Source organism: Nelusetta ayraudi, unplaced genomic scaffold (genome assembly GCF_046127955.1).
Source record: "Nelusetta ayraudi isolate G7.1 ecotype Tasmania unplaced genomic scaffold, CSIRO-AGI_Nayr_v1 ptg000135l, whole genome shotgun sequence".
Classification (NCBI taxonomy): domain Eukaryota; kingdom Metazoa; phylum Chordata; class Actinopteri; order Tetraodontiformes; family Monacanthidae; genus Nelusetta; species Nelusetta ayraudi.
Genome location: NW_027466185.1, coordinates 8,570,182 through 8,641,784, shown reverse-complemented (window position 1 = coordinate 8,641,784; position 71,603 = coordinate 8,570,182). Strand labels below are relative to the sequence as shown.

The window sequence follows — 71,603 nt, the reverse complement described above, 5'->3', positions numbered from 1 at the left end:
CACTTTTGGTTTTCTCCCTGTGCGAGTAGCAGGAGGCGCTCGCGCAGCTCGAGCTCTCTTTGCCCCCGAGCCACAGCACCGCTAATGTGACTTAAAAAACACCCTGTGTTGTCAGCGGATTTCATGAGCAAAGCCAGAAAGGCGGCTCTTTATCAAAGTCTGCTTGAGAATAACATTTGTTCCTCCGCAAATCAGGCGAGAGAAAATTGATTGTTCCATTGTTTGCAGGAACATGCGGGCTCTCAAGGTCAGAAAAAACAAAATAAAGGAGTAAACATTAAAAAGAAGGACGTGCAGCGCATGCCTGATCCTCGGCTCTCAGCTTAGTTTACACTGATGCAATCAATGATTCTGAAAAGGTCTCAGATGTACAGTTTCACACGTAGAGCAGCTGTTAAAAAGATTGTGGCATGTGACCCAACCTTCAATTGACTTTTTTTTTTTCCAAGAGCCAATTATTTGTCGGGAAGACAGCGGTTCGGCCAGTGTGGGCGGGGGTGGGGGGAGGGAGGATTAGAGAGAATCTTGCCAAGAGTGTGCGCAAGAGGGGCGCGGTGGGGGGAGCAAATGCAGCCATGCAATCGAAGGAGAAGAAAAAAAGACATGACATTTGAGAGCAAACTGGTTTCATAAAGCAATCCTGGCTGGAAATTACCAAACCAATCAACCGTGAGCGTTTCAGTCTCCCTTTTTTTCCCTCTTTTTTTTTCGCGGGCAACAAGCTAAAAGACAAACCCTCTCAGCTTGATGTCTATGCGAAAAGGAAAAGAAAAAGAAAAAGGACTCCACATTTCAAGGGTAAATGCCACGAGCGACCTTGCTACACACCCCTCCATGCATTAGAGGTGGAATCAAATAAGTGGGTTGCGGAATAATGGAGCCGCTAAAAAGATTCCAGAGAAGTGGCATTAATACAGCTGGCCTTTCGTTTGACACCTTTTAGCAGCGCTACTCAGGATCTATTCCTGGTAGCGCGCCATTCCGTCCAGACCTGCCGTAAATCACATGAAACTCCAATTAAATAGAGATTATTCCTGCAGCACGTGCAGTCACCTTTTACTTCATTATGAACGGGGGTTTTCCACAGCCAGATTGATTAACGCAAATGTGTAGGGGGAACATCAGGATCAGATATCGGGGTCCGTCGTGATCACACAATTAAAGACCACCAAAACTACCACTTAGATGTCCGTCAAGGCCGCAATCTAGAGGAAGACGACGACCACTCCCACCACCATTAGAGGGTCGTCAGCGAAATTATCAGCATCAATGTCTAATATATGAGCAATTGTCACACCATAGAGGACGGGACCTTAAGATAGGTCAGACACACAATGACACGCGAGGCCACATGGAGGCGGAGCACAGCGCGCTGGCTGTTGAGAGAAACCACCACAGGACAGCAGGGGGCAGCGAATGACGTATCCTTGCTGAATTCCAATTTTTTTTCCGTAACAGCAATGTATTCTCTTTTCAATCATTAAGCAACTTTTTACAATCATTAATTATAAAGTAAATAGGATTCGATAAGCTGAATGAGAAAGAAAAGGGAAGAGAGAGTCCAAGTGCAATATCAAAAACTTAATTGCACTCTTTTATCTCACTCCGTGTTTCAATGCATTTATGCAGAAAAAGATTCATACAACGGCTTCAGAGAATTCCTGCATCTCAGTCATAATTAAACAGTTTATATACATTTCTTTTTTTTTCCTTCAGTAAGATGAAAATGTTTGAAAAACAACAAACTGAAAAACAAGTCCAACTGTTGACTCCCACACTTTATCTTCACACGGCCGCATCGATGGCGATATCAAAGTGGGAGTCACACACTGCCCCGTCCTTGATCTCTCTTTGCCGAGTGGATTGAGTCATCCCTTATGACACGCGAGAGACTATAAAATGTTGGGACAAGGCGAGTGCGTCAATAATTAATGGATGTGTCCATTTAGCGGTGGAGTGATAAGATGCTGCGACTTCACTTCATCTCGCCGTGTTTGCTCTTCCCGTCTCCTTCAGCCGCTGCCGCGTCGCTGCGAATGGCAGGTTTTTCTCGGCTCGGCTGCAGGAATGGATCTCTTGACCCCCCCCCCGAGCAGCCGATCATTGGCAACAAGATTTAAAGTCAAGGACCCTTCATGGTAGGACAGCTCACTCAAAGTCAAGATGTCAAGGGGCGAAAACAAGCCTGCTGCCATAATGGGAGGCGTAGATCTTCGTCTTTGTGCTGCCTCTGTTGTGTCCTGGATGCATTTCGGTTCCCTGCCATCAACCTCATAGACCTGTGTGTGTGTGTGTGTGTGTGTGTGTGTGTGTGTGTGTGTGTGTGTGTCTGTGTGTGTGTGTGTGTGTGTGTGTGTGTGTGTGTGGATCACAATGTTGTGGACCACTTAATTCAAAGCTAAATGAATAAGCAAAGATAAAATATAAACCTGTGTTTATCATATCATGTGCATGTACTGTCTTATTCACTGCGCAGCACTTCTGGTTAGATGCTAACTATATTCCGTTGCTCTTTACTATACTAACATGTGCAATGGCAATAAAGTTGAAGTTAATCTTATCAAAATGACGGGTAAAGCAACAGATGGAACATTAAAAACAGTTGACAAACAATTCAATATGAATCTCGCTTTATCAAGTCAGTTTAGTTATGCTCCTGTTTAGGACAACATACCAATTCTAATACATTTCTAAATGAAAATTGAAAATTGAAATAAATTCATAAAAATTACTAAAAATGTTTTACAAAGGTATTGTTTTAAGAACTTTTACAGTGCATTATATATACAGTACATATATATATATATATACATACATATATATATATATATATATATATATATATATATATATATATATATATATATGTATATATATATATATATAACTTTATTGATATATGTATGTATGTAAATACATACATGCAAAAGAAAGCGTGTCCCTTCGAGCAAGCAGCCAGAGTTGAGCAGTGCTTACTGACTCTGCTGGCTGCCAAAACCATGATGTCGGTGTCAATACTCTGCACACCACAGCTTGCAAAGAAGCCGAGACTTTGCTTTGGTGTGTGCTTACGTTCAGCTGTGAGGCGTTTACTTATCCGCAGCACGTGCAGTGTGCGCTTCTCTGAAGCACAGGCGGAGCTGAAGTCATTGGCAATGCATTGGGAAGTACTCGCAGGAAGAACAACAGTGGGTACCGTAGCGTGCAGCACAATATCACACCCTGATCGGTGGCATATGTTTTTTTTATTATTATTATTTTGGGTCCAGTGGTGTGTTGTTTCTAGCTTTCGTTGAGGCCATCATTTTAAAGTGACGCTCTTGTGAAACGTTGTGGAGAGCGAAGCAAACTGAATGCCGCCAACGCCGGGCAACAGAAGAGACCAAGAGACACTTATCTGAGGCAGGAAATGGTACAGAAGAGGATCAGGGTCACAAGAAGACAGGACATTTTCCAATTTGTTTCCATTTTGAGATTAAAGTAGAAATGTTGTGAATAAAGTAGAAATTTTGAGATTAAAGATGCAATTTCCAGATTAAATTCAAAGTTTCAGTTTCATGAATAAAGTCTATATTTCAAGTCAACTCTGGATGATTGTGAATACTGCCAACTGAGGTGGTTGCTGGCGGACTAACGTTACAAACAATAAACAATAAACAGGAAACTACTCCCAGGCCTGTCCACAGAGCCTTTCACCATCTCAAAATTTCAACTTTAAGCTCAAAATTTCGATCTCGAAATGGAAACGGAATACAAATTGTCTTCCTGTAATTATTTTTGGCCCTAATCCTGCTCCGTAAAAAAGGAGACGCAGTGTAAAGGAGGAAAAGAAATGAGGCAAAAACCAAGCGGACGCATCTCAGACTCTGTTATCTAACGAGAGACTCCGCTGAACGGAGTGGAAACAGCCCAGATGGCAGAGCACACGCGAATCTGTATGTGTAAGGTAGGCAGATTGGGAGGGGGTGGGGGTGAGAGCGGGAGGTTGGGGGTGGGGGGGTCAAATGAACCGTGCGTCTCCGCAGAAGTCCGCAGGTGCGGCACACATCTTTTCAAGACGGCCACATTAAGAGACGCCACGAAGCCAGCCATGAGCCATGAAATGGATGTGAACGCCGAGGCCTGGAGAGCTCTTCAGCACACGTGCGACGCACAGAGGCAACAACCTCCTCCACCGCCGTCGCAAACACGAGTGCGGCGGGCGATCGAGCGAGAGAATGCAACCTGAGATGAAGAGCGAACCCGAAGACATTAGCGAAGCGATGAGAGCTGACCCCGCGACGCGGCGGAAAGCAATATCCAGCTGACACGGAGCAGGATGTTAATCCAGCTGCCTCGGTAATAACCGGGCCGCTCCGGACGTGCTGCTGTTTTAGCCTGCGCGGACAGTCCCATTTATTCCACCGTCTATTACACGGCTGATTTGACCGCACTCGTCCCGCTAGCTCGCTCTCTCGCTCACTCGCTTCCACGTGGCTGATGGCTGCCAGACACATTTAGGTGCGACGGTGGGGGGTTGAGCTAATGAAAGTCCATTGAGCCGCTGATTCTCCGCGCGTGCGGCGCCGTCCGTATATCTGCTCCCCTGATTGGAGATGACAGATTTTATTTTTTTATTTTTTTAGCAAATCGAAGGGACGGGTTTCTCAGGCCGCAGGACCCGAACCAAGAAAATCATTTACGCCGCTGTGTTTTTGATCAATTCCTCTTTTGTTTCCCCGCGAGCAATCACTCTAAACATTCCGACTAGCGCCCCCCTCCTCCAGACCCCCCTGGAGACCTGCCGCGCTTCACAAGTCAATGCTTCCCATTGATTGTAATCACTTGCGGGGCGTATCGGCCACGGGAGTCACTGTGTATTTGGTGGGCGTGAAAACAATACCACATTTATACACACGCTTTCCACACTGGTGAGTTTGAATGTCTGTATTTTGTGAGGTCCCACATGAGCCTTGTTAAGGTTCCATTCAACTCCAGGGGAATTGATTAGGTGAAAAAAAATAATTACTTCTTTGCACATCCAGGATCTCCAGGGAGCAGCATTGTTTAGCCGTCTGTTTACTGCCTGCACAAAAATGTGTAATTTCAGCTTCCTGTTGAACCGATGCTCTTGGCCTTCCACAAGTTTGAAAGACAACAGCATGAAGAACATGACTCAGGCCCTGTCCACACAGAAACGTTACCGTTTTTTTTCTTTCCCGGGTCGAACAAAGTTGCGTCCACACGCTGACAGATGGAAACGGAACGGTGGGTGAAAACGATGTACTGCGTATGCCACACCGAAAGGTGGCGCTGTTAACAGACGCTGACACAGCCACCGGACCAAAGATTTAGAAAGAGGGCGTTTCCGCTACACACTAAACTCACAGAAAACAAAAATGGTGAGTAGCGGCAAAACAGTGAGTCTGAGGTATTGTGAGGTTGTGTAGTAATATTGCCAACAAACCTTGAAGTGCCTGCGATACAAAGACAACTCCGCTGGCCGCCATCGTTGTTGTTTGTGCCGCTGCATGCCGTGTTTTTTCCGGTCACATGACAGCAACGGTGCGATGACGTCATCGTTTTACAAGGAAAAGCCGTAACGATGTGACAACGACGAAACGATTTCCCACTCTGGGACCCGTTTTCAAAAAATACTGTTTCGGGGGACCCAAAACGCCGTTGCCATATGGACGAAACGCCGTAACGGAAATACTTTACCGTTTCCACCAAAAAACGTTCCCGTGTGGACAGGACCTCAGGGTCACCGAGGGTGGACAAACCTGGTGGGGGGTGCCAGTGGGGTGTCAGTGCCCTTTGTGATGTCACACAGGCTGATATCCAATGTAAAGGACAAACTTTTTTCCATTTTGGGGGGATTTTCAACATCTACTGAGACTTTCTTATTCCATTCTGATTCAAATCATCCTGAATGAAGATTTCAGTTGTCAGCTGTTTACATGTGTCACTGCATTTAGTCAGAAAGGACGCAGATTAATCAGAACAGTTTATTCCGACTGAGGTGTTTATATGGAGCAATTCTATTTCATTTTGGACATATGAACCAATTCTAATTAGAATAGGTTCAATGTAAACCCAGATATTAACCGACTTTTACTTCCCCGGTCGGGACATTCTGCAGAAATCTGGACCTTTGACATTCTGCGTGTGTGGGTGTGCACGTGTGCGTGTGCTACATATTCAAAGGCTCTTCTCCTCTCTCCTGTATTCCATCCGCTGCCCAGAATAACAAATTTGCGCAAATAAATTATTAATTTTCCATCAGAGATAGCAGCCGCCGCTGCCTCCAATGACAAGTGCTCCTTGTATTTCTCCTCTTCTTCCCCCTTTTCATTTCCATTTTTCATTTCCTGCACCTGTGACACAAATACTGCGATGCTAATCCCCCCCGAAACCTTCCCCCTCCCCTTTTCCCTCTTCCCCCGCCACCCCCAGTGTCCTGCCCCCCTCCCGCCACCACCGCGTCAACATGTCACAATGTACTCCGCTGCATTCAGTCACAAACACAGACATAAGCTCGGTATGATACGATACGCCTCCTCTGAAAAGATCGAAAAGCCACAGCCGGGAATACAAAACACGAGCTCACCGCTGTGCCGCCGCGATGGCAAAGTTATCTGACACTGAATCGCTTCTGAGATTGAGACACGCTGGTCATCTTGCCTGCAGTCGACACGAGCGAGCGAGCGAGAGAGAGAGAGAGAGAGAGAGAGAGAGAGAGAGAGAGAGAGAAAAAAAGATCTCTCTCTGTTCGTCTTTTCAATCCTAAGCCCCCCCGCTGCCTTCAGCTCTTTATCTGAGAGTCTGTTTTTAGGTCTCGGCTCCCTGCTCCATCCAGGTGCACTCGGGGCTTTGTGTGATTGCGGCGATAAAGAGACGCCAGTGACAAAGGTCTGCAAACACAGCCACGGATCCGCTGGCCATTTAGGAAACATGGCGACAGATAAATTTAACCCCAGGCTTTTCTGCAGGGGGAGCTCTGCCAGGATGCTTTGCCCTTTGCCAGAAAAAAATAAGCAAAAAATAATCATACACAGTCTCACAATCACTTTGAAAACTGCAATCAGAATGCACTTAAGAGATTTTTCATGTGCAATTTTATCATCCATGATGTGTTTCATAAAGTATATGTCTAAAATCCTGTACATACAGTTTATATTTTTGTCACGCACAAAAGAGATCCATGTGTGCTTTTTCTCCCTACTGCTGCTACTTGGCTGCTGCATACGCAGCAAATTCCCCCGTTGTGGGACAATAAAGACTTATTTTATCTTATCAGCACATAGTTTAATTATTGAATTCTACATGAATTCTATCCCTTCCATATGATTCACTGTGATGAGCTCTGAAGGAAAGAGCTAAAAAGACAATATGTCCAGCGTGTATTTTAAACTAATAAGTTCAAGTGAAATCATGGCTTCCCGGTTCCTGGTCGTTCGTTCTTTTCCACTAAGCAGACCGCTTTCTTTCACTGACATTGTCACTGATTCTTAGGGATCAGCCTTAAGGGCCTGAAAATATCAAAGGAACTCGCAGGTGGATGCAAGTTACTGCAGGTGATGCAGTAGAATGTGTATTGCACTTTGCCTCTGAGAGCTGAACTGCTCCACAACTGGGCCAACTGGACGCTTCTCATTCGTTCTCAATTAAACTCTCAGTTATTTGGCAATTCAGTCTCAAAGTTATTTTATACGTTAGTTTAACTGGAACGTCCCCCTTTTAGTTGTTAACTGTATCAGGGCTCATGAAACGTCTCTAGTCAAATCGAAATACTCGGTCAAACAATGAGTTGCACCAAAGAACATAGCCGCTCAACACTGACAAGCTCCAGCTCAGATATTTAAAGGCACACAGACTTTTGAAGACTGTCTAATGTGACTCCAACTTCTGATTTTGATTTTTTCAAACACTGCAGGTATTTTATGGGACAATAAGGTAAGGCAATCATTTTGGATTTTTTATTTTTTGATAGAATCTATGCCACGTTAAGTCTAATATACTGAAGTCACAACAAAGTTTGTCTTAGAAGGTCAGAATCATTATCTAGTTTAAAACTAAGTTGACTTTATATAACTGGAAGAATGAGGGAAAATGCAAAACTAAACAAGTTAATTTTCTTTGAACGCCTAGAACTTGTAGACAGCAGCTTTCAGACAATTTAAAGGAAATCACCTTGAAATAGTACAGTGCCTTCAAATTGCAGCCGTAAAGTCGCAGCAGTTAATGGTGCATCTCAGGACATTAGAGACAAAAGACCAGGAAGGAGAGGAAGCTGCTGCATTAAGATGGCAAAGCACAATGTGCGAACATTAACCTGGCAAAGTCAAGGAGCAAAAAGCCCGTTTGATGCAACTTTGGAAGAAGAAAATGACAAAGACGATCTGGATCGAATTTAGATCGGAATACAGGAGCATGACTGAATCTTAACAGGTCATTTAGTTGCCAACACTCATTTATGACATGTTTCATTAAACCGTTACACGCTTATTTTTCCTAATCACCTTCACAACATGACTCAAGTGTGCCAATAGTGATTTACTGAGGGCATCTTTAACTTTGGACAAACAAGCAACTTTAGAAAGGTACATTTTTTTAAATAAAAATGATTTGCCTCTTGTCAATAATTGCCATCACCCACAGTTTCCCTCAAATCAAATTAGTCCCGTGTAATCAACCAGTTCATTCTTTTTGTGCCACCCCACAAAAGTATCTTTTTAATGCATTTATATTAATTCATTATTTCTATCTCATTCAATTATTCTGTCAGCAGCCCCAGTGGCGCTGCAGTGTCAAATTAAAAGCAGTTTGACAGAACAAAAAAAACAAAAAAAAACACCCAGCCAGACACATGCGCAGTTTAGCAACGACAGCGCCGTCAAATCTTCATTAAAATAATAACGCAATGGTTTCCACACCGACACGCCTGCGTGCCGCTTTTACAGAAGGTGTCTTGGCCAAGTGCAATTACCTGCAGTATAACGAACGGGAAGAAAAAGCACGTGATGCGTGCGTGTGTGACGGAGGATGAAAAAGACTAAAACGGGGAAGAGGACAGCAAAGCGAATAAAGAGCTGATGTGATAATAGAGCATTTGTTATTTAGAGCCAAGCCATAACAATAACAGTTAGAGCGCGCCGCACAGGGTCCAACCCTCCTGAGGGACAGGACAGTGATTGTTTACAGGCGATTAGGCAAATTGCAAGCTAAAAATATGTGTGTTTAGGAACAAACAAAATGTGGGAGAAAACTAATAGAGTCGTTACGGCCCACTTACCCACGGCGAGTTCCCATTAACGATCCCCGGAGGATTAAATGGACCTGAAGACGAATGTTTCGCAGATAAGGGGTCAGGAAACAACTCTGAATTGCACATCATTCTCACAAACAATACGTTAATGGTGAGGTTAGCATTATTTAGGTTGAGAGGATGGTCTTTATCGGGCCTGGGGGCTGTTTTCTTTTTTGTTTTGTTTTTTCGGACAGTCAAGCGGAATCTCTCACTAGCTAAGGGGAGTTATCCAAGAATCGGAAGGCGATTCCCACCGGCTGTAAAAAGGCGCAAAGCTTCTCAGCCCACGTCCAATAAATGGCGTGTTATGTGATTTAACATGCCGGATGGAATGTTTTACAAATCCATGAGGTTGTTCTTCACATCGCAGTCAAAAATAGAAAGCAGGGCTTTGATTGTCCAAACTCTTTCTCGTTGTTCACAGTGGCAATGTGGCAGTTGTCGGATCTCTTTAGCAAGTTGGAAAAGTGCCGTGCTTCCTACTGGCCCCAAAAGCAGCAGCTGGCATTAATCAAAATTCAATGTGGCATCACTTTTGAATGCACTCTTGCCAAAACCAGTGGTGATCGCAGAAAGGATGTCAGACATTTTTTGTTCTTACACTGAGGAAATGAAACTGCCAACACTACAGCATCAACGCTCATCACCATCATTGTCTGCAAGCAGTCCTTATGTCAGTAGAGCATTTTCCATTGATAGAGAGTAGATAGAGATATAATCGATAGATCAATAACTAATCCCACCTTGAATTGAATGTTTGGGCAGTTTACAAAGTCAGGTTCGACATCAGTAACCAGACAAGTGGACAGCAATCGTCAGCCGCCACAGCTGGACAAGAGGATCCAATTGAAAACAGGAACATGAGAAAGACTGCACTTTGGAACCAAGAGCATCAGCCAGCCTTGGATGTCTGAGTACTTTTCAAATTCCATTCTAAAATGGATCAAAATGAGCGTGTCATGTTATGATAATGCTCTCCAGTATTTCGGGGTGGCACAAGGTAAGCGTTTCCGACCTTGTTCACAAAGTATTTTTGTGCAACACAATCAGAAATGTGGCAATATTACATAAAGCCCTATTTGCCATATGTCAAGTTGCCAAAAGTTAAAGCCCCACTGATTGTCACATACCAAAGGATGGCCATGGCTATCATTTTCACAGTCTTATGACCCTGCCAGAAATCGAACCTACAACTTCCCAGCCCCACCACATCTACTACTCGGCCCGCAGAGTTACTTGGCAGAGAAGTCGCTTCTGCAGTGCTTTCACAAGCAGGTTAGAAATCGACACCGTAACTGCTAAGAGCTTTAGAAATAAAGAACCCTGCTGCAAGTCCAATTCATGTGACGGTAGAATAGAATGACCTCGCAAAAGAGCCTGAAATGAAACCAGTGAGATGTCTCTTAATGGAAGGACGGATGGTGGGAGGAGGAAGTGATGGATGATGTCTGCTGCAGCTCGGACGTCCGACAGAGAGCAAGGGGGCGCACCTCGAACATCTCTGCGGTGGAGTGCAGCAGGGATCCCTCCCCCTAATTATTTTACACAAGTCAGCGGTTAGAGCGGCAACAGAGGGGAGGGGAAAAAAATAAAAACGCGCTGCCGCATTCAAAAGCCGTGCGCTTGTGATTGCAGTCTTACATTGTCGTTAGAGCCTTGTAAAAAGGCTTTTTTCAAAAGGCTGGCTTCCGTTTTATCTAGCGTGCGAGCCTGAGGGATGGTACGATAATGTCGGAGGGTGTGGGGGGATAGCATGCAATATTAATGAGTATGAGCAAGGTTTCTTGTGTCCCAGGTGGCTGCAGGATGGAAGTCAGGACAGAATGAGCCTGCGAGGGATGCGCCTTCTGACTCCCGGACCAAGGCTCTCTGCGAGCATGCGGACACATTAGGCCCTTTCATTAGGGGATAATCACAGCAAATCAAAACAGAATCCAAAGGCCACACATCCAACAAACTGACCACCCCCCTCACCCACCTCCTCCTCCAGATTCTGCACTTGTGGCAGAGCAGTCACTTTGGGTAAACACAAACAAGGCGAGCTTGTGGGAAGCGCTCGGTCCAGCAGCCAAGACGGAGAGAGAGAGAGCGCTCTGAGACAGCGAGCGAGCGAGCCCGTTCCTCTGCGGGTGAGATGTGCCCAAAGGTCCTGGAAGGCCAAGGACGAGCCTTCATCCCGCAAACAATGCAACTCTCGTATTGAGTCACAAACTTTCTTGCCATTGTTGCAGACAAATCCACCTCAAACTTGGGGAAAAAAGGGGAGGGCGGGTCAGGGTCTGTGCTGTCGTGCAGAGGTCCTGATAAGCTGAAGAGGCACTTATCAGAAAATAGAAGGGAATTAGGCTCTTCCTCGCCATAGCGGAGACAAAGTGCTAATCTATCAAATGACCTGGATGCTCTTAGCACACGCCCAGCAGTGTGCATGTTGGGTTTTGCGTCAATATCTATTGATCTTGAAGGGGACGGCACACCTAAAATTGATATTTTGCCCATTTACTACTAGTTTGGGGTTAGGAGGCTCTGGTAGCTTCAGGCTCCACGCTTCTGTCAGTGAGCTGCTTCAGTGCCCATGGACTCCAACTTAAAGAGATGAAAAATGTAATCTGTCTCCATACTGCTCCCATGGGGTCATCCAAGTGCCCAGAGATCTCAGTCTAGTCTGTAACAGGTGTTGCTAACGGCATATTTTTGGCCATAACATGAATCAAACAACACAGCCACCCGCATTTTCATTCATTCATGGAACTTGGAGGCATCTTGGAGAGGAAAAACAGAGCTGCGTGAAGTTATTTCAAATGCTCCAGCACACGGGACAAAAGAGCTGCGGCTCGGACCTCAAGATTTCTCAAGGCAAATTGGAACATGGAATGATGAGCAGTGTAAAGATTGTTTGTTTGGCTTCTGGTTTCTTCTGTCAGAGTTGATGGGTACCATCTACAAGGGGGAGTTCACTCTCCCTGTGGCACTGGCTGAAGCCTTAAAATAATCTAAAGATGAAATAATTGAAACTGTCCAGATAACTGAGGGTCTATTCACGGGGAGAATTAAGGATGTACATATTCAACCAATATATAGGGGGAGTGTTTTATGTGGTCGAAGACCATTTGGGAGGGGAAAAAATGTGGATGGAGTGTAATCTGTCCAGAGGATTCAACACAGCAGGTAAGGGGGAAGCCGCTCAGCGTGAGAGGACCCTATTGAAGGACCCCCCGCCGTGCGGTGGTCGCCCCCCCACGGTGCACATTTCCTTTGGTAGCGCAACGCAACTGTGCTCTGGGTCAGGTTGGAAAAGCTCTCAGCAAAAGATGGATTTGCAGTAACCCGTCACTCATACAACAGATGCTCACTGAATGCTCTTGAAAATGTCAAGACATCTTCCGGGGAACGTACAGTGTGTTTAACCACTCCTGGACACAGTTTGACGGCCGTGAGGAAAAGCAAACCTGCACCCCAGCCAACTCTTTTGCCTGAAGGTTGCGTTGAACTGGCAGTGGGGTTGTGTGTGACTTATATAAATACATTTAAATAAATTATAAAAGAGGTTAAATCAAAAACTCTTATCTTTAAACCTAAAGTTTTGTTAAAGGCCTCGTGTGTATGAGTTAGATCATAAACAGCATCCAAGAATCAAATCTGCAAGCATGGAGTCATTCTTGTTTTTGTCAGGAAATGATTCTCCACTGCAGAGGTGGATGGATGATCAAGACAGAGATCGACAGCGATACAAATAGAGAGATAGATCGATAGAGATACATAGATCTATAACACAAGCTCTTAAACCACCGCGACACAGACTGGTCTCAACATCAGTCACCAGACAAGTAGGCAGCGATGGTCAGTCACCACAGCTGGACGAGAGGATCCAATTGAAAATGGGGAAAATTAGAAACACTGCACTTGTACAGCCAACCTTGGATGCCTGAGTATGACTGAATATTGTTACGCTCCATTATTTTGGGGTGTCACAAGATGAACATTTCTAAGCTTGTTCACAGAGTATTTCCACAGACCACAATCAACATTTTTCTTATTATTTTACATGAAACCCCATTTGCCCCACTGAAAGTTTTATTTCCTACAGAGCGCCACCTGCAGAAGAATGCAAAATTTGTTGACCCATCCAAAAATCCCTGACTACTGACAAATCAACCTGCTCCTTATGAAAACAAAGTGCTCACAACAAGTGAACAGAAAAAACAAATCATTCTATTTAGTAACACCTACGTACACTTTGTCACAGTATCTTAATTAATTATTATGAGGTTAATATCTTTCCACTAACAGTTTAACAGATGTTTAAAGAAAATGTTTGAACACTACGGGAACAATTCTTTACAGACGTAGCTTGAAATGACATGTATTTGTGCAGTGAAGTGAAGTGAAGAGAACAAAGAAATGGATTGATTAAGCTCTTTCAAAAAAAAGGGGGGTCTGGGTCATCAAGCTTGTGAATGCGTCTGAATGCACCGTGAGCGGGTGTGCATTTTCAAATTTGCAACCTCTCGATAATTAAGCAGTGAGCCGCACACATAGATGCATATCTCCCAAAGTGTGTCACGCAGTTTCCAAAGCAACAGCTCCATTTAAATATTCTATCTCGCAAAAAAAGAAAATCTCAGACACATGAAATCTCTGCTCATCAAACAGAGGTTTGATACAAATATGATAAAAGGGGCTCTGATAAAAAAAAACTAGAAGAAGAAGAAAGCTGGATTTTTTTTTTTTTGACAGTCCAATCCCCATCTCTCCCCGCCGCCGCCGCCGCCTCTCATCGCCAGCTCTGTACTCGTCGATGCAGATCATTCCTGCTGAGTGCAGATATTTGGGCTTGTTTGTTATGGTTGAAGTGTATCACTCAGTGAGGCTCCGCCACGCCGCATGGCATGAATTAATGATGAATGCGGCGGGGAGAGATAGAGGGAGTGAAAGGGAGAGGCCAGACAGCTGCAGAAGAGGCGACACAGAGACGGACAGGCGAGGAGAAAATGAGCGAGTGGGAGATTAGTCCGACATTAGAGGAGAGGCCCGTTCTGAGCAGCAGAATGAGGGGAAAAGACTGGAGGGAGGGGAAGGAAGGAGTGGGTGATGGAAAAGGGGGCGAGATATCGGCCGCCTCACAGACAGTGCTCGGCCAGCTTCCCTTTTTTTTTTTTTTTCCTGGTGGCGGAATCATCACGGAATTCATTTGATTACAAGTGTCTCATTGAAAAACATGGGTTTTCATAAGTGTGCAGCCAGACGCTTCAATCACAAAGCGCGCTGGAATTTTGTTTATCATAAAAAATGAGCCTTGCGTCCGGCTGATTTGTCTCCACCGACGGAGTAGCTGGGCAACTCGACGGCATCTCGCAATTTTGCAGCAGCGGGGGAGAAAGCAGCTGGAAATGAAAGCGCTTCGGTCCTGTTTTTGGTGGACAGCATCTGGCGGTCAAGTGGAAAAAACAGAAAGAACCTCTTTTTAGACATGTGTTTAGTTTTATGCCAAAACAATATGAAGATGGACTGACGACGATGTGTGTTCAAATATTTCTACTTTTGATGGTTCTGCAACTATATACACGTATATATGTACGTGCTGACTGGCACAAATGTTGCTCAGTTTAGCACTGCTTCCATTTACCAAGTCCTGATTACTTTTATAAGGCGCTAGCTGTTTGTTTTTTTCCATTTGCGCTGCCATGAGGATGACACCGCTAATGGGAAATGTCTTCAGCGTTGAGAGCGCTGCCATGTGTTCGTCCTGGCTGAAATGTTGCCTCTCACGAGTCCACCGCTCATCCCTGGCAGAGTAGGTGACCGTCCGACTTAAAATCAACACATCAACCGCAGTGAACTTTTCCTCTTTTTGCCTTTTAAAGACAGCAGGACCCAGTAAATTCCCTTGATAGCACGTGTCAGAAAGTGACTTCACTACTATTACTGCCCCTCACTGCCCATCATGGGAGAAACAGCCAGACGATCGCTAAAGGCTTCAACTGGGGATAGAAAGTCAGCATACATCAGGATGGGTTGATGCCTTAATGCAGTCACACAGCAGTGCAGGCGATGTGAAACAAGAAAAACCTAAAAACAAGTCTATTTTTTACTCCATGAAACATGTTTTTTTTTTAAACTATAAGAGCATTAGAAATACACACTCATCAGCGATAAAATGTTTACCTACTTGCTAAGTCAAACAGCTGATCGGTCAATCACATGGCAGTGATCCAGTGCATTTCGCCGTGTGGACGAGGCGAAGACGGCTCGCCGAAGTTCAAAGCCAGCGTCAGAATGGGGAAGAAAGAGAATTTAAGTGACTTTGAACATGATGAATATGGTTGTCGGTGCCAGACGGGCTGCTGTTCTGAGTGTTTCACAAACTGCTGATCTCCCGGGATTTTCACCACGTCACAACCATCTCAAGACTTTACAGAGAACGGCCCAAAAAAGAGAAAAATACCCAGTGAGACTCAGTTGTGGAGGAAAATGCCGCATTGATGTTGGCTGGAAGGGTTTTGAATCTGCTTATCTGCCACAATTACATTAGATTTCCATTTAAAATCCTTCTGCACGAGTGGATTACAGAACGGAGAACAGCATGGGTGTCACAGATGGCAGGACTAACAAGGGAAAACTCTTCTTGAGTATAAACACTGTACATTTTCAGATTTCTGTATCATTACTTATCTAGAATAATCCACAGAACACCACAAAACAGCATATTGAAACATCTGTTTCTGCCTCTTTCTTTCTCAGAGTAAATAGATCATAACAAGGCAGCTACAATGTGTTCTCAATAGTGAGAACTAACTAACTTGGTAGAAGTATTGGTGACATCAAAGAGGGGTGATTTTGAGAAGTGCATCCACAGATGTTGAGAAAATTAGAAAATTTAGGAGGCAAAAAAAGAAATTCTGCATTGGTCAAAGACAGAACAGTCTAACTAATGGGGAAAAAATATATTTATGTAGGTGTAACATGAACTCTGTGTATTGTGGGACCCTTTTAAAATGTGTCAGCTTTTGAAGTAGAAACCATAAGGGAATGTGGCTGTATTGAGCAAACCATAAAATGTATCCTTAGGACGACTGGCGGAATCCTAAAAGGAATCACAAGCTTCAGAAATATCTAAGTGTAAAAGAAAAATTGTCACTGTGGCTTTCAGACTGAAATAAACAACTCATGTATTCAAATATCAGAATAAAAATCATTGAGGATTTTAAACAGGAAATTGCAACACACACAGTGGAATGCCTCAACAGTAATTAATGAATAGATAAATAAATGTGCACTTTTGTCTCTTTGGGCTGATGTTAATTAATCTTCATGAGACAGAGAAGAGAGAGGGGAAAAAACGTTGATATTGATTACGCTCATATTTCATTTTCATCTTATGAGACATCTCCAGAGGGAGAGATTAGAATGCACTGGCAGCTTAGCAAAAAACCTTTTCCCAGCAGGCTCGGTGTTAATTTCCCTGCTGCGGTGATTAGCAGGAAAGACTGGAAACTTGCAAAAATATTTTTCAGCTGCGCACATGTCAGTTTAGTTGCGCACTGGCGAGCCGGCGTCTGTGTGAACGCACGATGGGTTGACAAATTGCAATCAGGTTTAGTCGACACTAAACTTCAGGAGAGCCGTGGCATCAACTTTCCAGTGATTTCACAAAGTTTAACACCCTTTTCTTTATCTCTTGTCATTTGTTGTTCCACGGCAAATAAATTAAAAGACGTTCAAGCCTTTTTCGATCTGTGTGAATTACCGACGTCGTTGACTGACCCTTAACATGAAGGCACCGCCAATGCATCCACTGTTGCACTTACCCCTGTACTTTGAGAAAATTTGTAGAAAAAAAAATGATCTGCATTATGTTTCTGTTGAATTTCTGTATTTTGCGTTGTTTTTTTTTTTGTTGTTTTTTTAATTTAGCCCAGAGCAGCAGTGCGCGCAGCTCCAAATCTTGCAGAGAGTCTCAGGTGCACGGTGGCGGCTAGAAACGGCTACAGAGTGGAACGGCAGCACTCAGCCGAAGAAAGGTACATTTATTATGTGGGCAACAGGCCAAAGTCGAAAAATGCATTTATGCTGAACACGTCCTGTCTTCTGCCTGTTGGCCACATAATGAATTTCTCTTTTTTTTTTCTCTTCGGCTGAGAATCAGTGTTCCACTACGCTACAGTATTTACTTTGTACCACGTCATGCGGCTAAGTGATAGTAGTAGCAGTGCTACCAGTAACCGTATACAGAAGTTTATTACATAAAGGTGTTCGTCTTACATCCACATACAAAGTGCCGGAAGAAAGCATTTGAAAAGGGGGAGGCAAAACTTGAAAGGCTAAATTAAGCTAAGCTAACACTCTGAGTTTCTGAGTGGGTAGCACCCCATAGCTAGCCACAGTGCACCTCATTGTTTAGAAAGGGAAAGTATTTTAATGGAGTTCTGCTTCATATACACTAATCTCTCTAGCAACAGCCACCATTGACTACCTGGCTTTCCAGTCATTTTATCCAGGCAGGAAGCCAATTACTGAGGATACGCTCAGCATCTTTCACTCCCCCCCATCCCCCCTCTGAGCTTGCCCGTGAGCTACGCTGGCCTACGCACCAAACTACCTTCTTCATTGGTTTATCTTAAGACACTAGTGTTCACCCTAAAAACAAAACACGTTGTCAGACAGGCTGTCCACACCAGGCTTCCTTAGAAATGTGGCAGTGCAAGATGGCAGTTAACTGGGAGCAAGACCCCTGCTATATGTATATTTTTATACGTACGAGAACCATTCTAAGGGTAGAAAAACGAAATTTATCGCAGTGCTGCAATTATACACTTTTATTAATGTGTTTATGGCCAGTATATTCATTTTTTACCAATATAAAATGTAATGTTTGCAATGCAATGTTGTTAGAGGTTAAACAGCCCACCTGACAGGAAGTAGTGCGCCCATCGTTCATCGGCCTGCTACGGATAATTTGACAGTGCAGAAAATTTGCAGGTATTTGAATGATTGCCGTCTCCCACAGAGATCCTGGCATTCCCACTGCTTCACTGTCTGCAGCACTTAACAAAATAATGCCTTCAGTGGCTATTTTCTAAACCATCTGCCTTTTTTTCTGCTGGGACAAATCAAAGCTGTCTGCTGCGCAAGCTGTTGATACCATGTTCTCGCTAGTTTCAAAACATTGAGAAAATGAGGGAAGAAATGAGAGAAGTCCTCACGCTGTACGTGTGCTGGGGGTTCTCCGTGCTGGTGACCTACATCTGGTCATGAAACTGCTACATCACCTCTGGACATGCTCTTGATTGGAACATTTGAACAACCAATTTAGGGGTTTTTAGAAACTCGTATTTCTACCGAAAGGCGGCACAAGTTCTGAATTGTTCCCTCGTGTGCCCTCAAACTTGCATTTGCTTTCAGTCCAATTTCCAACTGTACCCGCTCCAAATCACTCCCTGATTTTTGAGTATGTGAAATATCAAATCAGACCGGATTAAGTTCGACTCTGGGTAATTTTTTCCTTCCCCCCCCCCGTCTGTGAACTTTTCCCCATCTCTATTCGGAGATCACAGCCAAGTGAATCTGAGAGCATGTCTGCCCTCGCCTTCATTTGGCCGTCTAACCGTCTAGTGCTTGAGAATCCAATCCCTTTAAAAGCCCGGACCGGCAGCGGACGCGGCCGATGGTAGTCGGCATGATTAAACACTGGCTGCACGCGTCTCTGCGGACGTTCAAATCCTTCTGTACCGCACAAGAGGACGTCCAAAAAAAAAATCCCCTTTAATTCTTTTCCCCGCGTCCTCTGCGCCGTCTCTTCTTTCAAGCAAGAGGCGCAAAAGCTGGGATCCGCCGAGAGACGGATGTTGTTTTAAGAGAGAGGCAACAACCGGAGGAACCCAGGCGATGTTGGGAATCTCTCGGTGTAATCGGAAGCGATAGCTCATGATCGGCGTTATAGATATTTGATCTGGCTGGAGACGCAGAATGCACACACTGGGGGGGAGAGCCCGTGCGCACAGGCGAAAGTCAAGGTTACACATGAAGGTCCGCATGTGAAACATAATGGTAGCTTTGATGAATTATTGAGCCATCCTACGTCCTGCATAGGGTTTTCTCACCGCCGCCCCCTGCAGGATATTCCCAAGCATCTCCATCCGCGTCGTCCTCGTCTCGTTTCAAGCATTTGGCCTTCTAATCAAAATGTGTCGAGCCCAACTTGTTGCCGCGCTCCACTGCGACGTGACAGGCCTGCGCTCGCGTTTTCCTTCCTCCCCAGAAAAATTGCAGCAAAAACGTCCTGTGACATTTTCTCCCCCACCACCCCTCCGCCTACCCGCCATCGAGCCTTTGAAGGCCTAAAAATAATGGCCGGGCCCGGAGAATTCACTCACCGTCAGGCACATTTTCCCTTCTTCTCCAGCAACTTGGCGGAGAGGGAGAGGGGGCTGAAAACAATATTTAGTATGGCTGCTCGTACTGTGTCAAGTCACAGGCGAGAGGTGACGCAGGCTATACATCATCATTACAGATTCCCACGGAAATGGGGAAGGTGGGGCGAGAGGGAAAAAAAGTTGGAATAATGAAATTTCTCTGGCGCACTTTGCACTGGAACAACCCATTATGAAATCGCAGAGCTCGTCGCCGGAACCGAAAAATAAATAAATTAAAATCACTCATTCCTCTCGTTGAATTTGTGCCTCTCTGCAAGCAGAGAGTTCAGAAAAAGAAATAGACATGAAATCAAATAGATGCCAAAGGTGTTGTTTTGACAGTCTGAGGAAGTGGGGGAGGAAAATAAAATAAAATAAAAAAACTCCTGACATGAGATGATAAATGTAAGGCAGAGGTGGAAATGGCTGCTACCTGATTTGATATGGAACGCCGTGCCTGTCCCTCTTAATCTCACACACTTGCTAACATATTCATTGGCGCTGTCGCACGCACACACACACACACACACACACACACACACACACACACACACTGCTTTATGGGCTTAAGGTGTGGAGTGTTGCCTCATGCTCTTATCTGAGGAGCCCAATATGCAACTTCTGGCATTTCCGCAGCACACACACAGAGCGCCGTATCCAATGCTGGTAGCGAGGAAAGAGGGGAGGAGAAAGGGATGGGGGGGGACATTTAGGTCACGGAGGCGTCCATGTGTTATTTCTATTTTTCAAACAATGGCCTCGCCTCCAAAGCCTCGTATACAGGTTGGGTTGTTTGAGGGTGAAATTAAGACTGAATTGACCTGCGAGTTAAAGCTAATGTAAAAACAAATAAATAAAATAGAATAAAATAAAACCTCCCTGCAGGCGATACCAAATGTTCAGGCGCTGTCATTCCGTCTTAATCTGCATCTATATTTTTAGGATGCAACACACACAAAGGAAACGGTGGATAAGCTGCTTCCTGGTGTTGCAGGGAGGCTGCAGGGAGGCTGCAGGGAGGCTGCAGGGGCCGTCGGCTGATCTGCGCTCTGCCTCACTATGAATTTTTGACCACATCACCTCTGCTCTTTCTCCGCCCTTCAGTCCAGCCCACCCACCCACCCACAGCCCAAATCCATCTCCTCTTTATCGCTAGTTCTTTTTAGCTAAATGTTGATTGTTTATTTCTTGTCTGGTCGTGTAAGTGAACTGGAACCACCCACGTTCTTGGAATCCAGTGAACGCAGCACAGCCGCAACATACTGAGCTGTGCACCCAGTTGCCTTCATGGTCATTTTTCATGGACATGGACCTTTTTGAAGTGGCTCGAGGGCTCGGTATGACATTTCAGTGCATAAACGATGCACGTGTCTGGATGGTTTATTTGTTCTATTCAGAAAACTGCTTTCTTCATTTGAATTCATTATTAACCGGCGGCGGGTGAGGAACGGCTGCCATGCCGAATCACCCAATTATGACTTTGGTTTTGGGCACAGTTAAATAGCCGCGGGGTCCTTTGATGAGCCTTGACAAACCTGAGTTGTCCAACCAGAACCGCTCCCCCCAACTGTCCTTGAGAAAAGGTGATAATCTCATTGCAATGATGGTGATTGTTGATCTCTTTTATGCATTCTTGACCATTGGATGTTTTGTTATAAAATGCTTCTCACACACCTTCTGACTGCTGAATGTAATGACATTATGACACCTGTCCAACGCCTTGTGAGGTGTAGATTTGTGATTGGTGGACGTTCTGCATAAAAACTCCTCTTCTCTGTAACAACTGTCTGACTCTCTGAGAAAGGCTTGATTGCTGAAACGCTTCAAGGCTTTTAATGGTTTAGAATGTAACCAAGCCGCTACAGTAAAGGCTTTTTAACTTTTCAATGAGAGTGCCTTGGACTTTCTCCTGTTTTGCTTCTTCTTGTATATCCCATCCAAAGAGCACCTCACCACACTTACTTACAACTCCTGAGTCCAGAAAGCGCTCCTATATAGGCTTTCCTTCAGAACCGCTCCCCTGTTGAACGAAAATGGAACACTGGCCTGTTAATTGGTCCAATTTTGACATTTAAAAAAAAAGTATATCATGGTTATATTACGTAGTGCTGTTATCGCTAACAACAGCAACAACAATAGCAGCCTCATCCGTCCTGCAATTCATCCTGACCACCAGAACTTTGACAACATGCCTGCTTTGGAAGAGTGATTTTCAAAGTAAACACAAAGCACCACTCGGCTTAACGACTATAATTAGAATGTTGTTTCACTTCAAACGCCTCCACCCTGAGCTTCTCCTGACACCTGCAACCGACAAACGAGCCCGCTGTTTGAGGCAACCGTCACGGCTGCGCTGTCAACATAAAGCGGGGGTGGGGAGGGGGCGTGCGCGACACACAATTAGTCCCTGTGACATTACTTCGTCAAACGGGAGGTCCACATCCTGCTCACCATTGTTGCCGTGTGCTCGTCCTCCCCGCCCGCCTGACTTTTGACGGACACTTCTTTAGAGCGGCGGCCGGCCGCTGCTGGCATTTGGGAGCTCGGCTGGACAGGAACTCGATAGAGGGCCGGGGCTTGCATGAATGAACTTGAAGAAAGAGAGACAGAGGGAGCGAGAGAGGCGGATGAAGGGGTGAAGGGACCCGTCGGAGGGCGAGAGAATAAGACAACAGATTTAGAGGTGACACACAAATGAGGAAAAAAAAATCACTTCTGTTGGAGAAAAATCATCTTTGTCGCTGCAGTTTATTTATACCTGTAGGGGTGTAATGCAGCAGATGGTCGCCTCCTCGGAGGTACGTGATACACCGCTGGCTGACAGGGGAACTTGTGTCCTCAGAGGTGCGTCTTCCAGGAGGTCGACCTAAATACAAATACCAGAAGGCAAACGCTGTTTTTGAACTTCCCTCAACGTAGCCACGTCCAATTTCCCCATCGGCCATCTGACCGCCGCTCATCGCCTCCGTAAAGAATATTTTTGCAAAAAAAAAAGAAAAGGCAGGGGGAGGGGCACGTCTCCCCCGGGCCCCAATTAAAATTTCCTTTGGCAAAGTGGCGCCTTTTCATCCCTCGTTTTTCCACATGTTCGTCCCCCACCGCCGCTATCATCCGACTACAAACTGGCAAGAAGGCAACAGCGAAAGTAGATTATTAGAAAACTAAGAGCAGCGCGAAGGAGCGAGGGAAGGAGGGAGGGAGGAAGGAAGAAAGGAAGGAAGGAGAAGACTAGCCGGAGCCAAGAAGACGGAAAGCGCAAGAAAGCTATTAGTCACGCATTAGACAGAACATTACGGAATAATTTCAAATGTTAAAACTCCATATCTGGTATTTGGCTTGAACTGCAGGGAATGAGTGGATGGCTTACGCGGAGCAAGAAAGACAACGAGGCACGGTGGTGGTGGTGGCGGAGTGGGGAGGGGTGTTAATAAAGCTTTTAAAAGCGAGAGGTGGCAGCGAGAGGTCTGTTAATGCAAGCTGGCACTGGAGTCCAGGACGTACACAGGCTGCGTGAGGCTGAGTCCAGTTCAAGCTTGTTACATTTTATCACGTTTTTTGAATCCAACTCCAATTCCAACTCCACTCCAAAGAACGTTCCATGACTGAGGCGTTTTCAACAGACGGCACAAGGCCGGGTATTCACAGTCGCAGCAGGAAGCTCAGGCCGAAGCTGAATCCTGCACTTCCCACTGAGTTGCACTTCCAAGTACAGTCGACTTAAAAATCCCAGTGTGTTGGGGCTGCTTTGATGAGAGACTTAGTGCAATGCTAAGTTATGCTTGTGAGGCTAGTGGGTGGGAGTCGAGGGGGGTGGGGGTGGCGCTACGCGAGGTGTCCACGTCTCCGTCTTTTTGATATCTAAGCAAGACCAATAGCGCCGCTTGTTATCCGTCAGAATACAAAGTTTCCATCCGGACCGAACCATCACATTCAATTACCGAGCACAAAAGCCCACCGCAGAGCAAAAAAAAGAAAAAAAGAAAAAAAAATACAGACAAACCTACAGCTCTCAATGACAGACGGAAAAAATAATGCAAAGTGAGAAATGAACAGGAGTTGGTCCACGTAGCATTCTGATTAAAAATTATTCCAGGCTGCTGAAAGAAGCAGCGACTCCTCGCCCCAAATAAAATGACTTGTGGGGGGTTTTCCCAACCACTAACTCACTGGAAGTGAAAATAACTTGACTTGCAAATTTGGATCCGAGAGGCTTTAAAGGTTTTCAGCTGCTCTCACTACTGATTAAATACGAAGGCTGACATTCTGCACGAAAAACTGCATTAGAAACTTGACCAAATCGACAATTTATCAAAATAAATTGTGTTTTTTTTTTCTCCCAAAATTATTTTAAGCACTGACGTGTTCGAGCAGCACAGCCATACAATTGTAATTGGAACAATATATATTTTCAACCAATAGGGGGAGTGCATGTTGCTGATACAAGCTCAGCTAACACAAGCTACAAGCTACGTCATCACCGGGTTTCACCGCGTTCTCCTGCACGAAGGAAACTCTTTCACCAACAGGTACTTTGTTTTTTGAGAATCAAGCGAGGCTACTACCATGTAGCAGCAGCGGCGGCTCTGTGCAGCACGTCGACCTGCCATCAGTTTGAGACCGACGCGCTAACGACACTGATCCACAGCCATTTTGCACAGGCAGAGATAAGTGAGCTGCCGCCGCACCACATAAATGAAATCTGGGACCATATCTCACAATGTTACACGACGCATTGTGAAATATGGAGGCAACCTTGCAGGCGGGGCTAGATGTGAGGTGTGTGTGTGTGTGTGTGTGTGTGTTGTCTGCAATGTGACACTGAGGATCAGATAGCAGTGAATGCATCCCAAACTGGATTTAGAGTCTCTCTGATATAGAGTGTGGAAGAAGAGGATTGTCTCAGATATTTATTGACTGTGCCGGTGAGGCAGCAGCAGAAGCCAAAAGAGAAGAAGAAGAGACCCGATTTCCGTCTCTGCAATGACAAACTCAATCGGACTTGGATTTGGCTCTTACATCGCAGTCTGAATAAATGCGTATATTTACAAAAACACCCTCTAGTGTAGTTCTTTACCAGACGAACAAAGTGTGATACATATTTGATGCATAATTGTGTGTATGTATATATATGTATATATATATATATACACACACACATATATACAGGTACTACCCAGAAAATTTGAATATCCTAAAAAAGGTTGTTGTATTTCTGCAATTGAAATTAAAAGGTGAATTTGACATATTATATAAACAAATAATATGCAAATCAATATATTTCAAGTTTTTATTTCTTTGTATTTTGCCGATCAGGTCTTGCAGCTTAAAAATAACTCAAATTTTATAAGAATTTTCTGAGTTTGTGGGTTTGTGGTTCTAGTAAGCTTAAAATCTTAATCAGCAAAGTTACAACAAGGAACTGCTTGAGATGTCAATTTGCGTGTAATGGCTCAATAAAATTTGTTGGTTTAATCTTATATGTTAAATTGCCAAAATAAAACAACTTTTACTTGATATTCAAATCTTTTGGGTAGTACCTATATATATATACCGTACATACATATATATATATATATATATATATATATATATATATATATATATATATACATATATATATATGTATATACACATATACATATATACATACATATATATATACGTATATGTACATATATGTATGTATATATGTATATGTGTATATATATATATATATATATGTATATATATATATATATATATGTATATATATATATATGTATATGTATATATATATATATATATATGTATATATATATATATATATATATATATACATATATATACATAGTTTAGACACACCTTCTCATGCAAATCTTTTTTATCTTGACAACTTTCTACACTGCAAATAGATACTGAAGACATCAAATATATGAGCAAGATATATGTATTTATGCGGCAAAGAAAAACACACCAAATAATTAAATATGCTTTTTATGAAAGGTGGCTATTTTTTTCAAGAATTTAAACATAAAACATGTTTTGAGTTATTTTACACTTTTATTGCCAACATAGTTCCATTTGTGTTCATATGTAGTTTTGATGCCTTCAGTGAGAAACTGCAACGTAAATAGTCATTAAAGACATTAAATTCATAGGGTGTGTCCAACTTTTGACTGGTAGTGTACATACATACATGCATATTTTTTTTATTTTTTTTTTTTAAAGACCCTATTTGAGAAATTCTTTACCAAAGGAAAAAATAGTATGAAGCTTGAACAGGACATTCATGGCAGTAGTCCGTCCCTCACAGCCACCCATTTGCATCCTGTCAGTGCACGTTTGGAGTCGACGGCGGTCAAAGTCCATCAAGTCAGCGTTTGCGTCACGCCAAGCCCGCGTCAAACTCCCGTACTGTAAAGGTCATTTCAGGATACGAGGCACGGCGGACGGCTGTCGCTCAGGATAACTCGAGCGCCACTCCGTCCTCGCCTGGGCGCCGACCGCTGGGAGGACGGACCGCAGGCGTCAGACTTGGGAGACAAAAAATACAAACAAACCTCCAGCTCTCCATGACAGACAGAATACCGGGAGACAGCGAGTCGAAAGCAACCTTGGTGGCGAGAGTCAGGAGGGCAATTAAAAGCTTTAAAACCTTGACCAAACTAGAAGGCAGTGTAACTATGGAGACAGACTACAATACTTACACTATGCCCTTTAGCACGCTGTGTGCGCGTGCATGCGCACTCGTCCGTGTGTGCTCGCTGAGGGTGATAAGGCTTTGTCACCAGGAGTTTGCGTCTCAGCAAGTCTTTGTCTTGCAGTTGGATTGAGGCAAAAAGCCCCTAATGTAGCGGAGGCCGGCGGAGAGACTCTTCGGGGGGGGCGGGCCCTCGGCGGACCGTTCCCCAAGACACCCCCCCACCACCACCACCACCCCCGTGTCTTTCTTCTCACCCTCGCAGTGACGAATGATGAAAAAAAAACGGGGGGAAAAAATAAAAGAAGGAAAAAGCCCGTGGTGGCTGGCCGTGAATGCAGAGTAGCCGTCTGAAAGCAAACACTGCGGGGCTGCAGGACAGACGGTACATCTTGTTTTTCTTCACCGGGTGCACACACACACACACACACACAAACACACACTTATGCAGAGGCACACAGACATATATATGTATATGCATGCCAAACAACATCCCCACGAGCGTGCATTTCCTGGTTTGCTCACGCTCTTCGCCTCATTTCCGCGCCCAGCTGTTTGTTTGCCGAGAAGATTGCCTCCAAGTCCTGGATGGCCCGTTCGTATTACCGTCAAGGTGCCGCTCCATAAACACATTTGAGGTGGGGGGTGGCGGTGGGGGACGGAGGGAGCGTGGGTCGAAAAAGACAAAAGTCCACACCCACACGTACGCACACACACACACACACACACACACACACACACACACACACACACACACACAGAAATAGGTTCCAGTGGATTTGCATGAGGACGAGTTAGTCACTTTCCCAACCCCTTCGTCACCCTTCGGTACCGCCGCCATCACCCTCATCACCCCCACTAACCCTCCTCTCCCACACACACACACTACATCCACCACCACCACTCCTGTTTCCTGTTACACAACTACACAACAGTGGTGAGTGCTCGCCTGCGCGCAGCTGCAAGCACCCGGAATACTGAGCAGCTTCCGGAGGTCGTGCGTCCGTCGGCTCTGCATGCGGCTGAATTATACATACATTTGGATGTACGTATCGCTGCGAGGGCGTGCGTGCAGCGTGCACAGAGGGAGAGGAGGAGGACAATTTTTTACCTAAAAAAACAAAACAAAACAAAAAAACCAAAGCAAAGCAGCAAAGGTCGGGAGGTCCGCCGCGTAGAACCAGCTGTCAATTACCTTTGCTTCCTGTTTGCTCACCCCTCCCCTCCGTCAACTGCACTTGTTGAATTTGGATCTGTCCTTGTTTGCCCCCCGCCCCTCCTCTCTTCCCCTCCTCGTTCGCTCCCACTGATTGCAATCCGAGTCCCAGTTCTCTCCCCGCCGCTAAGCATGTGCGGCCGTCTCCGAGCGACGCGCTCGCCATCAGCAATCAGCGAAAATGCCCTTTCATTTTCTCCCTCTCCCCTGCAGGCAGATATGAAAACCTGACCCGCACACTCGGGCTGAAGTCCGGGGATGTGAAAAAAAAAAGCACAAACGGACGTAAGAGCGTGGCGATGACGTCGGAGGCGTTTACAGTGACAAAAGGGGCCCTGGCGGCGTCACATGCACGCCTGAAAGCCACGTTTGTGAGAAAATGTGAGTCCATTTCCGCAACGGCGACCTTTTCCTTAACGTGCCGGGTGCTAAAGATAGTCAACCTCTTGCACTTTAACGCCCGTCTCCGACTCGCGCAGATGTGACGCCGCCGAAAAGAAACGTAGGAAACGAAATTCGTGAAGGTCGCCCAGGGTCGTTGCCCGATCCCTCAGATGCCAGATTGATCCTGCTGGTTTTGCGGTGATTAAAGACATATTTCAAACTGATGGACATTGAGCACCATTGGAATGGCCCTCAAAAATGGAAAAAGCTGCTTAACCCCCCCTTTGAGACCTGCCCCAATCTGATGGACTTCAAAATAACAACTAACGATGTTAAATGTTGCGTCGCTGTGAAGGTGAATGTCCATCGTTTTTGCGTTTGTCTTCAAAATTAAGGAGCCACACGATCCAAATGTACAGTGAATCCTTCGCAGTGACCTTCGTGCCTCTGCAGCTCCTTTTCTGATTGGCCCCTCATTCATCAAACAAGCACACCAGAGTGCCATTTGTCAACTTTTACATGAGCCAAGGTCTCACCTTGTGTCGTCCAAGTTTGAAATTGATCTGACGATTCACTGCAGCGTAGCGGGAGAGGAAGGAGTATCTGTTCAGAAAGACGCAAATTGATTTCCAGTTCAGTAGATTGGAGACGACAACCAGAGTGCGTTTTTTAAAACAGTTATCCAAGGTTGAAGCGGAAAGGTTTCACTTTTAACTGCAGGATAAAGCTGTTAAGAAATCTCTTCCTGAACTCGGCCGTGCAAGGCTGAGTCCTTGCAACTTGACCCAACTTGCAACCACTTGCCTTGACTGGGCATAATCACGGGGAACCGGAACGCAGGCAGTCGCCCTCTGATCCAACATTTTTAAGTAAAAATGTAAAAACTTCAGCCTGGAGTTCATTTCAAAGGCAAGACAAAGAAGCGAAGAGTTTTATCTCTATGAATTAATAATGGCACTTAACAGTGACATTAGTAACTCAAGAAAGTTTCTTTTTATAGTAGTGGATTACATTTTCCACCGTTTTGAATCATTTCTGTCTTGCTGCTGCCGGGTTACTGGCGATATAATCCACACTCTGGTTTATGGCAGACTTCTCTAACGGCTCTATAACTAGTTTTAGGATTCTGTCCGGGATGCCTCCATTTTTTTTTCTTTGGGTCCGTGGTCTGTGGGATTGGTTCAAAACACATCTAGAACTACTATTTCCCAATGGAAAGCGCTGACTACAATAGGGCTGCAACATAAGCCCTTGGCTGTTCACTCTATAAGCGGTTAGAATATTCTGCAAAAGCAAATCACAAATATTTAATTCCTTTGAATAAGCGCCAGTCATCCAGCACCTTGAATTAGAGAATGGTGATACATTTAGCCCAGCAGTGTTCAGAATAGCACCAGGATCAGATTTTTTTCTCCACTTGTCACATATTGGAAAATCAGGGGGCTTCAAATTCATACAATGTTGCGTTTGTCTCTTCATGATTTGCAGGTTTACCATTCGACAGCCACATATTCAGCTTCACTTTAGAGTAGCGCGTCCTTAGCCTTACTCGGTTTCCTTTTTCCGGAGGGCGGGGGAGGAGGGTATCAGACTGTGAGGTGCTTCTGATGACTCACAAAAGTGGAACTGCGCTCGCCCTTTGTGCCCTTCTGACCTCATTAAACTCTATATCCCCACCCTGTGTATTATGTCCTTTGAATAAGGAAGATGAGCGAGGAAACATCTTCCTCGTGCCCCCCGCCGCCTGCCTTTTTCTTTCGAATTACCCTGCTGCTAGAACGAGGCATACCCCCCCGACTCCACCGAGGCCTTTAAATCCACCCTTAAAAAAAAAAAACTCACTTCCAATTAGCACTCAGGTGGAGAGTTAAGATAACCCACGTCTGACTGCAGGAACATGCAAAGTCCTTTCATTTTTTTTAATCCAACTCGATGCTTGGAAAAAAAAAGGAGGGGAAATAGAGGAGGACTACAGCAACTGAGGTATTTTAATAATAGCATTTCATACGGCTGCCCAGGGCATGGCGAGCCCTTTTGATTCTCCACCTGATGTTGCGGGCCAACAGTCTTTCACCCGCTAATGGAGAGGCTGCGCTACGTTCGAGTGCGGCAGCTCTCCGCAGCAGTGCGACATGCATATATACACAGGCCTTTCTGCATGAGCGCTACTTTGATCTGCCCGCAAAAAAAAAAAAAGTGGCTTAGGGATAATGGCGAGATCACCTCTCTAACCCTCTTACACCCACTCCCTGGGATGTCGCTCTGGCGAGAGAAAGCTTTGTGCCACCAGTCGACAGGACTCGAAATATTTTATTCCAAGCTTGTTCCAAATACGGACCTTTCCTTGAAACAAGCTTCCGTTCACGCAGAGGGTGTTTGTTGTGCAGCCACAAAGCGAGGCGCTCGTTTCCCTTTGTTCTGATTAGCGGTTTGACCCCAGAGATGGACTTGGCTCACTAACTGACAGCGGAGCACCGGAGGGGAGCGCTGGCATTCAGACCCCATTTCTTGGCAGCCGTTTCACTCAGGAGGGATCAGCTGCCTGCCAGAACAGATTACACCTGGGATAGCAGCGGCAGCGGCGGCGGCGGCCGTTGTCTCCGGGGAGTGTTTTGACAGCTGACCTCACAGAAACAGGGGGGAGGAAGAGTGGGGGTGCTCTTTATGAAAAAGAGCGCAGCGTAACAGAGTTAATGCAAATTAACGCCGATTGAAGCACCAGGATCGGGCCAAGATGAGTTGAGCCTGAATACCGGCAACAGAAATGCGTTCTGAAGATACTTTCAAAAGGTTGTCGGTAATTAAAATGATTTTTTGTTTCCTGTTAAATGCTACTTGGCTCTTTAAAAATAAATAAACTAAAAGGGTCACAGACAAAATTGTATGTGATTCCTTCATGAGAGAACAGATGCTGCATAAATGGCTTCACGACGGAGATGAAAGATGGATCAAGGATTTTTAGGCATACAAATCTATGAGTATGAACTATTCCTCAATATTAAAGACATCAACTCACGGGATCCATTACCATCAGGCTGATTTCACTCCTATTTGAAGAGGTCTGAGCTGTGCTGCACTGGGTCCTTTCTTCACAAGACACACACCTGCTGTGTGTGTGTGTGAGTGTGTTGCTGAAGCACGTAAAATGGCTATGACATCATATGGCACTCACTGTGAATCGCAAAGAGCTTGCTTGGAGGGAAATATTAAAAACACACGTACACACACGCACACACGCACACACACAAAGAAATCACATCTGGTTACTCAAGGTCCATGAACCCGGTGGCTATTGAACGGAGTGATGACGCAAAACAAAAATTAGCAAACCGCCTGCTAAAAACAAGCTCGCTGAACCATCCTCTTAACGGCAGCTGCTTCAAGATCAGATTGGTAACTCAGTGGCTGCCACGAGGGTTTGACGGAGCCATTGATGAGCAGAACTCAAACATAGCTGTTTCCATCACCCTTAGAATTGTGCAAAACCTAAATATCGCAATAAAAACTGGTAATGCAAACACCTAAACCTCTCAAATATCGCTAAGAGGCTTTGACGCTCTCATGAGGTGGTTTTTCAAGTATCGATATAGAGGTATATTTCGCAAAAGCGTCATGGAATCACTTTGTTCGCATTTACACGTCACCAGACATGACGTACGTGGTGACGTGACCAGTTCACTTCAAGTGAAAATTATTATGCATTATGTTTTGACGGTGGAGGAGACAGAATATTTTTCTACAAGTAATCAAAGAGAAAAATATAGCAACCATTCTTGACAGAAACCATTCTTTTAGAAATATTGTTTATACTTTACCACTAAAATAAACAGATGCGTCAGTAAACGAAAGAGACAAACCACCAAACCAATCTGGTATTTGCTCTGGATGCTTCAAACACACAAGCAGTAACAGGAAACTGAGATGTGAGAAACTGTTTGAAGAAAAAGACTTGAACCCGGGGGGGCACATGAGGGGATGCAAGATGGGGGATGGGGGAGGAGGGAGGCTGCAGGGCCGCAAATGAAAAATACAGTGGCAAAATGGGAAAAGGCACAGAGAGGGTGATGAAAGAAGCCAGAAGGGTCGAGAGACGAGAGGAGATGGGAAAGAAGGGGAAGAGACGACGGAGGGACTGCGGACAAACAGGAGGGAGCAGAGTGAGAACTTGGCACAGTGTGGGCTGAGGCAGCGCCGCGGTGAGAAGCCTCGTGGGAGGACGACTTACATATCACCCCCCCTTCCACCCCCCCGGGAGAGTGAAAGAGAGGAGCCAGACGACCCTGCTGATTGACTGGCAGCGCCCTGACGTGCCGCTCGTCATCGTCGACGACTGGCTGCGTTCCCTGCGACGAAGCCGGGGGCGGCGGGAGGCAGCAGCACGGCCACAATAACAATCCAAACACTGACGCCCGCGCAAACACGAAAATTGCGCGTGCTACGCTGAACCTCCACGGAGTCCAAACATAGATTTAGACTGGAGTCGTCTCTCCCAGTCGCAGCCCGTTCTTAGCAGAACAAAAAGTGGTTCTGGCAGCAACATCTAATTGCCATGTTAGACACTTTTGGTGTAAACTAATATTGACTGTTCTGTTTAGGGGAGGGAGGGGGTATTGACAGTCTTTAGAATATCCAGCCGATATTTGAGCACTCCAGCCTCTGAAATCAGCCTCTAATTGCGCCGTCAGGACCAGTGTATCAATCATTTCTCGCTAAGTGAGTTTGAGAAAAAAAAATAAGAGTTAAACGGGTTTAATTTATTTCCATTGCCCTATTCCAAAACAGTAAATACGTGGCTATTAATTAGCCCTGGGCCGCTGAATCCTAATATCCGGGCATACAGTGGCAGTATGACTCACCAGATTGGCGCTGTCCAAGGTGCTGCCAACGAGAATACATCACATCTCTCGGCGCCGCAGACCACCAGAAGCACAGCAGGGAGTGGCGTGACGGGAGTGCCCTCTAGCGGTCGTCCAATGTCCTGCTGCAGTGCACACATGGGCCTTTGTCACCATCTAGTGGAGAGAGGACACATTGCAATGTTTTATCTTCCCATATGGAAAATACCCAAGTTGCAGAAGCTCTTTCCAATAAGAAAAAAAAAAGAAGACATGTCTTAGTGTCGCATGTTTATTATGTGGCGCATTAATCATCTGAACTACACAGTGCCAAAGGTGTTGGTGAGTTGAATTTTTATCTTAACAAATTTCAACATTTACAATCTTATATCAGAATCTTATTCTGATTTGAAAAGACATCACTGATCATCTGAAGGAACATATCAACAACAGTGAGGCTACTTAGGGCCAATTCCAATTCCTCCCTTAACCCTCAATCTTTGGCCCTCAATCTTGGCCCTCAAAATTAAGTGTAAGGGCTTAGAAATGGGACACCCCTTAAGTGCAGTTACGTCTTCAGACTGTGGGGGGCGACCTTACGCCAAAGCTACGTCCAGTCTGTCAAGAAGACTACAACGCCGAAGAAGAAGGAGAAAAAGAAAAAGACTATGAAAAAGGAAGAAGTCCTCCTTCGCTACACAACGAGGTATACAAGTAACGTGAAGCCGGGACCGCCGGTCCGGTTGACAAACCTCTTAAAGTAAAAAAAAAAAATGTTACGCAACAACGATGTCAATAATCTCTAAAAAAAAAAAAATAAAAAAAAAAAAAGTCTTAAACTAAGACAATAAAATGGTTTCGTAATATTTATATCTTTATTAACTAAGAAAATACTTCCATTTGTAGCTCGCTTTTAGATCGCCATTTTTCGAAGATGTCTTGGTGAAAATACGCAATTTCTTCTGGGTAGCCCTTACTGCCAAGGGTGGTGCCGGAGAATCTCAATATTGAGGGCGATACAGCCCTTAAACTCGTCCCTCAACTTGACGTTCTTAGAATCGGGACAGCACTTGCACCTCGCGGGAGCACGCATTTTTGAGATTGAGGGTTGAGATTGAGGGTTAAGGGAGGAATTGGAATTCACCCATTGTCTCAATAAAGGTAATTTCTGAAGATAGAAATATAGCCACATTTAACAGTTTTTAAACAGAAGCAATTCACAGTTGAGTTTTGCAAAAAAAAAAAGAAAAAATAGATCAACTCTGCGTTACAGTGAGATTTGGTTAGCTCGTGCAGCTTCCTTGACCTTAACGCCCAAAGTGATGTCGAATCAAAATGCAGGCAGTGAATAAAGGTAAAATAGCTGTGAAATGGAATGCTACAAGGAGGGAAAGTGCAGCATTAAAACTAAAGTATGGTTTAAGTGGCTTTTGTAGGGCTTGTCAGCTCAGCTCAAGTGGAGTGCGCATGTAGTTATCTCCTGCAATAACTTTTCACAAAAAGTTTAAAGGCCCCATATTCTTCCCCTCTTTAGATCTTTTTTTTCCAAGCAGTGAAGCGAAGCAGACTTGCATGATTAATTTTCCAGGAAACTTGACCTCTGGGAAAGAGCATATTTAGCCCTCCATTTACAGCCTCTTCAAAAAAAAAAGTTTAGCTCCCTGCTCAAACTAATTCTCTGCATGACCTTTGCACAGGTTTGTAAAGTGACAAAATGACTCGACCATGAGGTTGTTTGAACGGTGGAAACACACCTGGCCGAAGAGAAGGGATGAGGAATCATTGAGGTAGCAACACCCTTTGCGACATCACAGAGGGCACTAACACCGTACTTTTCTGCAAACAAAAAAAGTGACATAACAGCCACATTGCATTGAGAGCAAACCTTGGTGAAAGCATTTTCAATAATCTCCCTTTCATGCAATTTATCATCTATACCAATGTCAGGTATCTTTTCAAGGCGGAAAATACATTGGAGTACATTTTTAAGATCAGTCTCTTATACCCCCTCTTATACTCTCCTGCACGGCTGTTCAAAACCCTGAGTTCCAGGATCTCCGTAACCTTGCCTGACGACAACCTGTGGCCAAATCACATTGGTTGCAGTTACTATCTCTAGAGCTACATTTGTAGTCTTGTCATTTCTACTCATTCATCCCTTAAGCAAGTCATACTGATGTGACAAACATCGAATATACAAATATGCCTCTGTTCAGCATGAAAATATGAATTTCTCGAGCGTGCAGTCATAGAGAAGCTGAGTCCCACTTTGGAAATTAAATGGTTTTGCTCTGGATCCTGCAGAACGATACAGACCAGTGTAGCCTGCAGGGAGATACGGTGTGGAAATATTCAGTCTGTGTTAGTCGGAGACAATTGATCAAAACAGACTAATTAATGTATGTGTTCTACATATATTAATGTCCGTATCAAATATGTATGAAAATAAACGTATTTGTTTTTCAAATGAGCACAAGGTTATCAAATATTTCAGACACACCTCATTAAAGATACAGAGCCGAGAGCAAGCATGCATTTTTTAAAAGAGCCGTGAATCACAGTCGAGGTAACGCCGAGCCGGCTGCATGGCGGCGGCCTACATCAGCCGAGTGCTGCGAGAGAGCAAGGTGTTCTCCCAAACCTCAGCCTTTCCCTCTTATGTCTTTAACCACAAAAATATCGTTTGACCTGAGGTCCAGTTCCACACAAAAAGGCTTTGTTGAGAAAATTACTTCTAGGCATCCTTTTAGCCGCGATGAAAGCAGCAATTGCTGCAGCAGCGTGCCTTAAAACACATCAAAAGGGGACAATACACAAAGTAACTGCAAGACTAGCAGGCTAGGGATGAGCTGGACGCTACAGTAATGGGAGGACAATCGAGAACAGTTTGTGGATTGTATTGTAGATGATCTTTTTGGCCACAGAGAAATAGGTCACATTTAATATCACACTGGATCAATGGGAACATCTGACTGTTAAAAATTCCCAATGAGGAGAAATAAAAGAAACACACATTTTGAAAGGTGATAGTCAGAAGGAGAGCTGGCCATGATTGGTAGATATTGAGTTACTTTATGGGGAGAAGTTGAATGCGCACAGACAGTTTCCAAATGCTTTTCCAGGCTCTCTCTCAGCTACAAGGGTGTTTAAACCCTCACCTTTCCCTCTAGCAGTGTTTACCCTATTACTGCTGATCTGGGCATTTTAGGCCAGTCTTTTAAATACTTAATCCTCCTTATCCAAATTTGCTAAGAAAGTCATCAACGTTTCATTATCGACTCTGGCTGGCGGTCACAAATGTCACATACCTGCCGCCAGAGAGCAAATTTCTATATATGGCATGAAGAAATAAAATAAAATGACTGTTTCTTAACAGCGTCACGGTGGCGCAGTGGTTAGCGCTGCCGCCTCACAGCAAGAAGGTTGTGGGTTCGATTCCAGGGCCCGGGCCTGGGACCTTTCTGTGTGGAGTTTCCATGTTCTCCCTGTGTCTGCGTGGGTTCTCTCCGGGTTCTCTGGCTTCCTCCCACACTCCAAAAACATGCATGTGAGGTCAATTGAGCGTTCTAAATTGTCCGTAGGTGTGCATGTGAGTGTGAATGGTTGTTTGTCTCTGTGTGGCCCTGTGATGAACTGGCGACTTGTCCAGGGTGTCACCCTGCCTTCGCCCTAAGACAGCTGGGATAGGCTCCAGCAGACCCCTGTGACCCTGAATAGGAATAAGCGGGTATAGAAGATGGATGGATGGATGTTTCTTAACAAAGCAGTATATGAGTTTAGAGCAGGGCTCTGCAAACTTTTTGACTGGTGGGGCCACAGTGGGTTCTAAAACTTGACTGAAGGGGCCGGAGCAGCAGCAGATGGATGGAGTGTTTTGGTGACCCACCTCATAGGAGGAAAAATATATAATAAATAAATATATATCATGAGATATTTAGTAGACACATGCTTTCATGTCAATTGAAAATGAACAAAAGTGTTGAAGTCCCACGGTATTTAGCTCTTTTAAAAAAATGTCTCTTAAAACACTGAAAAAATGATGGAATACAGCTATTATATTACTTACTTACTATGACTATAATTTCTTCAAGTTCGGCAGGCCAGATTAAAAAGTTGAACTGGCTGCATACGGCCCCCGGGCCTTAGATTGCCAATGCGTGGTTTAGAGTCTCACTAGAATGCTCCAGCTTCCTGCCAACAAGTGCTGAATATAAAGTAGAGAATATAAAGCAATTGACGACAAGGCTTTTCTTTTCTTTTCTTTTTTTTAGACCTTGTTTGATCAAGTCGTCTTTGAGTTTGACATGACCTCAAGAGGCCAGGGAGTCCAACAAACCAAAATAATTTTACAAACTTTCGGAGCACAGCAGTTAACTTGTAATATGCAGAACCTCTGAAGTCAGTCAATCATGACATTTGATCTGATATTGATTTGGGCGCTAAGTGCTGGGGCATGTCAAGTAATTGGATAGTTTGTGGATTTTTCTCATTTCTTGGGGGTTCAACGGCAGATCAGAGGGGAATTATTTTTTCTAAAAAAAAACAAACTTTTTTTTCAGAAAACATTGATTGGCAAGTGAATTTGGCCTCGTCTGAACCTTTAATTCGTTCAAGTGGCCACCCAGTGAAAGAATTGTGACAGTTTCAGGCATTGGTCGAGACAACTCCCACTCAACAGCACATCCTGGGACACATCGTGGACGACAGCCTGGCCTTGTCACGCCCCCTCACCGCCACTTGAAAACAACTGTAACTGCCTTTGCTTTGTATTATTCGTTAGTTCTCTCCTTCTTTTTTCGGTTGTTTGAATACATCTAGTAATTGTTCACTGTAAAGCGTTTTCGCTCATCAGCGTCGTCTTTCAGTTTATGTCGCACCATTTTTCACAGCTGGACAATTAGCTCTTCCCGAGCACTTCTAGTCAATGGATCAAGGAGAGTGGCATTGGTCTACATCGATGTGACAAATCATGCATCATCGCATAAAGTAATTGCCAATACTAAAAAAGTAGGCTTTTGTAATTTGTTAAATTTATTAATTTTACATTGCCCTCAGACAATATATATATGGATGTATATTTTATTTTTATTCTTTTTAAGTAAGAAGAAGCAGGGAAGTCAAGACAAGACAAAGAGGCAAGATAAAGAGATTGAATTTTGTTCATCTCACTGACATTTTAACTTCACCAAATAAAAAATAAATAGGCTGTTCATGGCTTTTTTTCTGATGAGTTTTCATTTCTCCTTTCATGACTTCAAAATCCAAAGTTTGTCAGAAGAGAATGGAATCGGCAACCTCTTGCACTGCTGGATGAGACACGGGGAGGCTGAGAGGTGTTTCTCTGGCAGCCGCCTGTGTTGGTGTCTGTGACTCACAAACATCTTGCAAAAGAGAAAGAATGCAACTTTTTGCAAAGTTCACTTGCTGGACTTCATCCAGCGCTGCCCAAGGTATTCAAGCCTGCCTCTGCTACTGTCTGCATGACCAAGTGCACGGCCAGACAGCTGCTGGACGAGGTCATGCACTCGACATTTCATCATCTGTTTGCTACTCGTCTGTATAATGTTGCTCATTTATGTATCTGACAGTAAGTAAATGCTTAGTTTTCCCATGGAGGCCCTGAGATACATTGCAGTGCCGACCCTCAACGAGATGAAGATGAACTCAGTCCTGACACTTCACCCGTCAAGTGTTGTCACATGATCTTTTCAGTTGGGCTGGATACAGCATAAACTCAGCAACCTGTCAAGATCTGCACATTAGTTGCATATCAGTCTTTACTTATTCAAGCGAAAATATTTGTTGTGACTTATTAGCTAGACATCATTTGCCATAATTCTGAATTCAAAGTAGTGTACGGTAAACATTGTTGGTGACAGAGGAACAGTGAGGACACTATCCACTAGGTGTCCATCAGGTTTTCCTTTCACTAACAGTGAGGACACTGTCCACTAGGTGTCCATCAGGTTTCCTTCCACTAACAGTGAGGACACTATCCACTAGGTGTCCATCAGGTTTTCCTTTCACTAACAGTGAGGACACTATCCACTAGGTGTCCATCAGGTTTCCTTCCACTAACAGTGAGGACACTATCCACTAGGTGTCCATCAGGTTTTCCTTTCACTAACAGTGAGGACACTGTCCACTAGGTGTCCATCAGGTTTCCTTCCACTAACAGTGAGGACACTGTCCACTAGGTGTCCATCAGGTTTCCTTCCACTAACAGTGAGGACACTATCCACTAGGTGTCCATCAGGTTTCCTTCCACTAACAGTGAGGACACTATCCACTAGGTGTCCATCAGGTTTCCTTCCACTAACAGTGAGGACACTATCCACTAGGTGTCCATCAAGTTTTCCTTCCACTAACAGTGAGGACACTATCCACTAGGTGTCCATCAAGTTTTCCTTCCACTAACAGTGAGGTCACTGTCCACTAGGTGTCCATCAAGTTTTCCTTCCACTAACAGTGAGGTCACTGTCCACTAGGTGTCCATCAGGTTTCCTTCCACTAACAGTGAGGACACTGTCCACTAGGTGTCCATCAAGTTTTCCTTCCACTAACAGTGAGGTCACTGTCCACTAGGTGTCCATCAGGTTTCCTTCCACTAACAGTGAGGACACTGTCCACTAGGTGTCCATCAGGTTTCCTTCCACTAACAGTGAGGACACTGTCCACTAGGTGTCCATCAGGTTTCCTTCAACTAACAGTGAGGACACTATCCACTAGGTGTCCATCAGGTTTCCTTCCACTAACAGTGAGGACACTATCCACTAGGTGTCCATCAGGTTTCCTTCCACTAACAGTGAGGACACTATCCACTAGGTGTCCATCAGGTTTTCCTTCCACTAACAGTGAGGACACTATCCACTAGGTGTCCATCAGGTTTTCCTTCCACTAACAGTGAGGACACTATCCACTAGGTGTCCATCAGGTTTCCTTTCACTAACAGTGAGGACACTATCCACTAGGTGTCCATCAGGTTTCCTTTCACTAACAGTGAGGACACTATCCACCAGGTGTCCATCAGGTTTCCTTCCACTAACAGTGAGGACACTGTCCACCAGGTGTCCATCAGGTTTCCTTCCACTAACAGTGAGGACACTGTCCACTAGGTGTCCATCAGGTTTCCTTCCACTAACAGTGAGGACACTGTCCACTAGGTGTCCATCAGGTTTTCCTTTCACTAACAGTGAGGACACTGTCCACTAGGTGTCCATCAGGTTTCCTTCCACTAACAGTGAGGACACTGTCCACTAGGTGTCCATCAGGTTTCCTTCCACTAACAGTGAGGACACTATCCACTAGGTGTCCATCAGGTTTTCCTTTCACTAACAGTGAGGACACTATCCACTAGGTGTCCATCAGGTTTCCTTCCACTAACAGTGAGGACACTATCCACTAGGTGTCCATCAGGTTTCCTTCCACTAACAGTGAGGACACTGTCCACTAGGTGTCCATCAGGTTTCCTTCCACTAACAGTGAGGACACTGTCCACTAGGTGTCCATCAGGTTTCCTTCCACTAACAGTGAGGACACTGTCCACTAGGTGTCCATCAGGTTTCCTTCAACTAACAGTGAGGACACTATCCACTAGGTGTCCATCAGGTTTCCTTCCACTAACAGTGAGGACACTATCCACTAGGTGTCCATCAGGTTTCCTTCCACTAACAGTGAGGACACTATCCACTAGGTGTCCATCAGGTTTTCCTTCCACTAACAGTGAGGACACTATCCACTAGGTGTCCATCAGGTTTTCCTTCCACTAACAGTGAGGACACTATCCACTAGGTGTCCATCAGGTTTCCTTTCACTAACAGTGAGGACACTATCCACTAGGTGTCCATCAGGTTTCCTTTCACTAACAGTGAGGACACTATCCACCAGGTGTCCATCAGGTTTCCTTCCACTAACAGTGAGGACACTGTCCACCAGGTGTCCATCAGGTTTCCTTCCACTAACAGTGAGGACACTGTCCACTAGGTGTCCATCAGGTTTCCTTCCACTAACAGTGAGGACACTATCCACTAGGTGTCCATCAGGTTTTCCTTTCACTAACAGTGAGGACACTGTCCACTAGGTGTCCATCAGGTTTCCTTCCACTAACAGTGAGGACACTGTCCACTAGGTGTCCATCAGGTTTCCTTCCACTAACAGTGAGGACACTGTCCACTAGGTGTCCATCAGGTTTTCCTTTCACTAACAGTGAGGACACTGTCCACTAGGTGTCCATCAGGTTTCCTTCCACTAACAGTGAGGACACTATCCACTAGGTGTCCATCAGGTTTCCTTCCACTAACAGTGAGGACACTGTCCACTAGGTGTCCATCAGGTTTCCTTCCACTAACAGTGAGGACACTGTCCACTAGGTGTACATCAGGTTTCCTTCCACTAACAGTGAGGACACTGTCCACTAGGTGTCCATCAGGTTTCCTTCCACTAACAGTGAGGACACTGTCCACCAGGTGTCCATCAGGTTTCCTTCCACTAACAGTGAGGACACTGTCCACTAGGTGTCCATCAGGTTTCCTTCCACTAACAGTGAGGACACTGTCCACCAGGTGTCCATCAGGTTTCCTTCCACTAACAGTGAGGACACTGTCCACTAGGTGTCCATCAGGTTTTCCTTTCACTAACAGTGAGGACACTGTCCACTAGGTGTCCATCAGGTTTTCCTTTCACTAACAGTGAGGACACTGTCCACTAGGTGTCCATCAGGTTTTCCTTTCACTAACAGTGAGGACACTGTCCACTAGGTGTCCATCAGGTTTCCTTCCACTAACAGTGAGGACACTATCCACTAGGTGTCCATCAGGTTTTCCTTTCACTAACAGTGAGGACACTATCCACTAGGTGTCCATCAGGTTTTCCTTTCACTAACAGTGAGGACACTATCCACTAGGTGTCCATCAGGTTTTCCTTCCACTAACAGTGAGGACACTATCCACTAGGTGTCCATCAGGTTTCCTTTCACTAACAGTGAGGACACTATCCACTAGGTGTCCATCAGGTTTTCCTTTCACTAACAGTGAGGACACTATCCACTAGGTGTCCATCAGGTTTCCTTCCACTAACAGTGAGGACACTATCCACTAGGTGTCCATCAGGTTTTCCTTTCACTAACAGTGAGGACACTATCCACTAGGTGTCCATCAGGTTTCCTTTCACTAACAGTGAGGACACTATCCACTAGGTGTCCATCAGGTTTCCTTCCACTAACAGTGAGGACACTGTCCACTAGGTGTCCATCAGGTTTTCCTTCCCCTAACAGTGAGGACACTATCCACTAGGTGTCCATCAGGTTTCCTTCCACTGTGAGCTGGAGAACCTGATCGCGGAGAAGAATGCAGTCTTGCCACATTGACCATTACCATTCTGCTGAAGACCTGAGAGCTCCTCTATTGATTTGTTGGTCATGCAATATGACAGTGCGATGAGCAAGAGGTGGCCAACAACGTCCACAAGGGGTGAACTGTTACACATATTTGACGTTTTACCCACAAAAAAAAAATCCAAAATTAAAATTACACTCAGTGCACAGAAGTGACTTTCTAACACATAACTACTCCTAGAATCTTGCAAGTAAATTCTAAGCATTCTACCTCATTAGCTAGTGGGACAAAGATCAGGTAAACTAGAACCCACATCCAATTTGTAACAGCGGAAATGGGTGTAAGGTTTGAATAACTTTGCTCTCTTCCCTGCAGTGGGTTCCTGGAGGAAAGGTGTCGCCAAGCCAGTGACAGTCTGCAGCAGCAAACACTGCTACAAGCCCATGACTCAAAGTCAATATGTACATATAGATTTATATGGGGTCTTTTCCTAGACCCCCATTTGTTGGCATGTTTAAAAATCTCTTGAATTAAGTTTTGAAAACTACTTGTTTGGTCTGGCTTAAACAAAACTGAATTACCGAAAGAAATCCAACATGCTTAATGCAGGTCAGGTGACGCCGGGTACAGACTGCATACACGAGACGCAGTCAAAACGTGTTTTCAATGCCACATAAAGATGATGTGATTTAATAAAACTTTAGGAAGCACTAAAAGATGGAAACTTGCCTTTACCTGAAGGACGACGCCTGTCCAGACAGACAGCGCGCTCTCTGTGCGCAGGCGCAATACATTGCCAGAGTTTGTGGACGGCAGTTGAGCGCAAACACTGATTTCCAGTGGCGGATATTACGGCTTTTGAGCTGTGCGCGAGCCTGTGTGCGTGCGTGTGCGCGTCTGTGCGTGTGCGCGCGTATGGGCGGGGCCAGTGTGACGCAGTAGTTTCCTTTTTCTTTTTTCTGCGCAGCTGCTTGATTTGTAGTTTTTTGGGGAGGTTATTGAAAGAAAAAGTGGACCAAGAGAAGAGAAGACGAGAGAGAGAGAAGTCACCGTCCCGCCGGCTTTTTTTCTCTTTGTTTATCCGACTGGAATCTCCCCACCCCCCCTCCTCCGCGTCCCTCCGTCTCCTCTGCGTCTCTCGTCCCTCACCCCACCTATCCCGGATTATCTCCATCCTCATCATCCCGTCGCCGAAATGTGAGTACTGTGCCTCTGTGTGTTTTGTTCATTTTCAATTTCCACATGACATAGTTGGCTAGCGATCCCCAGACAAAGTTCACTCGATTTGAATTATCACCGCGGTCACTTTGTTCATTAAAGTGATGCTTTCAACGTTCGTGGGGTATTAGCGAGCTCAAACCTAACGGCGCTGGTCTCTAATAGTCTTGAGTCCCTTGCAGCAGCTGACTCACCGTCACAACATCCATCAGCTGTTTAACCTGCAGCCTCCATCCAACTTCAGGGAGCTCGTGGTCGTCACAGTGTGATGAAGGGAGAAAAAGCCAAAAGCTTTCCGAGACCAGTTGAACTTGTGAAAAGTTTTCGAGCGAAACAAATGGAGTGAACATTGTTTTAGAATGTCGGATGTGGCGCTGTGGGGGAGGGGTATTATTGCGTGCGTGTTTATCTCTGGTGCTGATGCTGCTGTTGCTGCTCTAATCTGTCTCATTTCTGACAGAAAACCAGCCTGGGACAACACACAGGCTGTGAAAGTGAACGGCTGTGTTGTGTGCATACCCACTTTTTAAAATCATCAGCTTTAATTGTTGAATTGCAGAGGTTGTTTTGTTTTGTTTTTTTCTTTTCTTCAGTCTTTGATATATCGAACGAATGGACGGGTGCCAACACTTGATGAGTCATGGTTCTATTATTAAACCTGTTTATGAAAACCTGCTGCATCTGTACTTTGTAAACTCAAAATTCAACTGCAGCCAAACCCCAGAGAAAAGTAGTCTGTCAATTATCATTAATCATTCTGCTTTTAAACAATCCCACCTTCACCGGGACTGGTTCAGCGATCACCTCACATACATACACACTCATCAAAAGTGCATTTCTCTTTTTCATGAGATAAAGTAGAAATAAAACAAAGGAAGAGAGAGAGAGAGAGAGAGAGAGAGAGAGAGAGAGAGAGAGAGAGAGAGAGAGAGAGAGAGAGAGAGAGAGAGAAACATAATAAATAACGTTATTTCTTCTTCTGTCGTGCAGGTCGACCCCAGAAGCAGGAGGTGGCCCAGACGGAGAGGGGGGCCCTGCAGCTGCAGCCCCAAACCTCACCAGCAACAGACGACTGCAGCAGACGCAGGCGCAGGTGGATGAGGTGAGACGACTGCTCTGCATTCAAAACAGGAGGTTCTCAAATGTACTGAACAGGTTTTCAAAGTTAAAGGTCTGATATTGGGCTGAAAATAGTTCACTGTTTCCAGTATGTCGTCACCCTTTAATTCTTCTGCTTTGCTCCACTTTTGATAAACTGTGTGCTAAAACAGTTCTGTGCCCTTTGTGAAGTCACAAAGGGCAATACTTCTCCCCCCCCTTTCTCAACATTGGAAAGATCCAACAAAGCAATAGTTTTATTTGAAACCTAAACCTATGGAATGTTGTTAGTATGTTAGAAATAGTAAAAGAGTATTTTAAGATGTGAAGGCTGGACATCTGGACTAATTTGGAGAATTAAATTGTATTCAACGGCTCTACTCGGGTCCATAAATTATTACATTTTTTTAAAGAAGAGCGGTAAACATGCACAATGTGGCAGCCTCATCAAAGACGTGCGCCACCTGACTGGCGCACTTGTCCAACAGGTGGTGGACATCATGCGTGTGAACGTGGACAAGGTCCTGGAGAGAGACCAGAAGCTGTCCGAGCTGGACGACCGGGCCGACGCCCTGCAGGCAGGAGCCTCACAGTTTGAGAGCAGCGCCGCCAAACTCAAGAACAAGTACTGGTGGAAAAACTGCAAGGTGGGAGTGTCTGTTTCGCGGCACGTGCGCTTTACACGGAGGAGACCATCGTCTGTCTGGGATTCTGGTATCATGTCGTGAGGTCAAAGCGCTCGGTCATTTTTATTGGTTAATTGTTTATTTTGGTACACGTTTGCTTAAAAATAGAGCATTATAACAAATCTCCGCCCCCTTCGATCACCAACTCTACAATGCTACAGCTAAGGCACATTAGCCACCACTGGCTAAGACCTGCTTACAGCTCAGCGGCCATCAAATAAAGATAAAAAACAGCCAACAGGAGTCATATTGAAATTGATTGCTCGAGGCACTCAGTCGCAGCCTGAATAATAAAATAATGAGTCACAGTGTCATTCCTCCATGAGCCGCCATCTCTATCCCTCTTTCATTCTCCATCCAGCTTCCACGCCCAGTCCATTTTTATCTCGCCCTCACCACATCATAGCTCCGCCTCTGTAGGGGCAGTATCCAATTAGGAGCCACCATGTAGGATTACGGATGATTTTGACCAGGAAATCCAAAAGGAGAAATCCCACCCTGGATTATGACTGTCCTACTCGGATTAAACAAACAGCTGTGATGTAACCCCACCTCCCCCACCGCACACACACACACACACACACACACACACACACACACACACACACGCACTTGTGTTACGTGCATGTGTGCCGACAACAGTTGGGAGTTCCACTGATGACCGCTGCGCACAACCCTGCTGTGCAGCAGTGACTGTAGATTAAACTGCCAGTGAAAAACAGCTTTCAAAACATCTGTTTATGAAAAATACTATGTCTCAATCTAAACCAGAGATATTTTGAACACGAAAAAATACAGAGGTGAATTCTTCTCATTCAAACACGGGTCCCCCCCACCCCTTTCTGTATGTCTGTCTTCCCTCCTGTTCTCGTTAATCTCCCTCCACCTCCTGCCCCATCTGAGGTCACGTGATTCTCTCTCCATCAGCAGCTCAAACTTCTATTGCATGCATTATTTATGGACTCGTTCAGTGACACAGGGATTTCAGTAAACGCTTTAAAAGAAATTGCATACATTTACATAGTTTATCATTTAATTTGCTGCTTTAATTGCAATATAAGGGACGATTATTGTCCTTTTTATTTTTTTTATATACTCCTGTATTGTACTTGTGTATTATTCGGGAAATTTGGCTTTTTGCGGGGTTCGGGCGATTTAGTGCTGCACTTTTTCGAACAGCCACTAGATGAAACCCACAGCACATTTACCGGTTTGGCAGAACAAACAACACTCATAACTTACGCAGACGTACTTTTTTGTTTTACCTGTTTGCTTAAGTCTCGAGAGCTCGATGCCCTTGACTCATCTGAACGCACCTGCTGTAGTAATTTAAACGCCTGTGGCTGAAGAGCCTGCCCTCTATGGGTTTAGGAGACAATACTACCATCTAGTGGACAAACTAGAAAGGGCAATCCGACTATTGAAAACAACTTTGATCATTTTTATCCTTACCTTTTGTTCTCTCTCTCTCTTCCAGATGATGATCATCATGGGAATCATAGGCGTTATATGTGTCGGTGTTGTCTTTAGTGAGTGATTCCTCTTTATTATCCTTTGGTATAATGATTAAGGGTTAGACACCACAGAGACATAGCATTTAGAAAGGTCTCCAATTTTGTTTCTCCTATGAAATTATTTTACATTTAATAATGAATTAGAAGACTATCTTGGTTAAACTTTTTCAGAGCGAAGAAACCATTTTGAAGAAAAACAAATTAATTTATAAAATTTTTGTTCTTCTTCTTTGTCTTTAGTGTATTTCTTCTACTGAGTGCCCTTCAGGGATGGACACAAGAGCTGAGGAGCAAATCTGCACCAAATCCTACTGCTCCTGACCGACGCCTCCCTCAAGCTCCCACACGTCGCCTGTGATGTTCTCCACCCTCGCCATGACTTTCCCCAGGCAGGAGATCCTCAGACTGACCCACACATTGACACATTTGTTTTCATCATGACATGGACAGTTGTTATGTATCAAAGTATTAAATCACCTATTTTCTGCTGTAAGATCCTGAAATATCATTCTGGTCATGAAGTTTAAAACACACACATATATATATATATATATATATATATATATATATATATATATATATATATATATATATATATATATATATATATATATATATGTATATACACATATATATATATACATATACATGAAGCAGAGAGGAACGTCACTTCTAAACAGAGAGGAGAGTGAACTTAGTGTTTGAAAGCCACTTATTCCATTTCTATTCTTGCTGGTATAGATACAAAGGTCCTTCACACAAGTTACCTTTGACCAGTTGTTCCGAAAATGGAATGAACAGTAGGAGGAGAGGAGAGAATTTAAATAAGATCAGATCCAGGTCAGTTTTCAAAAAGCACCTCCTGCATTCTCCTCCCATTATTGGAACTGCTCCTGGTGAATTTACAGTACCTGCTGGAGGATTTGGGACCGGTTTCATATTCTCCAAAGTGTCTGTCAGGTCCGACTCGCCTCGGTGCAGAATCACTCCTGCTTTCATTGTCATCGTGTCAAGCAAACCAACCTGTGTTTAGTGACGTCAAGTGTGAAATGAAGCCCCTCTATGATGGATACTGCGTTGAGTGTGCGTGATTTTACCACATTGTAGACATGGAAATTACTTAGTATCATTCAAAATATCACTCATGTTTTGAGCCACTGGAGTCGTCATTGTTTCCTCACCGCTGCTGGTTGTCAAATGTTTGTGTTGGAAAAATAGAGGCAGAAAACACCACATCAAAAACCTCAATTTTTCAGGCACTGTTCTGATCGTGGCCTCCGAGTTCAAATAAATTCATGTTTGCAACAGAAATGTGGTGGTCGCTGGCTGATTTAAGTATATTAACACTTATTTTGCAAAGTGAGAAAACAGATGCATGTAAAGTAAATGTGTATAAAGTATAAAGGAACATAAAGAAATGAAATGAATGACAATCACCTAACGCCTCAAGGTATTTTCCACATGATTCCATTTAAAATTTTAAAACTCTTTACAAATAAATTCCACCTTCCACATCAGGGCCCAAATTCACAAAAAAAACAACTTTGTTTTATTTTATTTTTTTTATTTAGGTCCCAAAAAACCATCATAATAACATTATATCAATAATATTAATACAGAAATTGAAAAAGGAGGAAAAAAAAACATAAAAATAAAATAACTTTTCTGTCCACAGCCTCAAACTTGGGTAATTGGAAAAAAGGGGGAGTTGCATCCTCCAGAAAAAACTCGGTAAAGTCCGTGTTTGAGTAGGGTGGTGGTGGTGGTGTTTTCGTGGAGGGATGGGGGAGGGGTTGGGGGGGCAGGGGAGGTGAAGTGGGCGTGGCTTCAAGCTTGGGCGCGCTGTCCGTTTACTTTCTGCTGTGCACCGATCAGGAATGTCGAGGTGAGGCAGGGCTCGGTTCTCGAGGTAAGGAGCAGAGGGTCGGCTTACTGCTGCGACATCTGAGGGGAAGAACAGACACACACGGCAACAGTCAGAGTCTTCATCCAGCACGTGTGCACCTCGTCAGCACGGTGGTTGTGCCCAGCGCGTGAATACACTTGACGGACGCGGACAGCAACACCGACTGCATTTCCACCCCGACTGCTGGCAGCGCCATCATTTTGGTAACGTGCGCGACTAAAGATAGAGCCGAGCGAGTGGAAAATGCAATTAGGAACACGTGCGTAACCGCTCAATTATATTTTACATCTACAAGCAATGCGGATCATCCCCAGGGCCGCCGCTGACCAATAGTAAATGGTTCCATATGAATGTTTGATGTAATTCCTAAAATTGAAAGGATTTTTCTCTGCATTTCACAATAGACCGTCTTCCTGTTCAGCAAAATGAGCCGACGCTTTTCAGCTTGATTGTCTTCATCCTTTATTATAAAATAGAAAGGTTAAGTCAGGGCAACTGCACTCTTTCTTCCAGTTGCCCGAATTTAACCATACGACTTCAGGACGACCTGCATGACAGAGAACCTTTGCAGACATTGGCATAAAATGTCATTCTTAAGGGAATATTAAGCACCATTGGGGGCGCGTGTGAAGGTCAGTACAGTTTCTCTGTTACCTGCTGTGTCTGTTGTGTCTGTGTCTCTGGTCCTCGGCTCGCCAGCCGGCTCAGGATGTTCCTCTCGGACATCTGCAGCCGCACGGCCACTGGCGGTATCCGGGCGATGGTTGCCGGGAGGCGGGTGACGTCCGCCTTCATGTCGCTCAGCAGCTCCTCCAACTGCTTCAGCACTGAAAAGAGTGAAACAGAGCGTGAGATTGTGTCTGTAGCGGCGTTTCTATGACGCAAAAATAAAAGCGATATTTCTAAAATTTCGACCAAGTACAACTGCGATTTGCAGGTGCTTCCTTTGAATGGTGTGAAGCGCATAAGACTCAATTCTCGTCAAATCCCGCGAGACCCCACTGTGAGGAGGATGGAGGTACAAAACATGTTGCTTTTTGGAGCAGCTATTTCAGTTGTCACTACTGCTGTTGCCGCTCCTCCTCCATCCAAAGGTAACGCGGTATTTTCACTTGAAGTGAACTGGTCACGTGACCCCCATTCGTCACGTCCGCTGACGTGTAAATGCAAAAGAAGTGTTTGCATGACACTTTTATCTCTATGTGAATACGTCTGAAAAACCACCTCATGAGAGTGTCAAAACCCTTTAGCCATATTTGAGAGGTTTTTCAAAGTTTAGGCGTATCGATTACCAGTTTTTTCTTGCGATATTTAGGTTTAGGTCAAAACTCTAGAGGAAATGGAAACGGAGCTTGCGAAAGTTCTCAGGCATCCAGGTCATCTTAATGTAGAAGGCTTAAATTGGGGCAACTGGAATTGTTCTTGCAATCTTATTTTTTTTTTAATGTGTTTTGTTCTTTTTTTTCAATTGCAAAGGACACAGTGAGATTCATAAAAAAACAAAACAAAACAAAACAAAATCTTTTGCAGCACATCAGGATGTTGCGATGCTCCAGCTCACCTTTGTGCAGGACGGCGTTTGCTGGCTTGTTCCCTGACATGGACTCTTTGCTGAGGTGCTGGTGGGACTCGGCCAGACACTCCACTTCGCTGAAGCGGGTGTTGAGGGCCATGGAGGGGTGGGAGGGGTCCTCGGTCATGTTGAGGTAGGCGGCGCGACGCAGCTGCTCCTCGATCACCAGCGCCTGCTCCAGCAGCTGAGGAGGGAGGAGGGAGGGGGGGAAGGAAACGTCAAATTAACTGCGCTGCCTTAAAAACCCTCAGAAACACAACAGGAAGGAACTCCTGTGCCAGTAAGAGCGGTCATTATACACAATTAGTGCTAATAATGGGGAGAAATGAGTCTCCACACTGGCAACCCCACTGCCGTCGCTCCGCCCGAGTGGAACGCAACGCTTCCTGATGAATCGATTTGAAGGCTTCAATCAGGAAGGCGGAGTTCTTGAACGTGGGGCATCATATAAACACAGTGTTGCCAACTGCAAGTGTTGCAAAGGTTCAGACCCCTCAAGCAACTACGTGTTTATAAGCCCCTGTCAGGTCTGGAAATGAATGAGTGAATGAAAAATGTAAACTGGTTTTGTTTTAAATGCATTGGTTAAAATGGGGCTTTTACTTGTCACTTGTTGGAGGCTCCTATGCAGACCATAAAGTAACATTAAAAACAAAACCAAATTTAAAAGGTTAATTAAAAGGGGGGAAAAAAGTAACGCTGCCAGAGTTAACTTCTAAAGTGTACTTCTAAATATACACCACCAGTCAAAGGTTTGGACACACCATATGAATTTAATGATAATTTAATTTTCATGGCTATTGACATTGCAGTTTTTCAATGAAGGCACCACAACTACATATGAACACACAAAGTTTAAAATAAAATAACTAAGTTTTATATTTAAATCCTTTCATTAAAAGCATATTTAGAGTTATTGTGTATGTGTCTGTATAGTGTTTTTCTTTGCTGCATAATTACATATATCTTAGTTATATATTTGATGTCTTCAGTATCTATCTGCAGTGTAGAAAGTTATAAAGATTAAAAAAAATACAGCCCCATAGTATCCATTACAATGACTTTTACGACAGCCACTCATGGCTTTTCTCACTAGGGGAGTTGGCAGAAACACACACCTTGAACCTCCTGGCCAGGAACTTGTTCTTGATCTCCAGGAAGTTGCCTCGGTTCATCTCGCCTTTGAAGGGCTCGTTGAGGATGGCGAACTTCACGTCGTTCTGGATGTCCTGCCAGCGGGCATAGCCGTGTCTGGGGGGCGGTGCGGTCAAGGCCAACAGCTGCTCGCAGGGGTCACGTTGAAGAGGGCAAAAACAACTGTGCATCAGAGGCCCCTCAACCCATTGAGCGGCAGGTAAAAGGATACTGTATGATGCCGGCCAGCAGCCAGTAGTCGTGGCGGCGGTGCCAGATCTCGTTGGTCTTCTTGGTGACGGTGGCGGCGCGCTCCTCGTTCTGCCACAGGGAGTGAAGCTCTGGGGGAGGAGAGCAGCGTCATTACCATGCAGAGGGAAACTAAAGTCTGCTCGTTTCCGTGTGTGTTTGTACCTGTGAACCCTCCATCGGCGATGTTGAACATGAAACGGGATTTTGCCTTCTTCTTCTCCTCGCTGGCGGCTGCGGCGGCAGCGGTGGCAGTGGCAGTGGCAGTGGCTCCGCCCTCCTTGCTGCCGTCTCCGTTCTGCAGCTTGGCCGCCTCCTCGGGCTTCACCGCCTCCTTCTCATCCTTGGGCTCTGCAGAAGGGGAGGAGACGGCAGGTTGTGAGGAAGAGGAAGAGGAAGGGGAGGGGGAGGAGATTTTGACGGACGAGTGAGAAAAGCTCGGCACCTTTCTTCTCATCAGCCGGCGGAGTCGTGTCCATCTTCTCTTCTTTCTTTTCTTCAGCTGGAAAACAGAGAGCAGGGAGAGAAAAAAGAAAAAATTAGCAGGCAATTCAAAGAACATTTTTATTGTCCTCCAAGAGGCAGCTGCTCATTCTCACCTTTGACCTCGGGCTCCTCAGGTTTGACTTCCGATGCCTCCGTCTTGGCTTCCTCTCCTCCCTCCGGGCTCTTCTTCTCGCCCTCGGCCTTCTCTCTCTCTTTCTCTTTCTCTTTGTCTTTGTCTTTGTCGTTCTCTTTCTCTGCCTCCTTCTCCTTCACGCTCTCCGACTCGCCGTTGCTCGGCTTGTCCGTCTCCATGGGCTCCTCGCCGTTCTTCTTGCTCTCCTGCTCAGCCTCGGGACTCTTCTCGTCGTCGTCCGGGATGGAGATCACCTTCGGGAGGCGCAAAAAGGGAGAGACTTTGAGCATCGACACAACCGAGTTTTAAAAATCGGATTTTGCGGAAGTGCCTCCGCACCTCGTTGTTGGCCTTGGGCGGCTCTTTGCCGTTCTTCTCCGGCTCGCCCTCCTTCTTGGGCTCCTTCTCGGCCTCGTCTGGTGGCGTCTTGGCGGAAGAGTCGTCAACTGCGGAGAGAAACTCAATCAGCCACTGCGGATCTTTCGTGAGAATCTTCCCGTTTTGTTTTTTTTTTTTCAGCTGCGTGCTCCACCTGGTGCAGGCGTATTGGGCTGCGTGTCGGCCGGGGTGCCGGTGGACGGGGTTTTCCCCGGTGAGTCGGGCTGGGCCGCGGCCTTTTTGCTCTCCTCCAGCTCGGCCATCCAAGGCATCGACCACTGGCCGTTCACGTGCTCGAACTCCTGGACCTGGAAGGCGAGAGGAGGTGGTCAGAAAACAAGTTTGCCCTTCGCTGCTTCTGATAACTTGATTCATTTCGTATTTTTGCACTTTGAAGTCGTCACCTTTTTGCGAATCAATGACATAACGCCGATTCGAGTGAGGACGTGTTGCCTTGACAACCCCTCTCTGGGGACGCCATCTGCGAAGGTCTCGGCGCCGTCGGCTCCGGGCTCGCAGAGGTGACGCATGAACAGGGAGACGTAGGCCCTGGCAGACAAGGCGGAAGGAATGAAAAAGGCTGATCTGCAGATCACAATTACATTTCCTCTGTGCCTGATACCTCGAAAACAAAGAGTTTCCACACATTGAACGAGGAAAAATGTGAAAAATGTGGCTTAAAATTTTTTTAAGTGAACTGACCAGGGATGTTTACAATTTATCAATTGTTGATTAAGAATAATCAATTAAATTAAATTAGTCAATTTCCAATTATTAGCAATTAATTTAACATTTTCTACACAGGTTTTTTTGTTAAATGGCGTGGTGTACACATGTATACATAGAACAAGCTACTTTTAAACAACTTGAAAAAAAAAAAGTTCAAAATATTTAGGGTTAAATAATGTGTTCCTTACACATTTTTCATTGTGAAATTAAGGTTCTCATCAAAAAAAAAAAAAATCAATCAATTAATCGTTACTCGATCGATCAGGTCAATCGACTAACGGTTGATGAATTAATCGATAATTTGCACCCCTCGAACTGACTCTTCAACGTGTGCCAGTGTCTTACTTGAACTCTTTCTCAGACTTCCCTCGCAGGTCTCGGACCAGCCACTGGGTGGTGAAGGCGTCCTGCGGCGGCATCCCGTAACGCATCACCGCATTGAGGAAAGCCTTCCTCTGTCGAGAGTTGAAACCCAAGACCTGGAAGGGGAGGCAGGCGTCGGTTTAGTTTGACTGTTTTAATCCGCACGTATAAATAATAGGGACATCAAACACAAGGGTTTAATGTTTAGGTGTCAAAACCCGTTGAAGGCCTTGTTTACAAATGTAAACACGCAGCAGTCCAGCTGATTTGACTGTGATGCCAAGCAGCCGCTGACTCACCTCGATGTTTCCTCCCACCCTGGCCAGCAGGGGGGGCAGTGGTTTGTCTTTGTCATTCCTCAGGCCCTTCCTGTTCGGCCTGCGGGAGTTGGCTGCAGAGAGGAAGCAGATGGCACGTTAGCAGACGTGGGGGAGGTGAGGAAGGGGGTGAGCCGCTTCCATCAAATCTTTATTTATCGCTGTATAAACACCATGCAGCTGCTCCAAGGCTGCCAACTGTTCATAATAGACATATTATTAAAAATGTTTGGGTTTTTTTTGTTTGTTTTTTTACCTTCTGATCGCTCGTCAAAGTCCTCATCTCCCTCCTCCGAGGCCACCGAGTAATCCGATTGGCCGTCCGACTGGTCATCCTGCCAATCAGCTGTGAGGAAACGGACAGTATTGAGGCTGCGGTGTCGCTTCAAAGCAGGGGAGCGCTGGGGATGAAAGACGCTGCCGCTCACCTCTGTCTTCCTGGGAGCCGTCGTTGTAGTTGACCTGCTTGCGGATGCGCTTGCCTTTGCCCAGGTTGCGGGCCAGGTCCTCCTGCTGCTGCTCGTAGTGGTGACGCAACAGCTTCTCCCAGTAGTCCGGATCAACGCTCTCCTCCTGCTTGATGATCTCCCGCTGCACCTCCTCCTCCTGACGGGTCGCGAGAACCGAGACAGTTGAAGAACTTTGCCAACCATCAGGGTTTTTATGAAGCCGAGTTGCTTGTCCCTCTGGCTCACCTCCTCTTCCTCGTCTTTGACCACGTACTGAGCCACCTTGAAGGAGCTCAGGTACTCGTTCATGCTCTGCAGCTCCGTGTCATCCGTGGCGTCCTGGTTCCGGTCCAGGAGACGGTCGATGGCCTTGTCGTCGTAGTGAATGATGCTGCTGTCCTCCTCCTTGTTGTCACCTTCAAAAAAAAAAAAAAAACAAGTCCACATGAATAACGCTTGCAAAAATCTTCCCTTTTGGTGCAGCTGTGGTGAGATATCTGCCAACTCACCTTCAGATGTCTCGTCCTTGAAGAGCTGCTCCGTTCCGAACTTCAGGATATCGTCTAGCTCCTGTTTGGACATGGAGCCCGTCTTGGAACCCAGACCCGGTCGCACCACCAGGTGAGTCAACATCATCTTCTTCTTGGCCACCTGGACACAAGAAGAAAGTCAGTACCGAAACAGCCAATGTTTTCATTGCTGGTTGAGTAAATCTTTGTTTGGCTCATGTGAAACAGAAGCAGCGGAAAAAATACATTTCAGGTTCTTACGCATTCTTAAGACGGGTCAAAAGTGCATTTACACATTTTGAGTCCGAAGACGAAGTTCAGTGAACTCACCTGAGTGATCCTCTCCTCCACTGAGGCCTTGGTGACGAAGCGGTAGATCATCACCTTCTTGTTCTGGCCGATACGATGGGCTCTGCTGAAGGCCTGCACAGAGGATGGTGCATTGTGAGCAGTTGGAATGAAACAATAGCTTTGTCGGGCATTTATATCATCAAGCCTGAGTCAATAGTCATTTGTATGAAGTGAGAAGCTGCAGTACCTGGATGTCGTTGTGAGGATTCCAGTCAGAGTCGTAGATGACGACAGTGTCGGCGGTGGCCAGGTTGATGCCCAGACCTCCGGCCCTCGTTGACAGCAAGAAGGCAAACTGCTGGGCGCCGGGAGCTGAGAGGAGGAGACGGGATGAGACGGTCAATTTGAATCCTCAACTGGTGGCCTTGAAGTCTTTGGAAAAGTTGCAGATATCAGGCCAAGACAAGCAGAAACGCAGATGTCTCACCGTTGAAACGATCAATGGCCTCCTGTCTCATGCCGCCAGTGATTCCTCCGTCAATCCTTTCATACTTGTAGCCCTCGTTCTCCAAGAAGTCCTCCAACAGGTCCAACATCTTGGTCATCTGCAACCAAGCACACGGGCACATTGAGAAAATGCCAGGGATGTTCTGTTGAAAGAATTTTTTTTTTAAATGTTTTTACGTCGCAAAAGCCATTAATGATAAACATGTGACCTGAGAGAAGACGAGCACTCTGTGTCCTCCTTCCTTCAGCTTCCTCATCATCTTCTGAAGTAACGTCAGTTTCCCAGAGGCTTTTGTAAGAGCGCTGCCGTCGTACATGCCGTTGGGCATCTTTGGAGCTTCCTGTTTGGGGCAACCAATCAAAGTGCTGCATTACATCTCACTCAAGATGAACTTGACGGTTTCAATTCTACAGGCACGGTGTGGCGTCTTACAATGGCGGCGGCAGGGAAGAGGTAGGGGTGGTTGCAGCACTTCTTCAAGTCCATGACGACGTTGAGCAGAGACACCTGGTTTCCTCCTCCTTTGGTGTTCAGGGCCTCAAAGTTTTTCGTCAGGATGAATTTGTAGTACTTCCTGCGAGAGAGATTACAGGATACTCAGGATTGAGCGCCAACTACAGCACGTTTACCGGCGTCTTCGCAGTCGCTTCTCGCTCGCTCACTTCTGCATGGGACTGAGCTCCACTCGCACAATGAGCTCCGTCTTGGAGGGCATGTGTTTGAAGACGTCGGCCTTCAGCCTCCTGAGCATGTGCGGGCCCAGCATGTCGTGCAGCTTCTTGATCTGGTCCTCCTTGGCGATGTCGGCAAACTCCTCCAGGAAGATCTCCAGTTTGCTGCAGAGGGGAGGGCCAACGACCGACAGTTAATGACAAAGACTACTGAGCCCAGATGGATATTTGAGAGGTTTTTCAAAGTTAAGGTGTTTCCATTACCAGTTTTTATTGCGATATTTAGATTTTTTGAAATTCTAGAGGTAATGGAAACGCAGCTAGTGACGGTATTTATTGCGTTGCTAGAAACATAAATTCCACCATTTAAATAATTTACATAAATCAGGCAAACATTATTACTATTATTATTATCATTTTTTAATTATTATTATTATTATTATTATTATTATTATTATTATTATTATTATTATTATTTCTTTAAATGAAAATCTTCAATTCTCTGAAAGCAAATCCCTGCAAGAATTTCTCAACAACAATATACATAGAATGTGACATGTGCTGAGGCTTTATCAAATTTGCCATTAGAGAAATGTGTTGCAAAAATATCAGCATTTTAAATTCTTGTTTGACATAAGATGGTATATATATATATACATATATATATATATACATGTATGTGTATATATATATATATATATATATATATATATATATATATATATAAAAATAGGTTGATTAAAGGTAGCAAATGTTGTCGACATAGGAAGTGAAAAAATGTGGCAAACCTGAATCTCTCTGGCGTGAGAAAGTTGAGAAGGTGGAAGAGCTCCTCCAGGTTGTTCTGCAGAGGAGTTCCTGTCAGCAGCAGCTTGTGCTGCAATGGGTAGTTGTTCAAGACGCGGAAAAACTAAAGAGAGAGATCAAATAAACAAACATAGCAGTTAACATTCAGGATTACCAAAGGTAGAAACTGCACTTACAGGTAAACACTTTATGATTATGTATTAATTACAATTCAATAACAACAAGTTAGACTCTCCTGTTTATTTATAACAAAAACATTGTTTGTGTGTACCTTGGACTGGTTGTTCTTCAGCCTGTGGGCCTCGTCCACCACCAGACAGGCCCAGTCGATGGAGCCCAGGATGGCCATGTCGATCGTGATCAACTCGTAGGAGGTCAGCAGGACGTGGAACTTGATGGACGAGTCTTTCTGTTGGATCAAATCGAGACAAAACGAGTTCAAACAGATTGCAAACCTGAATGGAGTGAAACCCAGTTTGCAACTCGAGGCTCCAGACTGACCTTCATCCTGGAGGCCTTCTTCCCTCCTCGGATGGCGTTGTCCTCAAAGGAGAACTCGTTTTCCCTGATGACCGCTCGGCTGTCCTTGTCGCCGACGTACGTCACCACGTACATGTCGGGCGCCCACATCTCGAACTCTCTCTCCCAGTTGATGATGGTGGAGAGCGGAGCGCTGACTAGGAAAGGACCCTTGGAGTGTCCCTGAGGTGGAGCAAGAAGGTTGGACCCATATGAGCGCTTTGTTTGATTTAAGTTTCCCTCATCGCCACAGACATGGATGTAAGAAGAAACTCAAACGCTTCATCCATTCAAAAGCAACAATCATTAAAATAAACATTAATTATTTTATTAATCATTAATAAATGAAAAATCAACAAATTATGACCTAATTCAATTTGATGGATTTTAAGATCACCAGCCTAATATCCCTCAAATCTCATATTTCAATTTCAACAACATCCCTGGGTTTCAAGCTGCTCCTGCAGGAAGTGCATACTAGCCTCCCACCTCTAGGTGGCAGCTCTTACCCATATGATTGCAGCGAGCACAAGCTGCTTAGAGACTAAATTTAATGTCGATGGATTTGACTTGATTTAAACAAAATGGCTGGACAGCTCCCAGCCAATAGGATGGCAGCATCATGCAGACGCCAACAACGAGGGATCCGGCTGCAGTTCCCCGGCCACATTTACAACGACAAATTAAATGGTTTTAGAGTACATGCGACACAATAAACGTGATTAATGGAGAGGACCAGGGGTTAAGCACTAGAACCGGCATGTTTCAGTGAGTGTGGAACCGAGAGGGTGCACACCTCCTTGTAGAGCGAGTAGAGGAAGACGGCCGTCTGGACCGTCTTTCCCAGGCCCATCTCGTCGGCCAGGATGGTGTCTGTGCCCTGAGCCCAGGAGAACCGCAGCCAGTTAAGACCCTCCAACTGGTAGGGGTGCAGCGTTCCGCCGGTGCTGTCCAGATACTCTGGCTGACGCTCAAACTTGATGGTAGGCTGGAGGAGGAGGAGAAGGACAAAGTTTCTACATGAACTCCAATATACAGTAGCAAGGGAATTAAAATGGGTTCCTCTAAAGAATATTTTGAAAAATAGCTAGAAAAAAGTTGCCAAATCCAGTTTCTAAGTTATGCCATGTTCTAAAACCTTCTGAATTGCTGAATTTTGACTGAACACATCAGCACAAGCGTTGACATTTGATTCAGGGGCTTACATCGACGACGGGGTTCTCGGGAGGTCTGTCGGGTCGCTTCACTTTCCCCTTCACCTTGATCTTCTTGCCTGGTTTTCCCTCGTCTCCCATCATCAGCTCCCTGACAGCATCACACACACACAGTTGTTAAAAAGCCGTGTGCATCTGTGTGTGTGTCAGTGTACGGACCAGTTGACAGCGAAACCCACCTGTGATTCCAGTACTGCGACTTGTACACGTCAAACTCTGGGACGTCCATGTCCTCGCCCTCCCAGGTGGCCTGGTCGTACGCCAGCTCCCTCCACTTGATCAGGTAGTGGACGTTGTTCTTCCTGTCCACACTGAAATACATAAAACACAGCAAGGGATGTGTCAGACTGACGATGAGCTTTAATTCAGGCCCTTGATGGAGGAGGGAATGTAGCTAAATACTGTTCTGGCACAGCTGTAATGTATGAATGGACTGTGATTCACGACTGAAGAGTATGACATTTCATCCAAATGGGAAAAATAAAGTGCAAACGCCATGAAATCTATACTGTCAAGTATGAATTTATGAATCATCTCCGACACTCAATCACCATTTGCTTGACAGACGCAGGGTGAAATGGAGTAAAGATGTATTTTACGCTGAGTAAAATATGAAAGCGCACACTAGTCAGTCGTCTCTGCCAAGGTCAATTTGTCCAGACTAAATTTAGCTTTTTTTGCTGTTCAAATAAAGTACATGGTCATATCAATGAGCATACACGCATTCTCTTTCCAAACAAAGAAAGAAAGGGGCGCTCATACTGCGCACTGTGTCTCATACTCGGGCTTCATCTCGATTGGATGTGGGAGGGAAAAAGCAAAGTGTGTGTGTCCAACATTTAGCCTTTTTTTTGCAGAGCGTGCCGACCTGTGGTTGAGGATGCGGTGGATCATCAGCCACTCCATCTTGATGCCGAAGCGCAGGTACTTCTCCTCCAGCTGCGCGTACATGGGGTCCTTGTTCTTCCTCTTCACGCTCTTGTCCTCCTCCCCTTCGCCAAAATCGATGGGCGGCGGCTCGTCCATGTCGTTCTTCCTCTGGTAGTTCCTGAACATCACCTGGCAGTGGAGCTCCAGCTGCAGGAGGAGGAAGAGGAGGAGGAGGAGGAGAGGTTTCAGGGACGGAACTTTGTGCATGTGTGCGCGTCTCTGCTTTGCACGTAGAAGCACGCGTACCTGGAGCTCCGTAACCCAGGAGCAGTGCCAGTACGACATGTTGGACCACTTGGCAAAGAACTCCCTCTCGGGCCGCCCTGCCAGCGGGGCGGGGTCAGGGGCGTCGGCCGGAAGGTCAGGTGGGCGCTGGACAGGCGTCGGGGGTGGGGCATCGCCCCATCGCCATGTAAGGATCTTCTGGACCTTCCCTTTCATGGGGGGACACTGAAGGGGGGGAGAAGACGAGGGAAAATATTACTACTGCAGTCCAGAATGAAGACCTTTGCTGCAATCTACTGCTTCTTTTGTTCCTATCCAGCCTTTCACGCTGCCGTCTACTCTCTACATTTAGCGCGGTGCGGCTCTCACCGTGCAGCGGGGGCAGATCCACTCTCCGTTGGGGATCTCTGGCAGCGGCGGGTTCAAGCAGTGGATGTGGTAGGACGAGGGGCACGAGTCGCAGCACAGCAGCTCACCGCCGTCCTTGCACACGCGGCAGAACTCCATGTGGTGATCGTCCTCCTCCATCTCCCCGGCGTCGCCGTTGTCCTCCTCGGCCTCCGAGCCCTCCTCCCTGGCCTCCCACTGGATGCCCTCCTTCTCCTGGAATCGCGAGACGGTCGCAAACGTCAAGCGACGCCATCGGACACGAGACGCAATCTGACAAACTCCGAGACTGAGAGTGACGCTTACGCAGTGCGGGCAGCTCCAGGTGCCCTCGGGGGCCTTCTCCATGTCGGGGTCCAGGCAGACCATGTGGTACGCTCTGGGGCAGGTGTCGCAGAGGATGATCTCGCCGCCCTGCTGGCACACCTCGCAGTAGTCCTGGTGGTCCGTCTCATAGCCGTCTCCGTCCTCTGCTTCTGAGCAGAACCGAAAACGCGTTAAACAAACACCGTCCCGGACGCCAAGACGCATCAAACCACGAAAACAAAGGGACGGAAGACGTGAGATTCATTCTCAGCTGCGCTGTCTGTCTGTGTTGCCCGTGGGAGGAAAGAAAAACCCACTCAGTGACTCATATTTTCCTTCTAAACATCACACTTTTTTTCTAGGACAGACAGCAGCACCCAGAGCTCCACAACCCCCCCCCCCCACAGTCTGAACATTTCAGTCTATATTCTGCAAGTAATGTACAAATTTTGAGAGATTATCAGGTGTCAGTCCTGAACCAGCGAAACACTGCTGCTGCAGACTGAGGAAGGTCCAGCATCTGAATCAGCAACAAGCTGCAGAACAGAGATGGACTGTGACGTTGCAGAAGTAACATCAAGTGATGGAACTACATCAAGGATGCAACTATCAGCAACAAGGGAGACCGAGGCTTCCTGCCGAACCGTGCAGACCAACAGGGTGCACCAGACTCGTTCCTCGATGATCAGTCTGACCAAGGAGGTTCGACTCCAGTATCAGGAGGCGTCGCCCCTCCAACTCACCTTTCTTTTTCTTGGGTTTGCTCTTGGACGGCTTCTTTTTGCTGCGGCTGCTGCGGCTGTTGGATCCCTCCGACACCGAGACGCTGTTCATGCTGCCGTCCTCGAAATCGCTGTCCACGTCGGGCTCGTCCTCTTCGCTCTGAGCAAGGAGAGGGGACGCAGAGGTCAACACCCCAAATGCACAGCACAGGAGAAGACGAGAGGCGGGAACGCGGGACCTACCGAGGAGCGTTTCCTCTTGCTGTTGAAGCCTCCCAGTTTGATTTTGAGAGGAGCCACCTTCTTGGTCTTGGCGTTGTTCTTCTTCTCCTGCGGTTTGGCCGCCGGCTTGGACTTCTTGCGTGCGTTCGGACCTGCGGCAGAGCAAAAGAACCGGCATCAGTCGCTGAATTTGGGAGACCTAAAAAATGAAAAATTCTTCAGTGACTCTCCGTCTTCTCGGAGGAAACCTCACCTTTGCCTTCTTTCGTCTTGGCCTTGCGCAGCGGCGGTGGCGGCGGTGGCGGAGGCTGCTGGGTCTCCACCGGGGCCGGCGGTGGCAGCGGTGCGGCTACCGGCGCCACCTCGGCCACCATGGTTTCGACGGCGGCGGGTACGTTGGCGGTGGCCAGCGCTGCGTTGGCGGCGGCGGCTCCTCTCAGGGGGTTGTTGGTGCTGAACTCTCGCCACTTGGCGCCGAGGACCATCATCATCTTGGACACGGCGATCTTGGGGTTCTTGGCTGCGATGAGGGGCCTGGAGGTGGGGGAGAAGCGGCGGGTTTGAAACGTTGCCTCGAGCTCTCGGTCAGCGGCACGGTTTGTGCGCGTGCTAACCTGACAAACTGGCTGAAGGCTTTGTAGTTGGTCAGCGAGCGGTAGTCTTCCTCTGTGAAAACGTGATCGATGTCCTCCATGCCCCAGTCGTCGAGCAGCTGGGACGAAGACTTTGGCTCCTGCAAGGAGAAACAAGACAAGAGTTTGTTATGGACGCAGTTCAAGTTTTTGTGGTAGTGAAGAGAAGAAAATGCTTTCCCATAAAGAGAGCTACTCTTCTGGAGAAAACGACAAAAGAAATCCCCCTTGGTGTCCACTGGCAGTTTTAGCCTGGTTGCGGCAAACTGATGAAGGGCTCTGAGGTCTAACCAGCAGGTCTAACCAGCAGCGGGGTTTTAATAAGGTTCCCACAAGGTCTCCCTGGACGAACAACCTTCTGCGACTTAAAACATGAGCCGCCGTGTCAGACCTGTGAACCTCCGCTCCACAGCCGGAGCAGAATCTCTTTGTGGGTTCGTCAGACTTTAGCTCACCAACTCTGTGGTATTCAAAAATAGACTTGGTAAACACCTCCCCAGACTGAAGAGGCTGTCACAGCTGTAACAATTAACCTGCTAAACAGATCAATTTGGACCCTTGGCTTGTTCCTTGACAACAACAACAACAAAAAAAGCGTGAGCTGTGGAGCTCTGGAGGCTCGACGCTTCCGTGGACTGCAGCATCATCTCTATGGCACCAGTGGCTCAGCAAACTGACTCGTGTTTCATGCTCACATGAAATCCCACAAGTTTCAGCTCATTCACTCGCATCAACGAGCGTTTCAGGATTGCAAAATGTTGCGCACACGCTGATTGTTGGTCGCCGTGTTCAGAGGAGAAGCTTCTCAGTGATGCTTCAGCAACTACCCCGGCCCCTGAGCGCTGTGTGAAGCTCAGCAAGGTCTTTAATTAAGAGGAGAAAAAAAACAAGACCAGCCAGTCCCATTTTGATTGCTCTGCCTGGTCAGCGTCAAGGCAAAACCACCTGCAAGCGAGTCCGTCAGATTCTGCAAACGCTCCATTTTGACTTGTGCCAGATAATCAATACTAATTTGATGAACTGATCAGATAACCAGTGTGAAGGAGAACCTGGTTTACAGATGAAGCCTTGACATGCTCAATGCCCATAATTCAATCTGGGTTGAGCTCAATTTCACCAAGTCGCCGCCGCCACTGACTGTCCGCAGCGCAGGCCGATCACGCTCAGTCCGAGTGGCAAACACATGGAACCTACCGCAGCCTTTTCTTACCTCCTCCCACCCAAGCCTAAACACAATAGCAGTGGCTTGCTTATGAAAACACTTTGTTCCCTCCGTCGACATCAAGAGAGCCGTTATCTTCGCCTGGCGGCGGAACACGTGATCACGTCGCGGCTCTTTATCCGCAGAATGACAGCCATTGTATTCCGCCGAGTTAATAACGCTGTTTGCGTTGTCGCAAAAGTGGCGCCGCGGAAGCAAATCTGCAATCTGATGAGCAAACGCAAAATCAATGTTTGGTAGGCCCGCCGCACACAAAGCGCACAAACTACTTCTTTTGAGCAGGCGGACATGTGAAGCTGGATGTTGACCACAACATCAAAAGATCAGCTACTTATTAACAGTTAAAGAATCCAAAACTTTCCCTTTTACACCATTAAAACAGCATGCACAATTTTTTTGGTCATTGTTGCAGGCTTGTGATCATCCAAGCCCAGTTACACAAAACTGTTTTATCAAAGACAATGCCAAAGTCCACGTTTCAGGCAAAGTGGGGATAATTCTCTGGAATAAAATTAAGTCTAACAAACAGAGTCAGGAGCTGAGTGCAGAGCTCAGCTGGCTGTGGTTTTCATTCCGGCATTATACGTATGCGCCTTATGCACACCCCCAGCCCCCAGCCCCCAGCCCCCAACCCCCATCCTGCCTGCGAGAGAGTCATTAAGCACGAAGCCCCTCTATTGGCCGCCAGGCTTTGAGGGCAGCAGACGCTGCTCTTTGTTTAACCGTCTCTGGTATCGCAGTGACTCCGCTGCAGGTACACGGCCAGTGTGTTGAGGGAGTGAAGGGAGGGTGACACAAAAAAAAACAAACAAGCTTAAGCTGTTAACAATTAGGCTTCATCTGCTACCTCAGTACCACAAGATGAAGATATTTCTGAAGCCGTTTCCTGCTGATGTATCACAGGGTTCCTATGAAAGAAAGCCGGTGTGCACTGCATGCTGGGAAGGTTGCAATGTGCCTTCTACTCGCAGCGGATTGCAAACAGCGACAACAAACCCAGGGAACTTGTTTTTAAAACATATTAAATATAAAACAATCAAAGCAAAGCAAGATTTCGAGAAGAGAGTTTGGACTTGGAGCCGACGCTCAGACTCCCTGGCAGTGATCAGGCCACTGTCAGGAAGAAAATCTGAGCCGACTTCCACCTCAGACCTGACTGAACTTGAGCTAATTGGTCACTTTGTTCGCTCAAAACTCTGCCCAATCAGTCACCGGCACAACAAGGTGAAATACGCAGCTGGACTGTTTTCCCAATTATGTCACAACCGCCCGTGGCACAATCACACAAACCTGTCAATGCAGAAGGAGATCGAACCACGCAGTGCACGATGGGTACGCCGAGGCAATCTGACCAGTTGGGCGCCATGTCAGAATTTGCATAATCACAACCAGAGCTCAACTTTATGCAAATTCAATCAGTCTGATGCGACGCTGCCAGCCACGAGGCTTCGAACAAACTGTCACAATGAGCCGTGCTGGTGAAACACAGAACATTCTACCACTGTCTTTGCCTTCATCTCACCAAGTTTCCAGAAATGCACTTGAGTGAAACGAAACCGTGCCACAAAGGCATACGATTTGTTAATAAAACCAGGAAGAGCGTCTGAGGCAGAAAAAGTAGGAAACCCCGCAGCGACGACCTCAGGTTGCAGCCCTGCCTCCCTCGTCTGAAGAGTGAAGAGAGCCATCGAAGGCGTTGCCAGAGCTCCATCTACACCTCTGCAGAACGGCTGATCAAACGAGGTGACGGGGAATGTTAATAAAGCTAGAGGCAGTTAGGAAGCAGTCACACACTGCGAGGGCCTGGCTCATTGTCTAAACAGAACTCATTGAAAGGCTTGGTATATTGTCACACTTTGAAATTCCATTAGGCAAATGTCGCCAATTGTCACTGAAAATTAGATTTTGGACATGTGTATTTATCACAGTTCACATGAAGTTTGCACAACACTCTTTTTATGATCTTACTACATGGTCTTTGTGGAAATAGAGGCAAGCATAGAGATGCTCTTCAGATATATTCGCCTCAAACTCATTTGTTTTCACTGCATTCTGCCTTAGCATCAGCTCAACCTTGTTGATCATTCTTGTAGATCAGATATAAATACACAAGCTATTCTTACGCATGCTTGAGGAAATGCGCAAGGAAAAAAACAACAACTTCTTTTTCATGTTTCACCATCTAAACAAAAATCACGCACGACTTAACACGAAAGTTCCTGTGACTCTGCTCCAACTGCTCAGAGAGGTTCAGGGACCAATGAAAAACCATTCCACGAAGAAGAAGAAAAAATAACACAGATTACGACTCTTACCGAGCTGTCGTCATCGTCGTCATCATCGTCTTCTTCGGGCTCGGGCTCCTTCTTCTTGGAGGAGCTCCTTTCTGCTCCAGTGCTACTCCTCTTCTTCTCTTTGCCGCTGCTGGCCCTCTTCTTCTTCTTCCGTCCAGGCGTGTAGTCGCTGCCCTCGCTGTCGGATCGCTGTCCGCCGTCTACCGCCTCCTCCACCCCACCCACGTCCATGGGTTCCGGAGAGCTGATGGGAAGCTCCTGCACCAAGAACAGCGCAGACTAGCGTCAGCACACTTGCAACCGCGGCACCCAGAGTTTGACTTTGAGCCTTTCATCTCATTGTTAACATTCCATGGTTTGAGCGTCGGAGATTTGAAACTTGGTGGATGAGGGAGCAAGGGACGGGCGGGTGTATTAGCGAGGATCACAGCATCTCCCGGGGTGGCCGTGGGTTTTAAAACTTAAATGTGAAGATCCAGTCAACAGCCTCATTCATTTAAAAACAAACAAATAGAAACTCTCTTACCTCTCTGCGCGAGCGCCTCTTGCTCCCTTTACTCTCTTTGCTCTTCTTAGCTTTCTTCTTCTTCTTCACCTTTGGAGTCTCATTTTCAGAGATCTCCTCCTCTTCGTCATCTGCAAAGCAGACCAGTTTAGACACTTGATAATTAGAGGAGACGCTGTATGTCCACAAACTATGTGATGACAGGATGCCTACCAGCAATCGTGCAAAAATAGTGTTTTGGAAATATAAATGAGACTTAAAAGGGAAGTGACTGATATATTGAGGTCTTTAAAACTTTTGCTTATCTACACTGTTTTTTGTTTGTTGGCACAGCGTTTCAAAAGTATTAAGTAACAAAATACCACGACCCAATCACCAGGACTTTGCATTCAACAAAGCAAAGAAGCCACTCTTAGCACTAAAGAACTTGCTTTCTAATTTCAGCCCTAAATTAGCACTTTCTCCTTGATCGCTGCAATCAAACAGCTTTAAACATCCCTGCCATTCTGCGACCACGTCCACCGGCAGATAAAATATATTAAAGTGGTCGATGGCACAGTGACAGGGATAAGAAGTGAAACGAGGCTAAAGGGTCAGGTCTCCCAAATAGTTAGTTAATAGAGCTAGCCCGTTTTGGAAGGTAGCCCATTTAACAAAGTTTTTTTCTCTTCTTTTTTTTTTTTGGCTGAGGGGGGCAGAAGTGTCACTTGCACCTGATAATTCATCAGGATTTACATGCGCACTGCAGCGGCCCTTCTGACAGAGGACACCAGGCTGGCTTTTGCCCACGCGCCGCCGCAGTGATGCAGAGTGTGGGCCTATTAATGTGATTGAGTGTGCCTTTAAGATGCACCTGGTACGAAAGCTTTAATGTGATGAGGTTTTTTTTGGGTCGTTTAAAGGAGATGGAGCCGTGTGTCAGTGAGTGCATGACGATATTAAAAGAGGTATCATGATTAACACCGTTATGAGAGACCGCCAATGCGCATGCCAAGGCTCCTAAACATTATAGCGGTGTTAAATTACAACTGGTGGCACTGAAAAATATAATGAACTTTGTTCAAACAATGACTGGTGAAGTATTTTCACCAGCGCTCTATAATTAACCAAGTGAAAGGAAGCAACTGTGAACCTTGAGGGACCTCAGCAAGACAAAAAAAGTCACATTTCTTTATATATGAATCATAATTTAGTGCCTAAATGTAATCCCAACGCTTCTGAGAATTTTCCCGTCTTTTAAAAATTATCTTTGTTAAAACAAAAAACGCGTGAAATACGCATAATAGGCTATTCCAACAAATAAATACACACATTCAAGTCGATGCCATCCTTCCAATCCAACTTGTGGGCCTATTTGTTCTTAGCCGTGTACGGCGCGCGTGCTCGTCGAAAACATACACACTGTAAACAAAAATGCCTTCGACCGCACCGGCTACTGTGCACTAAAATGTTCGTTTAAAGCGAAATTGAAATAGAACTGACGTGGGAAATGTGATACATAGCGTATTTCTTTTGACTTCTTTTCATTACAATCAAACCGAAGGCGCCAGCCATGAGGAGGGGAACGCTACTGAACGTCATCCGCCTGCTTCCAAGCTAACTGGCTGCCTCCATCTTGTCATCGACACGTAAAAAAAAAAATACCGGTAGCTGGCTAGCGTTAGGCCCCGGGAACGTGCCGGTCAGACGGCGCGTCTCCAAGAAAATTCCTCTTTCAACCCATTGCCGATGTTTTGGGTAAAACTGAGCCTTTCGCATTCGAAGATATATACATTTTTGACAGATTTGTCGAAAAAAGTGCGTTTTCGAACGTCGCCGCTAACAGTAGCTAGCCCGGAGTTAGCACCGTCGACTAGCTCTGCTAACAACACTTGATTGATATGAATGTCAGAAAACATATGCTCGCGCTAGCCTTAAGAGCAGCGCGAACATTAGCGAGTTCAGCTAACAAATGAGCCGTGTCTTACCGTGCATTAACCGGTCGTCGGGGGCTCCATAGTCATCTCTGTCATCGTCGCTTCCAGACATTGCAGACGGCGGAAAACTTTTTATTTAGTTAGCCAAGACTTTAGCTAACTAAATAAAGTTATTACTTTCTATGATAATCCAGAGTTGTGACCCAGTCTTGAGCTGGTTCGAATTGTTATGTCGTTGGGAGAAGGCAGCCGTCCAGGATTCAACAAGGGAGACAAGAACAAAAAAGAAAACGGAAGTTAATATTTTGTAGCAATGGATCATGCAGTACACAGTGCCGGGTAACCCACAGTAACAAGAAGACCGGACACATGGACTTCTTCTTGGACGTGTATTGTAACTTTATTGTGCTATTAAGTTGGACCGCGCACAAAGACTAGCACCCTCACTCACTCCATCTCTGCGTTCAGCTGACATGCCATCTTGCCACTATCGTTAGTTTCCGTTCCATTAGCATGCGTGCTAGCCGAGCTTGACCGGCGGCCAGGTTCGGATTTGATAACCCCTTACACACGAATATCCAATGTTGCCCGATGAATTATCAATACTACAACCCGGCAACCGAAGCCTCCTTACACCGATCATGGCTCAATTTGCAAACAATTAAAACAAAAAAAGAAACTGCGATACTTACAACTTGATTCGAAAAGCTTCCAAAAACAGTAACTCCTGGCTCACTTTGATTGCCAATCAATACTTGGAAGCTCTTTCTCTTTAGGTAACGGTATTCAATTTAAATATATTTCCGTGTTTTTGTGGCAGCGTGTGCGCACGACGCCGTCTCCTTTCTCTCCCTCGCACACTACACACACACCCCGCGCGCGCGCGCTCACACACACAAAGAGATCAGGGGGCAGGCATCCCATAATATCCCCCCCATCCACACACACATACGCACGCTTCAGTCACCCCTCCCCCACTCTGCATAGTTACCTTGCAACGTACAGACCATAATAGTCAACTCACCCCTCCCTCTGCTACAGTCTCTTCCCCATTCCTCCATGCACACCCCCCACCACCCCCTCCCATAGCAACCGCAGTTGCCATAGAGACGCTCACCCCTCCCACACCCGTCCGACATCCCATAATAGTAATGAGCGCAGTCACTGACATCCCTCAATGAGCATAACTCCAAAAAGAGATAGGAGAAAGGAGGGAGGGTGGGGGAGGCGGAGGGGTGGGGGGAGGAAAAGCCGTCACATGGCAACTGAGTGTGCCACATGACTGCTTAACTTGAGCGTGCATGTTTGCATGTATGCGCAGGCACTGTACAGTACACGAGCTGGGCCACCGACGACTCCACAGGATGCCGGCGAACCGCTAAAGGCCCGGTGACAACCCTTGGAAGCAGGCAGGAGTTGGAGTGTCACTAAAAGTGGGGCGACCCCAGTGTAACCCCCTCTGGAAAGAACCGCGAGCTGAAATATAACGCTTTCTGTATATACATGAGTCAACATCAGCACAGTTTACTCAGCAGTAGTGCAGAGCCCTGGACGGCAAAGAGCTGACTTTGGGTGCACAGGAAAAAAAAAATGGAAAAAAAAAAATCTAATCAGCAGGTCACTGAGAGGTTAAAAAGTCAGGGTACATGCACATACTGGCCCCCTCTACTCGGAGGCCACAGAGGTCGCACTGTAGTCAAAACCTTCAAGTCTGCTGCTCCAAAACAGGGAGCCCAGAGGTACAAGAGCCAAGCCAACAGCTGAGTTAAGCCTGTCTGCGCGCACACACACACATGCTCACTCCACAGGCTGCCTGGAGATACATTGCAGTCAATGGTGGGAAAAACGTCTGGGTCCTAGACAGTTTTTTCCCACCATTGACTGCAGTGCACATAAGACTGTGCAGGGAACCGCTCGAGTGTTTGTGCTCAGTGTGTGACAGGGGAGGCATCGGAATGACGTCGTACCGCTGGGAAATCAACAGCGAGCACGCCGGCCAGCACCAATTGCTGTATTTTGGGGGTCTGTAAAGTGTCATGAGCGAGTTACACAATTTCGTAGTTGCTCTGAGGAAAGTATTTGCTCCCGTGTGCTGCTTTGGTCACTTTGGTTATGCAGCTTTATCAGGTAGCACAACCTAAACATTGCCGTTGATATGCATGTGTTGTTGTTGGGCTCATACTGTTACGATACCTGAATGCAGTACACTTTAATGCAAGACATTTCCTGCACAGTGCACTAATTTTGAAGTGTTGTTTATTGGGAGTGACAACGACATAAACTGCTACTTCAGTTTTGCCCCCAAATATTTATTATACATAAACCAAATGCACATCACCACAGTGGCCCTGATTAAAATGAGCCCCCACCTCCACGTTAACCTGCATCCTAATGCAGTCACACCTTTTCAAAGTACTATAAATGATGACGGCTTAATACATTTTACCCATTTTTATTTTCATTTTTTTGCTGTCCCAAAATGAAACTAGAATATTGTGGCCACAAATTGCGCTGTTTTGCATTGTTAATGGTATTTGGACACGGAGCCCAATTTGATTGAGGGCATGTTATACAAACTGGCATAATAACGATAACAGAGAAAAACAGCAACATTTATTACTGAAAGAGATTACTTGTAGTTTATTCCAAATGGTGGCATGGAGCAAGGTTAATAGGTTAATCTGCGCCTGGACACCAGGGGGAGAAAACTCCATGAGTTTTATGTGCCTTGAATTCCATGTAGTTAGTTTTGTTAACGACTGTGAAAAACTGATGTGTGTTTGTGTTTCATGGTTCCAACCATTTCCAAGGAGTCAACCGCTGCTGATGTTGTCATTGTCACACCTTTTATACCCTCTCATAGTGAATAAAAAGAATATCTTGTGACACTGAACGCTGATGTCCTCAGGGTACTTTTGACCACATGATGGTAGGAGCGTACCTGAGGAGAAAACCTGCAAGCAAAGTTGACAGTGGCTGATCATTTGTTCAGTTGAGCAAACATAATTTACCCATGTTTGACTTAAAAAAAATATCTTCTTGTCACGTCCAGCAAATGGATCAAAATGCAAAAGGCAAGAGTGAAGAGTCATGTGACTGTTTCCTTGGTCTGAGGACCATTTGTGGATCTGCTTACAAATTATTCATGGCGGCATATTGTTGCAGCACCTCGACATTTTGGCTTTTAACCCACTTGCAGCCGTCAGCCGCTCATCTGTCCTTGTTTAAGCCGAATCAACCCCCCCACCCACCACCACCTTTTTTTGCCCACCATGTGACTCAGCACACCTCTTCTTTTCTTTTTCCTTCTTCTCCAGACTTAACCTTTGTCCCACAAGCCAAGAGG

At 45.7% G+C, this 71,603-nt stretch overlaps 2 protein-coding genes across 7 annotated transcripts; one reads left to right on the top strand and one right to left on the bottom strand.

The window, feature by feature from the left end:
• The first annotated feature begins 43,048 nt into the window (after positions 1-43,048).
• LOC142876974 (synaptobrevin-like) lies at positions 43,049-47,187 on the top strand. Its single transcript, XM_076011268.1, has 5 exons — positions 43,049-43,341; positions 44,353-44,464; positions 44,949-45,107; positions 46,624-46,675; positions 46,901-47,187. Coding segments are annotated over exons 1-5 (342 nt in total). The 5' UTR covers positions 43,049-43,339; the 3' UTR covers positions 46,918-47,187.
• Positions 47,188-48,203: 1,016 nt separating this feature from the next.
• On the bottom strand, positions 48,204-69,192 carry LOC142877530 (chromodomain-helicase-DNA-binding protein 4-like). 6 transcript variants are annotated; one of them, XM_076012233.1, is made up of 41 exons: positions 68,950-69,191; positions 68,309-68,465; positions 66,363-66,472; positions 65,858-66,094; positions 62,303-62,421; positions 61,942-62,222; positions 61,710-61,840; positions 61,488-61,626; positions 60,745-60,914; positions 60,421-60,654; positions 60,073-60,276; positions 59,765-59,973; positions 59,076-59,207; positions 58,888-58,987; positions 58,479-58,670; positions 57,665-57,865; positions 57,435-57,572; positions 57,145-57,266; positions 56,348-56,521; positions 56,118-56,259; positions 55,894-56,025; positions 55,665-55,782; positions 55,425-55,549; positions 55,217-55,309; positions 54,887-55,028; positions 54,624-54,793; positions 54,357-54,534; positions 54,185-54,274; positions 53,911-54,002; positions 53,594-53,727; positions 52,924-53,068; positions 52,674-52,827; positions 52,481-52,587; positions 52,122-52,395; positions 51,968-52,024; positions 51,688-51,873; positions 51,506-51,614; positions 51,258-51,390; positions 50,128-50,323; positions 49,221-49,393; positions 48,204-48,604 (listed from the first exon to the last, which is right to left on the bottom strand). In XM_076012233.1, the coding sequence occupies exons 2-41, from the start codon at positions 68,367-68,369 to the stop codon at positions 48,590-48,592; spliced, it is 5,919 nt and encodes a 1,972-aa protein (XP_075868348.1). In that variant the 5' UTR covers positions 68,370-68,465; positions 68,950-69,191; the 3' UTR covers positions 48,204-48,589. The 6 variants fall into 6 exon arrangements, with proteins under 6 accessions (XP_075868348.1, XP_075868349.1, XP_075868350.1 ...); XM_076012234.1 differs by having other exon boundaries at positions 54,624-54,797; positions 54,894-55,028; XM_076012235.1 differs by having other exon boundaries at positions 60,745-60,911.
• Positions 69,193-71,603: the final 2,411 nt, after the last annotated feature.

Coding starts and splice junctions, on each gene's coding strand:
- LOC142877530 (XM_076012231.1), bottom strand. CDS start 68,369: ATGTCTGGAAGCGACGATGACAGAGATGACTATGGAGCCCCCGACGAC. Junction 57,866..58,478: donor TCTACTCGCTCTACAAGGAG/GTGTGCACCCTC, acceptor GCTCCACCTCAG/GGACACTCCAAGGGTCCTTT. Junction 52,828..52,923: donor TGTCATTGATTCGCAAAAAG/GTGACGACTTCA, acceptor CTCGCCTTCCAG/GTCCAGGAGTTCGAGCACGT.
- LOC142876974 (XM_076011268.1), top strand. Junction 44,465..44,948: donor CGCAGGCGCAGGTGGATGAG/GTGAGACGACTG, acceptor CTTGTCCAACAG/GTGGTGGACATCATGCGTGT. Junction 45,108..46,623: donor ACTGGTGGAAAAACTGCAAG/GTGGGAGTGTCT, acceptor TCTCTCTTCCAG/ATGATGATCATCATGGGAAT.